General features: G+C 36.2%; 3 protein-coding genes across 3 annotated transcripts in view; 1 reads left to right on the top strand and 2 right to left on the bottom strand.

Annotated features, from left to right (window-relative positions):
- Smp_048310 (putative sulfite reductase) overlaps positions 1–5,062 on the bottom strand; it is a 22,989-nt gene extending 17,927 nt beyond the window's left edge. The window contains exons 1-5 of the mRNA XM_018794615.1: positions 4,825–5,062; positions 3,224–3,365; positions 3,124–3,190; positions 2,782–3,086; positions 402–592 (exon numbers count right to left, since the gene is read on the bottom strand). Of these exons, the coding sequence (XP_018649009.1) occupies positions 402–592; positions 2,782–3,086; positions 3,124–3,190; positions 3,224–3,280 (620 nt within the window). The 5' untranslated portion in view covers positions 3,281–3,365; positions 4,825–5,062. The remainder of the gene's footprint in view (positions 1–401; positions 593–2,781; positions 3,087–3,123; positions 3,191–3,223; positions 3,366–4,824) is intronic.
- Positions 5,063–16,477: 11,415 nt separating this feature from the next.
- Positions 16,478–39,187, top strand: Smp_148010 (putative snf2 histone linker phd ring helicase). The gene is made up of 17 exons (XM_018794614.1): positions 16,478–17,271; positions 19,670–20,039; positions 20,975–21,082; positions 21,794–22,141; positions 22,853–22,976; positions 25,071–25,347; positions 25,959–26,369; positions 27,482–27,608; positions 29,297–29,620; positions 30,639–30,901; positions 31,640–31,775; positions 33,472–33,996; positions 34,861–34,983; positions 35,071–35,535; positions 36,769–36,861; positions 37,672–37,946; positions 38,648–39,187. The coding sequence occupies exons 1-17, from the start codon at positions 16,805–16,807 to the stop codon at positions 38,934–38,936; spliced, it is 4,725 nt and encodes a 1,574-aa protein (XP_018649008.1). The 5' UTR covers positions 16,478–16,804; the 3' UTR covers positions 38,937–39,187.
- A 6,117-nt stretch (positions 39,188–45,304) lies between these two features.
- Positions 45,305–51,742, bottom strand: Smp_207010 (putative signal recognition particle 72 kDa subunit; the record flags this gene model as incomplete). Its single annotated transcript, XM_018794613.1, has 5 exons — positions 45,305–45,891; positions 47,460–47,681; positions 48,937–49,322; positions 49,957–50,280; positions 51,617–51,742. 5 exons carry the CDS (start codon positions 51,740–51,742, stop codon positions 45,768–45,770), a joined length of 1,182 nt encoding a protein of 393 aa, XP_018649007.1. The 3' UTR covers positions 45,305–45,767.
- Positions 51,743–72,089: the final 20,347 nt, after the last annotated feature.

Below are 72,089 nucleotides of genomic sequence, written 5' to 3'. Positions count from 1 at the left end.
TGTGATATAAATAAAGTTTCCACCAATATGATACTACCTACATTTTGTAAATCAATATTTAACCTACAAATTCAAAGTACTTATTGTTATATCCTAGCGAAGACATAATAACAGCATTAATTATTGATGGGCCATTTCTGCTTTTGTAATTTCTTACAAATGCTAGATTGAACGTGTTATTGTTAACGAAAAGCTTATTTTACAAATTTTAAGAACCGGCATTAAGCTTGAGAAAACAGTAAAAATAGTACTAGGTCAATCTAAAACGATTTTGTCGCTCCTGATTAATTGATTAGTCATATAGGCGTAGAAAGTACTAGTTTAATTTTAATGGCTTTCAGGTACGAACCTAATTAATTCATAGGTCTGGTAGTTGTAACAAGTTTAGTTAGATAACTTACTCGGGATCAACATCAGGAACAGGAAGGTGGTTTCTTACAAAAAATAAATCAGTAGGAGTAATTGGGTTGCTACCTATTGATGGAAGAGGAGTTTCCGCATTAAAAGGACGTTGCGAAACTACTTTCAAATCGGGATTTCTCTGAGGATCAGAACCATATATATCTTCATTATTTTCTTCTTCGATAAAGTCCTAATAAGAAGGAATCAGGAAGATAATTACAAAACTCACAAACTAATATCTCGTGATCAGTTAAAAATACCAAAGCACTGGTCTTTAACATGTATGCAAAGTTGAAATGTTTCACATTTGTAGGCTTTGAATAAAATTCTCATATATAAGGTAATGAAATATTTAACGCTATGAACTAGTAGGTAGTAATAGAATGTATCCTTATTTTAGCCATTTAAACCACTCAAACGAAAATTAACATCATCGAACGTTAGGATTTTCCAAAAACTCTATGAACTAAATATCCTACTAAGCGTGAATACCTAATAGTTGTTCTTATATGTAAATGAAAAACTGCCTAATCATAACTGATAGATACTAGAAGAGACAGAAAATAAAACTTTACGCTCAATTAAAAATAAAACAAAAAAGTATTTATGAATAAACAAATGGATTAACACTCATTTTAAAGAACATTCAAAACGTTATATCTTGTACGTTCATGAGAAAATTAGCGATCCATTATACAAAAATCAGTGTTGAAGACGAAATAGAAAACATCAGTTAGAATAATTGAATAAATATGTCTAGTTACTTTCCCAGTCGATGAAGAAAAACAGGCTACGAAAGAAAAGTAGTCACCACTTCATTATGAGTATCCGGGAATTTTTTTTCAGCCCTGTATATCGTGTTATACAATAAATCTTTAGAACAGTATGACTCATCAAGCAACAACCACTGCCTGAAAAATGCCAACCAGCCTACAATAGGTTTTCCAACAGGTTTTCCATGGTGGTCTAGCTTCAATTGACTCATGATTTCAACTAAGAACATATTTAGCAAAGAGTCAACCAAGATAGCCAGCGAATTACTGAAAAATAGATTCTGACTGTCAAAAACATACTAACAGACGTTTCAACATATAAACCAGTACTAAGGAAATCGTCCAAACAAACTGGTTCTGGTCATGATAAAGAATAAAACTAGATCAAACATTTTAGATCTACGATGGCCAAGAAATAAATCAGACAGTCAGGTATTAATTCGTTACAGAGCTAAAAACCTGCAAACGTGGTTTCTTCCAATCGTCCACGATATATATAATTATCTTTCTCCCGACATCTCATTTGAAAGATTAATTTAATATTCGGGTCACGTGAGCAGTTATTACTTGACCCCATCATACTCCAGCGTTTACTTACCGATTGACATTCTGACTTTTCATTTTGTAATCTTTTATGAAGTCTGTATAGAATACTTCGACTGGTTGCGTGAATATTTCAAGGCTTTATAGATCGATAAATGAAAAAAAAATGACATGCAACTGAAACTATGATGTTAACATAAATTCAATTACATAAACTCTCGAAAGTGGATACACCGCCTAACCATTAGATCCATTTCTTCAAGTGCTCTCTAAAATTCATTAGAATGGTTTACAGCTACTTAAGGGGGTTACAGCCTATGTTAATGTTTACTTTGTTATTGGTCTAGCCAAAATTTTCTTAGTCATCCAATTTTTAAATCAATATATAAAATTAAGGAAACTACGATGATGAGCTAGTTACCGCTGAAAATTCAATTTTGACTACGAACTCAGTGAACCATATTACCAGTTTATCAAATCTGGTGATGGTTTCGGTGAAGTATACAGTATAGGTTCCCGGATTGGTATAAGGTGGTTGAAACTAGTTTGTGACAGGTAGTAAATATCAATTAAATATGAATTACTGGGATTCGAGAATGTTGGTTTTGTCGCGTAAATAAATTTGTAATTGCATAACTATCAAGAGCATAAACTTAGTAACCTTAACAAAAACAAGAGTCATGCCCCAATGGTTTAAGATCTTGAATTCTAACATGGAATATTGTTTTGAATTTCAGCTTACTGACCATCTGAAAACTAAGTTGTACTGCCTGATTGCCTTAAACAGTTGTCACTAAAAGATGGTGGAAAGAACTTTAAGTGATCGAAACGCTGACGTATAAAAAAGTTGCAAGCTTAATAGTCAAACTTTGGCGAGTAATTTACTCACACTAAAGGTAAACCAGCCTATGAGTTTCCATTTTTATTAAGTTATTTGACCTTAAAACCACTAGCTGTGAGCTTTGACAACTGTGTAATTCCCAGAAATTATGTCTGTTTTACGTCTAATAATCACGCAAGCCAAGAAAACTCAAAATGTAAACGTTAAGTAGTAAGTTCTTACCGACTTATCAAGTTCTCCGATATAGTACTTCTCTAGTATTTTTAAAACATGACTCTGGTAATGAAATGCATAAACGGACCAGAATGAAGAGACGTCAGACCCAGCGGCCAAAAGAATTTTGTCACCCCCAGGATGGTCGTCAACAAAATTTGTAACATCGTACACTTTACCCTTAAAAGAGACCCAAACTCCATGTTCCTTACAGTTATGCTGAGCAAGTTCCTCTAGTGTAATGATACGCGGCTTCTTAGACCTTGAAATCCAAGCAAATGTTAAAATTCCACAAGAAAGGCCACCTAAAAAAACTACAAATCAGTCAGAACTCTATCACATAACCATTACCTTGATATGTTACTGGACTAGCCGGAATTTTCGCTAAGCTTCTCACTTTATTGGATATAGTATGGAGCTGTACAATCTGTCATCCATAATGAAAACAAACCTGATTGGGGAGTTTACGAAACGAGATAAAAATGAAGTTGACACGTGATTTAAACATAGATTACTCATCAATATCGTATAAACAGTGAGTGATCGAAAAATGAGCCAATTTTTTTATAATCCTTATAGGATTGTTTCTTCGCCTAAAAAATAAAAGACATGAACTAATCTGCACAATTCCTATGAAATGATGTCACTGAAATAAAAACGCTTTCTTATAACGTGTTGACTCATATAAAAGAAGAACCACGATAGATCTTCCCGAGCACTCAAAGATGTCAATTTACGAGAGCGGTACTCCGAACATGTTCGTACATCTTATTTTTCGTGTGCTATGTTGTGGAAATGAAGACGAACACAGATGTTTGAGGTAACGACAAATGTGTTTTATGAGTGGATGCAAAACTACATCGGTGTGTGTATAGGCAAAAAGTAGACAATTCTGTGGATATTTCAGCGAGAAATGGACGATTTGGAGAACATTTAGGCAGAAAGCAGACGATTCGGTGGATATTTAGGCTAAAAATAGACAATTCGGGCGGATATTCAGGCGAAAAGTGGAAGGGAAGCGCGGTCGAGTTAAAACGTAAATTCCTTTCTTCCATATCAAAAATATTCACCAACTGACTAATGGCGCAAAAACGAACGAAGTGGGAACTAGTTCACCAATTTGTTCATGAAGTTGTTGACTTCAGCTCTCAGTATGGATCGGAAAGTGAGACTGGATTTACAGCGGCAAATATTGTTGGTCCGTGTCACGTTTATCCAAACTATTGTGATTCCAACGCAACAGGCGCCTTTAATATCTCAGAGGACATAGCAGGCGAGTAGAAAAGCCAAGAACGAACAAAATACCCGTGGCATACAGGTTTTCACACCGAGTTATCAATACTTGGAACCTGCTGCCCGAAGCAGTGGTGTCCGCACCTTCAATTGACTAATTCAAGAGGAGACTGGACACTCCCAGAAGCATATTAGAAAACGAATAACATAGGCTGTAGGCCTTCTGTCCTTACTACACAAATCTAAATCTAAAATCATTCGGCGTACATTCAAGCGAAAAAGACAATTCGATGAATATTTAGGCGAAAAATAGACGATTAGGCGTATGTTTAGGCGAAAAGTAGACAATTTAGCGGCATTTGAAATGCAGAGCGACGTAAAGGGAAAATTCAGCATTATTTCCCCCGTACAGGCGAAAAAGTAGACATTTTGGCGCACTTCCGCATTACTTCCCCCTTATTATCCAATGCATTTTCCCCATTATTGGTTATTTAAACAACCAATTGCTGCACCTATAAGTACAAATCCGTACGTACTTTAAACTCTATGTTTTATTTAAGGTAAACCCAGTAGATTTTTGGCATGACATCAGTTAGCACTACTTCACTTTATCCATGAACTTGCACAGTACTAAATCAGCGGAAATAATACTCCATGAACTGTCTAAAAGAGAGACCAAGGTGACCTCATCCAACAACTTGATTTCAAAAGGGGTTATTGATTACTGTAAGGAGTCAAAAGTGAGGGTTAATAGTGATAGTAAGGGCTTTCATCATGAACTGACATTAGCTATAATATCAAAATGCTATTTGGACATACGGATGAATGAAATCCAAGTCGAGATCCAAATCCACTTATCTTAAACCTGATTGGTTGGTACGGTAAATAAGTCTTCAGTCTTCAGTAATAAGGATAGAAGGTCTAGTGACCTATTTTAATCCTTGCAGTTTGTTACACTGTGGAGGTCCAATCTCGTCTTGAATATATCAACAGAAGGTGCTGATATTACGTGTTCTGGTAGAGAATTCCAGTAATTCACTACTCGGTGCGAGAAACGAAACTCCAGACGTAGACGATTTGATCTCGGTTTTTGGACTTTCTTTGAATGTCCTCTCAAATGCTCAGCCCTAGACGGGAGGAAAAGATAGGACATGTTAGTACCAAGGTCATCGTTCGGGATTCGATATGCCAATATTAGATCACCCCGTATTCGCCGGTAAGATAACGGAAATAAGTTGAGGTGTCTCAGTCTGTCTTCATAAGATAGGCTAGATAAGCCTTTTACCATTTTTGTCCCGCGGCGTTGGACTCGTTCCAACATATCCGCCTCATATTTGAAACAAGGACTCGCTGCTTGAATCCCATATTCCAAATGTGGCCGTACGAAAGTTGGGTATAATAATCTAAACATTTCCCCATCCAGATACCGGAAAGATCTACGAATAGACCATAATGCCCTATAGCCTTTTGCAGCAGCAGCCTTACAGTGACTGGTTGTTTTGAGATCATTACTTAGTATGACTCCTAAATCTTTATAGTTTCTTACTTTGGGCAACACTAGTCCACATAATGTGTAGTGATACGAATCATCATAGTTATTTAATTGCATCACAACACTTTTATTAGGGTTTACTTCTAGTGACCACCCATTCATCCATGCAACTAGTGAGTTAAGATCTTCCTGTAAAACTATTCTGTCTGACATACTATATATGGGTCTCCAAATCTTAATGTCATCGGCGAATAGTAGGACGGATGACTTAGCTATAGCTGGTAATTCATTTATATAAAGTAAAAAGAGAAGAGGACCTAAAATCGTGCCTTGGGGGACGCCACTTTTTACTGGTTCCCACGATGAGAGAGCCCCATTTACTCTTACCCTTTGTCTTCTTTCATGAAGAAAGTCACTTATCCAGTCTATGACTGCATAATGGATTCCAAAACTTTCTAGTTTCAATTTAAGACCAGAATGGGAAACCTTATCAAAGGCTTTACTTAGATCTATGAAAATGACATCTACAGGAATATTGCGATCTTTTGCCTCAGCCCAATCTTCTCTTGCAATGAGAAGATTTGTCAAACATGATAGACCTTTTCGAAAACCATGTTGTTCCTTTGACAAAAGATCATGTCTTTCCACGTAGTTTATAACAGCCATCCGAATAATTTTTTCCATTAGTTTTACAACTGCACTAGTTAAGCTGACGGGTCGATAGTTACTAACTAAATCCCTACCCCCAGTCTTATACACCGGACTGATTATTGCGTCCTTCCAGTCTCTGGGCAATCTGGACTGCCGTAGGGACATATCGAACAGCATCGCTAAGGGTTCAGCAATAACATCTGAGAGGGCTTTCATAATCCGAGGATGAATATCATCAGGACCACTAGACTTATCAGGTTTGAGATGCTGGAGTAGGCTTAAAACAGTTTCTTTCTTAATAACTACAGGGTCCATCAACAAGTCGCCACAATCACAATGAATAGGTGATCGTTCCTCATTATTGGAAGAAAAAACTTTACTGAAATATTCCGAAAAAGCTTCCGCTTTTTCGGTATCATTTCTTGCCAAACTTAACGGATTTTCTTGTATCAAAAGTGGTGGTATTCCATCACTTCTCTGAGTTCGCCTCTTTATATACGAGAATAACCGTTTTGGACTATGTTTGCAATCCCTAACCAATTGTTTTTCGTATGACCGTCTAGTTCTACTAATTAACGCTTTACAATTATTTCTAATCTTACGATAACTAGATCTGTACTGTTCTAAGCCAGTAGAGATGAACATGTTCCAGTGTTTTTTTCTACACCTAAGGAGTTTCTTAACTTCTTTATTTATCCACGGTGGACTATTGTTCGGTCTACGTGGCACCAAGTATCGTATGAACGGGGACGTGACTGCACTAAACTTGCCTTTAAATACAGACCACGCCTCATCAACTGATGAGCTAGTATCTACTGACCAATCTATCTTAGTAGCACAATCCTGAATTTCTGGTATGTTAGCTCTCCATATGTTTGGGCGAGGCTTAATCTGATCGTATATCATATCGCTAGCTCTAAACGTGAATGATAAAACAGCGTGATCGCTATTTACTAACGGGGGAAGAATATTTAGGTTGGCAATATCCTCAGTCTCATGAGTAATTACCAAGTCCAACAGAGAAGAACCTTGGTTTACACCAAAACGTGTAGGTTTGGATACATGTTGTACTAGTGCATGTTCCATTACTGTTTCCAAGAGCCTGCTATCAAATGAGTTTATAGAGCATTTCGTGGTCATCTCAGTCCAACTAATGTCAGGTGCATTAAAGTCTCCTAATATCAAGCATCTGTTATTTGCACTCCATAGCCGAATGTGCTCTAAAATAAAGTCATCAGCTAAGCAGATTGGGCTGCGATAGATGACACCGAGTGCAAATGTACAACATCCGACAGTGAGTTCACAGCTAATGGCTTCACTAGTTCCACTATCATGGGATTCGCAAACGGAGGAGTGGATATTTATACTATTGGCTATGTATAGAAGGACGCCACCTCCTTTCCTGCATCTATGTCTATCACTTCTTAAACAATGATATCCGGATAATTCTGGGGTGATATCGAAGTCATGGACTAACCAAGTTTCCGTCACAGCTACAATGAGTGGCCTTAATTTGTCCACCAGTGTCCCTAGCTCGTAGAATTTATGTTTTGGACTACGGGCATTGGCATATAAAACTCCTAGGGGGAACGACCTATCCACACAGGCCTTGGTAGCATTCGCTTCCAAGACCTGACTATTCGAAAATCCACCAATCGGAGATTTTCTTCACCGTTTTGTCGACGGGTTTCTAGTTCAGCTAGTGCCGTCTTCCTTTTTATTCTATCTTCAAGAGATACATCCGGTCGCATTCGAATGTCAGAGTTGTCGTGACTTCGAGCGTTACTTAACAGAAGATTACGTTGTTTCTCCGACCCTAAGATTACCTTAAGGAGTCTACACGGTCGGGGTAGAACACTGTCATCGGCTCTTTTACCTATTCTAACTAATTTTTTGACCTGAACACCTTTAGTGTTATCTGGTAATATGCTACGGATATATTCTCCGAGCCTCTCTAAGTCATGGGTGTGTCTAACCTTAGGATCTGGATCGTTAGACTCTGGCAATTTACTCACAATAATATTCGATGATATTAAATTCCTCTCAGTCGCACTAGGATGATGATCTGCCGTTCTATCAGAGTGCGATAATGCATTGAGTGACTCAGACTATGAGTTCCTCAATGGCTTGTCAACCAAGTGTGCTTTATCATTAGCTTTTTTTCCTTTCCTTTTCCTCTTTACTGCGGTCCATTTTTGGTCATTCAGGACAGCTGCATTGGGACTATTGGGGACGGTGACGGTTTTATCCGGGTCCTCAATTTCTACTAAAGATACATGATTACTCATGTCAATACCATGTGGTGATTTACTCCTCGTTGGTTGTAATGGAAGTTTCACTTCGTCATTAATTAGAGTAGGTTGTTCAGCGCGTTTTGTAACAGCACTTACAACACTGACACAGTCTTCACTGTCAGTGCTTGCGTTACTAGCGCACCCATTATCTTTCTTTTTACAGGCTAGAGCCAATAGGCTCATAGCCTCTTGAATTAATGTCGTCTTGTTAGTACAGCAGAACATACAAAGCCAGTGCGAGTTAGGCTTAGAACATCTTTTGTATGCAGCTGGACTGAGACGGGTACACATCTTGTGGTACCATTTTTTGCATTCATCGCACTGCATCCCTTCATCTACGGGGAATAAACAGTTCGGCTGTCCACATTTGAATGAACTATCAACCATTGTAATCAGATTAGGTTTAAAAACAATATGATCACAATAATAGCACAAGCGTCAGAGTATATGCAAAGGAAGGAACCAAGAGACAAAGTTTTCAATAAAATTTCAAACCTTAACTAGATTGATTTAAGTTAAAGTAGACCAAGAATGCTTTTGATACAGCAAATACACAAAAGCAACGATAATCACAACAAGTATGAAAGTCACTGCCCTTTTTGAAAACCAAGTCAGAGCATTTCCAAAAGCCGCCCGCCGTTTCGTTTTGACGACCTTGAACGGCCAGACAAGAGGCGGTCATTCCGTATTTAAGTTGTTAGGGGTCTGTTGGTTGTCTTTTGGGTTGCACGACTATCAGGTTTTCTCGTATTTGCGTCGTATTTTTCTGTAATAAATTCGCGAAATCAATGGTTCATTCACTAGTTTTAACCTCCGCGCTTCAACAGTTAATATTAACGATTAATGTTACAGAGGATCCTAAAATTTGTGAGTTGACGATTTCAGCTACAGATCCCTATATCAACCCAAAACACACTACTCAGAAGCAAGGACCGAAATTTGTGAAAGATTTGATTACGAATCAAAATAAAGTCAGTGACTAGCTTACAGAAGAATTTTGAGAATCAAGGAAAAAAGTGACACCTGCATATTTGATGGCAAATCGGACTGTGAGGATGAAAAGAGCTTAAGAAGCAACACCTCCAAGTAAGATTATACTTCAAAACAATCACGTTGTTTAACTTGGATGATATTAATCAAAGATAATAATTCCCAGATAATCAGTATTCATTATCGATTAATTGTAGCTGTAAATAATTCCCCAAAATCAATAGCTTTGTAAGTGCTGACCACATTGGTTTTAGTAAACTCGTTTAGCTGAAGGCGCTCGGTCATGCATCCGTAACAGATCACGTTACAGAACGGCGTGGAAAGCATCTCCTACGATCATTAGCCAGATTAGACCAGTCACTTCTCGATATATTGATAACCCATCAAATATATCTTCCAACCTCCTCGCTTCTGACTTCTGATTTTGACTGTGTGGGCGCGATTCAATTATAGGTGTTACTGGTAACGAGTTGTCAGACTACAATACCTTTGGTATCTTCACTACACATATCCTACAACCACAAGTCAGCTTTGATTGATCACATCCCAATATGTTGACGTACTATAAAATATATTTTCGAACTCCCCCATTCCTGACTTCTGGTTTGACTGGGTCAGCACACTTCGATTGTAGAAGCGTTACTGATTAAAGCACTGTCAAACTTCAAATACCTGTGATATCTTTAGTGGTGAACCCAACGTGATCGGGCACATTGATTTGGAATCTGCGACTGCTTTCCTTGTTGGAACATCACATCGGTTTTTAACTTTTAATTCTACATTTTGTGATACTTTTTCACATTATTATTTATATTTGTATGGCGTAACATACTCTTAAATTATCGGCAAAGGTGTAGACAAATGAACGCCACCGAAACTGTGAAATTCTTATACTTGGGGATTATCACAGTGTAAAAGTGCAGAGCAAAATGATCCTCTATCCAGTCTGAATGGTTCGAGAAAGTCTGACAAAAATAATAGGTATGCTATAGAAATGCTCGCCGCCTACTAAAGAACATGGTGAAACTCAAAGACGTTGCGGATGCAGAAAACTTTGGTGTCGATACCATCTCGAAAACATGGCTAGCGTCAGAAGTGTATGATCGGGAATTTCAATTGCTTTGTTTCCAGTTTTGGGCCGACAGACTAAACTATAGTAGTGTTATATTTATCCTCTATATGAAAAGCAATCTAACCAAACGAGCCGCCAAGATAGATGAACACGACCCTGAACATGTGAACTAGCCTGCTGACTACCAAAACGCAAAGTACAGAACATTGAATCTGATCGTAGTGTACCACAGTCCTGGAAAGTGTAATGGATGAATCCCTACAAACTAAACTTTAATCGTGGTCAAAAAGATGCGAAAACATTATAGTAGATGATTTTAATGAGTTCTTTATAAAGTGAGAAAACCAAGAAGTAGGGTTGTAGTAGTAAAGGTCAATAGCCCCACGATTCTCGAAATTGAACATAAAATCATTGAAAAGATTGACATTAAACATGTAACTCTTGAAGGAGGTCGGTAAACGTGAACGCGGTAAGATTCATTCAAGATGGTATGACTAGACCATGCAGAAGTGGTCACTCTGTGTAAAACCTCTTGAATCCAATATTAAATATGTAAATTCCTACCCGGCCCGAATGTGATTTTTAAAATGTTATACGTTACACGTTACAATGAGTCATAACAGACAATGATGTGACTTCCACGTGAGATCTTATAGCTTAGGTTTTTACATCATGGCAAATCTACAATGTCGAGGCTAGGTTTATTATTATGGTCGTACTAATATCCGAAATAGTCTATAACTTCACAGGGTCACCCGAAACATCTTGGGATTACAAATCCTCAAAAACCGAAATCACCCTAGCTTTATTCGAGCATATCAGATATACCACTGGATAAGATCTTCAAAAATTCTCGTCCTCTTTGACGTAGTCTTCACCCTCGATGATAATGTCAGTCAAAAAACTCTCTGCGCGCTTATGGGAAAATGTGCTCATGCGGTCATCTTACTCTCGTCCACGGCTGGTATGGTATGTCAAGCTTCGGCCTGCCCTTACACATAGAAGTTGGAACTGATGGAAGCCAACTCTGAAATCTCGATTAGAAGCTGGAGAAGTGATTCCAGTGCATGAGTATGAGGGGCATGGACTCGCTTCCGGCAGTTAAAAGACCAAACAACTCAACCATTTCTACCTGGTCAGTTCAAAAGAGAAAAAGCACAGCCTTCCCTGAACAAAACGGTAGATTCAACGCTCACTAAGAAAAAAGAAAGATGTTGAGACGTTGCCATTACACTTGTCACAGCGAAACTATGGAACACTACAGGTTAGTATGAAATAAGTGTGTTATTACAATCCGGGAAACACAGCGAAAAAACGAAGAACAATTTGCCCGATCTGCAATCAAGCAGCCGAAGACACTGTTGTCACACATAAATTCTACAGCGAAGGCACATCATTGGATTCCCAACCTAATTATAGAGTGGACTGCATCTTAAATGGTAGTGGAAGATTACTACAAGGTAGAGGCCGTGTAGGAAATTTTGGGACAGTCTTCACCCAGACTCCTCTTCTTAAAGAATAACTAAACCAAAATATAAGTCACAAGATAGTTTCCTCACAAAGAACTATGATCGGTACAACGTAATAATGGCTCTTAGGAACTAAAGCAATAAAAAACCAGCCGGAACAGATGAACTATACACTAGAATAATGGCATGAATTGAACAATAAAGTGCCTCCCCACTGACTACGAATTCAGCATGTCACTAAACCGAGATGAACTAATTTGGAACTATTCAGATGCACTGGTTACTCCATTTCACAAAACAAGATCAAGACAAATTCCATAAAACTACAGACACATAAGTGTCGTAATTAAAATACTGTACAGAATGACTAATAAGGCCATACTGACATTCACAGAAAGTAACAACAAGTGCCGACCATCCCAAAAAGTGGATCAAAGATTGTCTTGGTAGGTCCTAGACATATTTAGATACTTACATCCTTACCTCACCTGTTACTCTATGGGGAAGAGCGATGTTCAGCCACCAGTATTCTCCATCGAACTCTGTCCTGGTCAATCCCTTCCAGTTGTTTCCAGTCGCTATTCATCCCTTTCATGTCTGCTTCCAATCCCAAGCAGAGTGTGTTTTTGGCCTTCCTGTTTTCCGTCCCCCTTCAGGATTCCAAGTTAACGCTCACCTCGTGATGCAGTTTTATGATTTCCTCAATGTATGTCATACCCACTTCCAGAGTCGTTTCCTAATCTCCACTTCATCTGGAAGCTGATTTCTTCTCTCCCACAGTAGGTCGTTGCTGATGGTATACGACCAACGAACGTTGAGTATCTTACGTAGACGATTGTTTACATATACCTGTACCGTTTTGATGATGGTTGTAGTTGTTATATCGTGGCGAAGACATAAGTACGGGTAACTCCCAGGACCTATTAATGGACGATTATTCTACATATATTCCTATTGTATAACTATTCAGTAACTAGATTATGTATATCTTTATCCATCTTATTATAAGGTTCATTTTGACCTATGAATTATTATTATACGATTTACTGTTCGTAAATTATATTTAGTTTATTGATTACTATCTTCCACGCTCACAGCCATATTTGACTTGGTGTTGTACAAATATTATTTTCTATTTTATGGTGTGATGCGGTCAGTCTGTCTGTCTGGTATATCAACCGAGTATGCTTGAAATAAATGATTCGCATAGTAGAAGCTGCAATTGGTGTTCTGGACTCAATTGGAAGGGTTAGGCGGATAAAGGACCAATAAGGACGCTAGACTACTCATACTGGTCGAACGTCATTGATTGTCACAGTGTTAAGATTGGAAAAGTCGTATTTCCATTGGTGGATAATTCACGTGATAGAAGCCGGACATAAAATCGATAACGACTTGTCATACGTTCATTGTTTATTTAGCATAGTCACAAAAGTAGTAGTTCTCGAAGTTTCAACTCTGTACAGTAGAAATGACCGACTTGACCGTCGTATTGAAGATGTGACTTTGATGTTGTCTGACAATCGTTTTGAGTTCCTTCTGTTGTTCAATTGTAGAAATGCTGCCCTTACTTCGCCAATCCTCTCATGTATGTTTGCATCAGATCCTCCTTTTTCATCGATGATGTTTTCCAGATAGATACTTGAAAGTGTCCACCTGTTCCAGAGTTTCTCCACCAAGTGTGATTGAATTGATGTTCTACATGTTGTGTTTGAGGATCTTGCCTTTTTCATTGTGTATGTTGAGGCCTACTGCTGCAGAGATTGCTGCTACACTGTTGGTCTTGACCTGTATATGTTGGTGTGAATGAGATAGAAGAGCTAGGTCACCTGCGAAGTCCAAATCGTCTAATTGATTCCGAGTTGTCCATTGTATCCCGTGTTTCTCCTTGGGATATGGAGGCCTTCATAATCTAGTCAACCATCAGAGAAAAGGAGAAAGTGTAAGTAGCGTTGTTTAACTCCGGTCCTCACTTAGCATGCATATGTCGTAGACATGGAGTGAGAATAAATGCTGAATGCTGCTCTTGAGAACCACTAGTTATTGGAGTATCACAAAATTCTGTACAAGGTCCTTTACTTTTTATACTTTGTACAGACGATCTCACGCATGTGTGAGCAGATCCTTGATCCCACTTCAGGCTGATGATGTAAAAATTCTTCTTCGTGACGCCAATGCGATAGTATTTTTCCATGGTGATGTTCTTAACACGCTTTCATTTAAGGATCTGACCAGCAATTCAATCAGAGGTCAGGAATGAAGTTTTAGTTTGGATAGGACAGGAGGCTTGATGGCCTGTGTTAGTTTTGGCGATGATGGTCTCTCAGTTGATCCAACTTTCTTTTGAAGGAGTCGACGGATGGAGCCTCAACCACGTGCTGAGGTAATGAATTCCACTCGTTGATGATTCGATGGGAAAGTCGATAGTCAGCTGACAAGTAATTCGTGCTGGGCTTGTGAACGTTTTTGGAGTGTCCTCGTAGATTTTCTGTTTTGGAAGACAAGAAAAATGAGGGCATATCAGGTGCAAATTTATCACTAAGCAATTTGAAAACTGTAATCAAGTCGCCTCTGATTCTTCGATATGACAGCGGGAATATGTTTAGCTTGGTCAGTCTAGTATTATACAGGAGCTTGGCTATACCGGAAATCAACTTAGTTGCTGTTCTCTGAACCCTTTCCAAGATCTCACTGTCTTTTTTAGGCAGGGGCTAGCTGCTTGTATGTAGTAATCAAGCTTAGGACGCACGAACACTGTATACAAAGTCAGAAACGTTTTAGCGTCGAGATGACTAGAAGCCCTAGGTATGGACCATAAAGTTGTAAAACCTTTGGCGGCTATTACACGGCAGTGTGCAGTAGTCTTCAAGTCTTGACTAACGATGACTCCTAAGTCATTATGTGTCTGGACAATAGGTAGCTCAGTGTTATTCATCGCGTATTTATCTGTACCTTGATGGCCAATATGCATCACAATACACTTGGAAGTATTTATCGGCAACTTCCAAATTTGGGACCATCCAGATAATTTCTCCAGGTCGTTTTGGATTTCTAAGGTATCACCCTTACTTTGTATCGTTCTCCATATCTTGACATCGTTAGCATAGAGTAAGACCGATGACGATAGTAGACGAGGAAGATCATTTACATACAAGAGGAATAACACTGGCTCCAAAACTGTACCCTGGGGGACTGCACTAAGCATAGTTTCCCAGCTAGACAACTTGGAGTTCACCCATACTCTATGTTGGCGCCCAACTAGGAAGTCTTTCATCCACATCAATAGATTGTCTCCAACGCCGACATTTCTTAGTTTATATAACAGCCGGTTGTGCGGAACTTTGTCAAGAGCTTTGCTGAAATCGATGTAGGCTACGTCAACAGGTAACTTTTAGCCCTTAAGAGTGCACCAGATTTCACGAGTGACTGATAAGTTAGTGAGACAAGAGTAACCTATCCTAAAACCATGCCGCTTCTCCGAAAGGATCCGGTTTTCATCGAGGTACTCAAACAGCTCCTTCAGAATAATTTTTTTAAGATTTTAACAACCACACTAGTTGGGCTAATGGGTCGGTAATTCTCAGGTTTATGTTTCATACCCGTTTTGAAGACAGGACTTACTATGGCGTTCTCCCAGTCTTTCGGTAAACGACTTTGGGTTACGGATAGATTAAAAACACATACTTAGGGAGTTGAAGACGATCGACGCGTTGAGAAACATATATTCCAGGCTGATTAGTTGTTTTCAGAGATATAGAGTATGGCATACACAATGCTGATCCGATAATGATACTTTTCCGAGTGCCTACAGCTTCAAAGTCGAAGAACACTTTATTTTGAGGGTCTGCTTGTCGCTTCAAAATAATCTCAAAACTTATTTTCCATTCCTATTTTATCGATGTCACAACAAAGGATTTCCGTAAACAGTTACTAAATACTCAAATAGTGTGCCTTTTCTGTCCACTAAAATTTAAAAGTTTATCAATTTCAATAGTAATAGCTATATTTCAGTGAATAAATTTGCAAAAAAATGAAAGAGACCAGGAATCCTGAAATCTCTGATTATTAGAAGGAGAGTTTTCTGTTTCAATCTTTCAGCCAGTAATAACCTTCAGACATCTAATTTGAGTATTTTCAAGTTCGTGTTGTCCCGTTTGGGGTTCGATTGCATTTACTTACTATTGCGAAGACAGCTTCTTATATATCCTGGCTTGTTAAGCACACCATAAATCTGAATATTTTATTCTCAAACTGTCAGTACAACAGATCTGTTCATTTTCAAACTAAAACCCTACGTTTCGCGGAGCTTTATTTCACTCATGCTATCCACCAGTTGCATATTATAGAGCAACAACTTTCATTTCCACTTTTATCTCCTATTTTATGTTAAGTCTTCTGGTTAGTACCAGTGATGCGAGTAAAGAACCTTCCTGTTTACTTATCGTCTAATAACAGACACTCGAGAAGCTTCTTTTATCATCCAAACTTAGACATAAAAGTTGTCAGAAAAAAGAGTAAGTTGGCCAAAAGGAGAACATTGTCCGATGAACAAAGGGAAATACTTCAGTTTTACCCGAACTTCATATCTCTTCTTCCCAACACCAATGTCTCAGATTACCTTGTCCAGACGATAAACTTGCCAACAATAGGTCTGTTATCAGCTGTTGTTGACCAATGTCAAAAGATAACTGTATTTTTTAACAACGACTCTCTTCTCTTTCTTATACACGAAGCTGATGTGAAGGAATACATAATTCCGGATGCAAGTTCAGTTGTTCCTCTACTTTATGCTGCATCTTCCTACTTTCTTCAATGTCTTTATCGTGTAGAAATGAACTCAATAACTCTGGATGTTTATTTGAAAGATCATTTCATCTCTGAAAGTTTCGAATTTTCATCTAAACCCATTCCAGTACAGCAGTATGAAAAGCTTTATGACTTCCTAACATTGTTACAAATGGAAGATTTTCATTTGCCCCTATCTTGCAAATCATTTGTTTACGAACGTCACTGTGAAACTCAATTTGAGTTTGTGACAATGCTTAAGAAGCTCTTTAAGATCGCCCAAGATTATCATATTGAAGCAAGGATTACTTGGGATTCTTCCGCATTTTCCCCACAACACAAAAACTTGCTCACACTCTTGCGCCCTTATCAATGTGATGCTGTTAAGTGGATGGTTTATCAGGAGTGTAATGGAATATCACTGGGAGATCGTGAATTGTTGGAGAAAATGTTTCTGCCTATCAAATTACCAAATAACAACGAAATGCTTTATTTCTCCGTATACTCCGGATCGTAAGTCTCATTTTCTCGACTTTTGCCCGTTACCAAATGTTCTTGAACTGAACTGACATAACCAAGCGTAAATAAAGACACCGGCTGCTAAATAATGTTTCGTAAGTTTGGGTCGTATCAGATTCCCGAATCCAGAGACTATAAGAACTTATCATATATGGTTAATTCGAAACTTCTTGCTTTGTAAATAACCTATCCGTTTTAGGTTGTGTCAAACTAGTCCTCAACCTAAAACATTACTTCTTTGAAATCAGTCCTTAACCCATTAGACGTTGCACTATTACCCTGATTATCTTAATGAATGCCTGCAAGATATAGTAAATTGTTTTGTTCTTTTCGTCCACAAATAGACCAAACAACTAATTTTTGAAACCTGAAGTATCCAAATAATGTAACATGCGAAAAGAATTCCACTGCTTTATAACTATTATAAATACAAAGCTTGCCAAAAATGATTTAATTAAAACAACTGGTGAGCTTTTCTAACTGTCTTCTGAGTTCAGTCAGTCAGTCAGTCAGCTACAACGTAGGACCAGGCACATATATGCATCGGTCCAAGTTGCCATACCTCGTTAGCACAACAAGATCAACACCGGATTCATAGTAGTTAATTTAGTGTTGGTAGTAGTATATAAATTATAGGTTGTATATAAGGATATAGTATAGGAAGGAAGAGAGATATGAAGCAATTTTAGTCTCAAGGTTTAAGGGAAGATAAAGAGTGTATACACCTACGCCATTGTGATCGATTCTGAGCCATGTCACCTAGAGTCTCCAACCATTGGTTACGATAGTCACGCGGACCCCAACCAGGTAGTCTGCATCTACCAACATGGCTCAGACTAGAAGTTAGTGACTTCAAACACTGATGCCATGTTTTGGTTTGGCCGCCCCTAACTCTCTTCCAACCATCCCCTACACTAGTCAGCATAGTGCGTCGTGGTAATCAGTGTTCAGGCATACGTAACACATGGCCCAACCATCTCAGTCGATGAAGATTCATCACCTCATCAACTGATTTACTATCGTTCCCTAATACCCTGCGTCTAACCTCACTATTACTTACCCGGTGATCCCAGCAGATGCGAGCAATATTTCTAAGGCATCTGTGGTCAAATACTAGTAACCTACGAGTATCTTCTACTCTTAATGGCCATGTTTCACAGCCGTAAAGTAGAACAGAACGAACTGCTGCGCAGTATACTCGTCCCTTAATTGATAGACGGATATCTCGTCTACGCCATAGGTGACGTAAGTTGGCAAAAGCCAAACGAGCTTTTTGAATCCGTGCAGAGATTTCGTCAGACACCAACCCATTAGGGCTGATCAGACTTCCAAGATAAGTGAAGTTGTCGGCGCGTTCGACTACTTCACTCCCTATCCTTAGTTCGGGTGTTGACGCAGGCCAGTCCTGGAGTAACAATTTACATTTGGATGGGGAGAAACGCATCCCAAACATCCTGGCATTATTACTCAGTTCCAACAGAAGACTCTGCATTTTGCCAGCGTCTTCACCAAACAGGACTATGTCATCTGCGTATTCTAAGTCGCTTAGTGGACCCCCTGGTAGGAGATCAATTCCTGTAAATTCAGTCGAAGAGTATTATTTGCAGCAACAGGTCTATAATGAAGTTAAACAAAAACGGGGATAGTGGACAGCCTTGACGGACACCACTTGAGGTTGTAAAATCATATGACAGTTCGCCATAAGCTCTCACTCGACTGATAGTGTTCGAGGTCTTCTGAGTTAACTAAATACAGGTAACTTTCTGATCTCCCGTTGTTTTTCTTAGAGTTTTGTTTTGTGTAGTGGTAATGTTAACGGATACCCACACTCAGCTCAAGGAGTTTCTTACCAATCCATCCGCTCTAAAATAATTAGGCAAAAAATATTTTTCTATTTACCACCAGCTTCTTCAGTTATTTAAATATTAAAACTTATCTTTGATCTATTCATTTCTGAAAATGTGCGATACAATAATGTACCGAGAAATTCAATACACCATAATATATCCAGGGTCCTTTATACTATCTGAAAGATTAAGGCAAAGCAGGTCGTTTTTCAAAGTGTGGTGTTTAGTTCTAATGCACAAAATAATAAAAAAACATGAAATGTATCCTCGCAGTAGTTGGTTAGTGAAGTAAAAATGTGAGTTCAATTTTAATGTTCATTTACTATCTTTACGAATGCTTATCGCAGTTAACATGCCAGTGTTTTGACACCTAACCACTTATAATCTAAGGCTTAAAAAGAATTTCAATTCGTTTTCCTACATTGAAATTACTGAGTTTATTCATTGACTTTTGTATATTCATGCAAAAATTGGTCTGTTATATTTTTAAAACTTTATTGTGGTGCACAACTGTCTTATTACTGATAAGGCTTATTTCCTACTAGGTTCACTAAATACTTGCCAGTAATTGAATACCCGCGTACTGGGGGAATTTTGGCGGACGAAATGGGCCTTGGCAAGACATTGGAAGTCATTTCTCTAGTTCTCACTCACCCGTTAAGTGATTGGAAGGAAATAGGTGGTCAACTACGAACTATGGAGGACAAACCACTTAGAACGAAATGCTTACCTTCTTCAAAAAACGATTCTGACATCATTTTTAAGAAACATTGTGACAGTTACATCCTTTGCACTTGCGGCGGTGTCGAGGAGACTGAGAAATTTGACGTAGTTCACTGTTCTCTCTGTGACGGTCCAGGTCAACATGCATCATGCGTTCAATATAACCCCTCAATATACACCAGCCGTCTTCCAGTCAAAGAAGGATATATATGTCCACAGTGCTGGACTAAGGCAAGTTTTCTGTGACTGTTTATTAGTTAACTTGAAAGAATTAGTAATCACACATCATTTCGTGTTGGCCTGATCTTACACTTTCGAAAATAACGGAAACCCTATCTTCGTAGGTATCAACTGTATCTTGTTTTAGTCATTTTTCCCATCAGTTAACACATTAGACACCTGTCTAATGATTTGGTTTGTAATGAGATGTATGTAAGAATATCTTGGAGACAAATTATAAAATTGCAATATACTAATGGTCTAAGTTTTATTTCATTTGTCAGAGATGCTACGGTGGTTATAAAATAGTTTGAAGACCTATGTATATACCATATATTTCTAAGATCCTTTATGAATGATTATTTAGGGTGTTTGAAAATTGCTAATTCCCTGTCTTACTGAGTGTCTAATTTTTTTAATCAGATTGGCGTGTTTTAAGACAGATTAGGGTTATCATAACCACTGTTTTTGCGCTAAACAACTCGAATTTTATATTAGAGTATTTAAGGATACGTTTAGATTTCAACCATAGCTTTAACGACTAAAGATTAACAAGTTCTAAGTTCAGTTTGTGTTTGTGCAAACGATCGGCTTGTTATTTGAGTTTAGTTCTCTTCACAGTCATAATTAACTCTTATTACAAATAATTTCCCACCAAATCCATGTATTGTGATCATGATCAGTCAGCATTTAAATTAGGGGTTATAACAGGTTGGAATAAGCAAATGCTCGAAATGGAATTTAGACGAGCTCTTTTTATTTTTCTTAAAAAGCCTAAGAAAATACAGTTTATTCTCCATCTAAGTTATTTAGTTGGTTGTTTTAAATATTGTTTTTCATGGGCTTTATTATTATTATTGTTATTAGTACGTCGTGTTTAAATAATCTTCATCTTGTTGATTATTTAGACGCGTATCTATTCAAAAGCTACGCTAATTATTTCACCTGACCACATTTGGCAACAATGGAAAGAAGAATTGCAAAATCATGTTATGCCTGATGTATTACAGGTTTTGGTACGTTTATAAATCTTCACATCTTGGGTAAAATTCCCTTTTCTTGTTCATCTTAAAGTTGTTTAATGTATCGTAATAATAATATTTTGATTACCGTCTATTGTAGTGTTTGTTACTAAGTATTTCTATTAAGTATAGTGTATTGGCTTGATGACTAGTGGACTATATTGTGTTAAGGAGGCTCTAGCTAACTTATTCCAAAAATAGCTATTTGACCTGTTCAAGTTCACTCCCATATTTTTCCAAATTACATATATATATATATATATATATATATATATATATTAAAATGTCCACTGCTGAATGGCGAACTGTAAAACGTCATTTCACTTTAGTGTGCCATTTGTACGTCATTTTACGACGTTTAGCCACTCCTACAAAACGGTCCACTTCTGACAGATTCGTAAACATAATCCTTTTCAAAAAAAATATTTTTAAGTACCGAATGAATACAACATCATCTGAATGCGCGTGTTTGACTACAGTAATGTGAATGGCAGTATTAAAATGAGATAATTAACCATTCATATCTTTTGTAAAGTTACTCTCGTCTCTCATGGTTTCGCAACAATTATTATTTATCAACCCTCAACTGATATTAGTTAACAGTAATTAGCCCATCGGATTGTTGTCAATTATTTAAAAAATATGTTACATTATATTTGGCATGTTTAGAAATTTTTATTAGCATCCTAATTATCTGGCTTTTAGATTTATGCTGGTATGGAGGCCCCTGTAACATCCGTCGAGTTTGGCACTCGTGCCTCTGTCAAAGAACAAGGAAATAACAATCCTTTTGCTCCTCGTACTCATGTTCCTACAAAAGTTGTTTCAGAAAACAAAGTTAGTGAAGACACAATCCTTCCTGGTTTCGTTCAGCCTCCTCAATTAGCTTGTGCTGATATCGTGCTTACTTCTTATTCTGTAGTACAACGTGAACTTGATTGGGCTGAGGTTGTTGCGGATCGTCAAGCTGGCCTTGCAAACAGACCAAAGTTACGATTGGCTCAGCGATATATATGTCGTCCTAGCCCACTTACTTGTGTCAGATGGTGGCGGGTATTGATTTTTATAAATTTGTATGTTATTATGAGTAATAATCTCAACTCCTTTCTTTATCTATGCTTATTTTCTTTAAACTTTTGAGATTTTCATTTCCAACAAAATTAGTGCTTTTCGTATTCTTTCTAAACTAAAAAGCAGTGCCTTTTAGTTTAGTAGATATACTACGAGTGCCTTTCGACCTTGAACTCAGTTTGTAGGATGGGTACATATTAAGCGAACACATCTGATCTCACGCTTCATGAACCGAGGTATTCTACTATTCGAAAGTAGTTTCTACGTTTTAAGTTGGATATACAAACACAAAGTGTTAACTAATTTTTTAATCTTATCTGCTTCGGTTTGGTCGCCCGGGTAGTATCCCAGCTCTCACACAAATTATTTGATTTGTGTGGCGCTTATATATTTGGTGCCTTCTTGTACCAATGTGTCTAAATAAGTAAATAGCCTCCGTTTGAGAAATTGTTTCCCAGAATTCCGACAACACTGTCAGCATCCAGCTGCTTCGGCTGACAATATCATAAACAGTTGTCCAACTTACATATGTTATAGATGCAGTTGTCAATAGTTTTTTCTATCACTATAAAGACCTACCAAACAAAAATCTCAATATCATAGTGTACAAAATTGGGTAAATTATGTAGATTTTGATACGACTTTCGCTAATCGTAACCTCATCTTGTATTTCTAACCCACTTCACACTGTAGATTTGTTTAGATGAAGCACAGATGGTGGAGCGTGTCACATCTAGAACTGCTCGTATGTTATCACAAGTCACTGCTGTTAACAGATGGTGTGTTACTGGTACACCAGCTGAGAAAAGTATTGATGGTACGTTTTAATCAGTTTGGTGATGAACGTTTTGGAGTGTTTTTTTATATGATTAGTTCATCTAGACATTATTGTGTTAGTTTACTTCTCCCTGTTGTGAGGTGAGTTTAGATCAGGAGAGGACATTTTGGTTTAAGTCATGTGAAAAACATCAACATTGAACTCCTTGACCGAAACATTCAAAGAATATGTTTGAAACTAAATTCCATTAGTATAGTTGAATCTTTTTCTTTGTTCGAACGAAATTTTAGTTGTGCGCAATTTCTTTCTTATTCGGAATGATGTTTACGGAAATACGTTGAATTTACGGATAATTTTCCTCATGAGATGAGATTGACAGGCGATTTACTAATAAGGAAAGAAGACTGGATAGCTGTTTCGCCTCTGCACGCGCATGAGTGTTACGCACCAGTGACTTCGTGTATGATTGAACCTTTAAGACTTGTTGAGAATTTGATATCCTTCAAGTAATAAGTTCTAACTCGACAATTAATTTCTTATTATCTGAATATTTTTTGGATTTGACTTATTCTCTGTCACTGTCAATAATTAAGATGCTTCCCATCATTTCGGTTTTTGTATTGTGTTGTTTATAACCAGAGATAAGTTGATTAGATTTGTGAAATCCACATTCTTTTATAAAATGTTTTCATAAAAATACGAGATTTATTCAGAAAAAATTTAGTCTAAAAAAATATTGTGCCATGTATTTGGAAACACTGAGTCGTCATGTTTATTGCTGACCAAATGAACTACCGAATTTGGATGATTAGCAGTTTGTCGTGGTTGTAACGGTGTATTATTAGAACTGAAATTAATGAAATCCCTCAGACTACACAATTAAGATACCGATGAGAGTTAACTGTTTCTATGATTTCATCTTCAAGTTTCCTGCAGTTATTGTCTACCAGTTTTTCAGCACTCAATTCCAATTGGTTATCTTAAACAAACACCCACTACTTTTTACTATCTACTTCTGACCACTGTTAGTATTTTTAAATGATTTATTCAGAAGACATCATGTTAAGTTGTAGGGTAATTGAAAGTACATTCATATCAAATTAAAGCTTTTCACTTATTCAACTGTCATTTCATTGGCAGATGCGTTTAGGGACATGGATTGCTCATGTTCAGCTACCACCTATCTTGAAAAATATTGGATGGTATAAAAGTATGCTAGGAGAGCAGTAGAGGAAAGCAAACCAAATGTTATATCAACCCAATAAGTCGTTAATAGTTGGAATGATCCATGTTGGTAAGTTCAGACTACCTAGTTAGGGTCCGTATGATTCTCATGACCAATGGTTAAAGACACTGGATGACGAGGTTCAGGATCGGTTGAAATTGCAGAGATTCACTCACTATTCTTGTTATAAACAATAGGATACTGCTTATAACACTAGGGTTTCTTGTTATAACAGTTTTTTCACTTTTTACACGTATGTGGGACGTTAATTTACCTTAGACGAATATCTACACTAGATTCCCACCCAGTGTCTATTCTACAGGACTTCAACACAACTCAGATCAAGAACACGAGATTAGCCTGACTATAACGTCAATATATTTCCACACCAAAATCCGACACAATCCAACAACAAGGAACAGTCAATCAATAACAGTCCATCAACAAGGAACAGTCAATACATAATAAGGATAGGGGAATATATATAACACATATAACACCTGTCATCCTATCTAATGCCTGACTCATCAAGACAACCAATCATTGTCACTCTCGCCCACACATCACTTCTCTTAGATCCTGAGTTTTAGAATTATCTTATACTTTATATTCCACGAATTAATTCCTTCTTGAGTCATATTCTATGACTAGTCTTTTCTACTACCACTAATACTGTTACGCATTCGCTTTGATAATCTCAGCTCCCTGTGCTACTATGGTGTGACAACTTGAACCGATGCAGATATGTCCCAGTCCTGCATTACATATGACTGTCTAACATTTTTCCTTCTGTTTTCATTATTCGTTTCTTGAAGTTAGCACTACTTACATCATGCCATAAACGTCCACTGTTGACATATCAGTTTTCAACTGAAGGTATCAGTGTTCATCGTTATTTCCTTTTTCAGACTTATTCGGGCTGTTCGCTTATCTTCGGCTCACACCGTATTCTTTTTCACATTACTGGAATAGTTTGTTGTATCAGCCGTTCCTTGCGACATGCTCTACATCCTCAGGTAAAAACCATTGTGATTCGGAAGAAGATTTAAAACCTGTTGCGTTTGATGAATCACTTATTGCTAGTACGGACCTGAGCAAAATTTTGACTAAACTGTTATGGAGAAATACTAAAGCTCTTGTAGGTGATCAGCTTGCTATACCCCCATTCACTGAGGAAATTCATTGGTAAGTTGAGTTTTATGCAGTTTATGCATATTCATCTGAATATGACTTCATTTTTTGTGATTAGTCCTTTAGAGATTCTTGTATACATTAATTATTAGTGCCCCTGATTTTTTAGTTGTGTAAATACATAAATAAGTAATACAACTCACTGATCAACTATGATTTTATGTAATTGACTTTGAGCTTCATCGACCTTTTATAAGGGCCAGTGATACTAACAAGATACTTAATCTCAAAGTAGGTGAAATAAGGTTCAAATGTATGAAATGTTGATTAAAATTTAAGTGTATTAACCACTAAACTATTGTTACACACAAACCACTTTATCGAAAGTGTCGTAGATATATTGACAGTTTTTTGCTTGGCTTTTGAATATTTAGCCTAATCTTTCTCTTCTGTTTGTGTGTCAGTTTTCCTCATCCCTATGTTATCAGCTTATCGCATACTTGTTCCCATAACTCCCTTAATAGTCATACGGTTCCTTTAAAAGTTGACTAATAAACTCTCCACCACAATTCTCGGCTGGTTTTTTGTTTTTTTTAATTATGTGGATATTAACTTAACATATAACTTATGTCCTGAATACGAATTATAAATATTTTCTTATGTAGGATTACATTTACTCCTGTTGAACGATATATACATGATCGTGTCCTCGCTCAATCAGCTGGTGCTCTTGAGCGTTTAGTTCAAAACATGTCCATTTCACCTGATCAGTCACTTTGTAGTTTACCTACGGCTGCACACTGGCGCTTGGTTTATTTAATTACTCGACTTCGTCAGGCTTGCACACATCCAAGTCTTGTTGTGGCTACTTGTGGATCGCATAAAGGTAATCGTAGTGACAGGAGCCAAACAGGACGTGTAAATGGACTAACGACCTCTGAAATTATCCCAAATATGGTACGTGTAGGCCTCAACGATGATGAACAATACAGTGATAATGGTGAAGACTATTCAAGGAAGGTGAATAATGCTCCCACTTTAGCCGATGCTCGAGCCCATCGTAATTTAGGAACGGGGTAAGTAATAAGATACTTAGCTCTCAGAAATGATTGCATCTCCCTTTATATAACCACAATTTCCAGAATCTGATACTAATTTACGAATTTATTTATAACGTTAATGTCTTCGATTTCCTTAAGAAACTATTACGGTGCGAATGTAGGCCTTCTGATGGAGTTTTGTTCTCTGAGCTGGATGGTTTGGTCATGGAGCTTTCGAATGTATAACTATATATACGAATGTACAGCTTAAGTAAATGACTTCGTCGAAAAGAAAATTTTCTTCGCTGAATTCTCTTTTTCTTATTCATAGAGCTTTCATCGTCCTTCTGAACGACATCATGAGCACAAACTTCGGGTAGAAATGAAGTGTTTGAATTTCTCATAGAAATTAGGTACCAGTGTTGATACTGACCATAAGCAATTATTATAGGTAATACTATTTCACTGTTTACAACGGCTGTTGATCAAACTAACATAGAATTACGTTTTATCTAAAATTAATTAATAACGAGATTTAACTTCCGTTTTTAATTTCGGGCAGTTTTCCAAATTTATTGATTTAGCCTGATAACATTACCAATAAGATTTATTTTAAAGGGGTGGGATTTTTGTTTCCCGTTTAGATCTTGATTATTGAGATAATGTCATTATGCACCTATCTGATTTATGTGGTAAAACTCTAGTGTTTGCTTGATAATGAAACATATTTACGTTCGTCTAATTAATAAAAAGATGAAATTCATACCATCCTAAAGTAGAGCCGGTACCATCCTAAACTTACAATAATCTGTTAGCTCTCCTTCCACTTTATATATTTCACTCACTACTGTTTATTCTAAATTAAGATCACTTCTGCAGTTATTTTATCAAATTTTATGTTAATTTATCATATATATATATATATATATATATATATATATATATATATATATATATATATATATATATATATATATATATATATATATAGTGTTTTACGTACAAGTGTTTTCCTCTACCGACTACTACTTTCCACCATGTATTGATCGTGGATAATACCTAATGATAATGATAATAATAATAATAAATACTCGGATAGATTATTTCCTTATCTATTATCTTATTTTTTTCGTACCTAATTAACAAAGATGTTTCACAATGACCGAAGTGATCAGACGTGTTGTGGATGAGACTCGTAGAGAATGTGAAGGCCTCCTACGTACTTGGGTTTTCAATAAAAATGGTGCCGCTGGTTGTTTTATTATCAAAAATCAGGTAAGTATAACTGCACAGTCCAAATGTAGCATATTATAATCCGCATCTGAGATATAAGGTGACTGGAGGTGCTCATCAGGAAATCTTGAACCTATATTTCGTGTTATTTGGCGCTCGTCAATTAGGTGTATCTGTGATCTGGAGAAAACAGAGTTCGACCGATGAAATTCTATCAACACTAAGAAGGGCGTGACAAACATGATACTGGTTGTTATTCAGTGGTCAATCAATTGTAGATACACCTCAGTCTTACAAGAGGCCAGTCGTGGCCCGAATAGTTCTGTGGCAAAGTCTCTAATTATGAAGCTGGATGACATGCGACGGAATCTTCCTGGAAGCATCAATTTTCTCAAGATTAAAGGCACACCTTGTTGATGAGTGTCAAATAGCACAAAACCCAAGTCCAAGGTTTCCCACTGACTACCTGTTGTGTCCCAATAACAATAGTGAATGGTATTTTTGACATCCATTTATGGACCAGTATTATGCATATATTTATTATCGTATATTTGCTAAATAACTGAACTATTCATACTCATGTTCCCCTTATTATAAGCTTTATTTTGACCTATAGACTATTATTGTACGATTTACCATTCTTGAGTTATCCCTGGTCTATTAATTACTGCCTCCCACATTCACAGCCACATTTGGCTGAATCTTGCACAAATGTTATTTTCTATTTTATGGTACGATGTGGTCCGTTTGACTGGTATATAAACTCAGTATGTTTGAAATATAATGATTCATACCGCAGAGGCTGTTATTGGTGTTTTGGACTTAACTGTCTGGGCTAGGCAGAAGGCAGGACCGATACGTACTCTAGACTGCTCGTACGGTTTTCGCGTGTCACTGTTCCCATTGATACTTCGCTGCTCTCTGATTGGCGGTCTTATCACGTCATACGTTAGCAAGGCATCCACTCGGCCACAAGATATAACACTACCCCTAACCACCTTACATTCCAGCGTAATACACTCGATGTCGAGTCGGTTAGACTAGTTAACACATCTCGACCTGATTGATAGAATTCGGTTAACATTAAGGACTTGAAAAACATGGGACCGCTCCAATCAATTGTAAATAATCCTTATTTATATAGATATTGTAATGTATATGAGTCACCCGACCATTGAACCTAAGAAGTCAGTTTGTGTTTGAATATATATATATATATATATATATATATATATATATATTTCTTTATTACTCCCTTTCTGTATCATTTATGACCAAGTGATGTACATATTATAGTCCCGTAATTGTGTTACCATATGGTCAGAGATTTCAAATATATCATTCTATTAGTTTTAAGTCATGATTGAATAGAATACGATAGAGAGCTGATCAGTTTTCTACGTCTCGTGATTAGACACTAGGTTAGCATCTCGAAAACCAATAAGCGTTAACGTCTTAGTTGTTGCTCATTAGTCAGTACATCAATTGGTAAATAAAAGATCACCAATCATCCTGGCAATATATTTGAACCAATGGACAATCAGACTAAAACGAGGAAGAGAAAGACCATACAGCTACTCTTCTGCTATTACGACCTGATCATACAAGCCCCAATATATTAACCCAGTCTAACACAAGCATCCATTTGTTTTTCTCATTATATCAATATTTATTAACTTAACTAATCTGTATGAACTGATTCTTTTCTCCTTTTCTATTGTTATTTCCAGTTAGTTCAGGCTGCAGACTGCTACAGAGATGTTTTGCGTTCAGCTGACAGTTTTGAAAGACATCATGGTATTCTTGCAGATTGGAGTCAAAGGCTTCATGCAATTACCAACTTACATTGGTTGATTCAAACTCAAAAAGTTCCGATGCTGGATGAACCTCTTCCCATAATTCCACAAAGTCCACCGTTGCTGAAAAATACTTCATACTCTGTTGTTTCAGTACAGACTAAGAAGAGTGGAGATTTTAGTTTAGAGGGACTAGATCCTCGTGTTGACAGAGATTTATGCTCCAAGGCAGAACGCCTACGAACTACATACATTCAGGTGTACTGTCAATTGCATTATGATCATTATTATTTCTTTTTATAACAGGACTAAGATGTGATTTTGAAGTGTGCATCATTGGAATACCTACCATTAGTTGAATAAGTTTGTGTTCAGCACACCACGGAAACTTCCATGGAGAAAATTTACATTTTTTCATGAAGTATTTTTTAAAATTAGTAAGCCTTATATGGAAAATTGAATAGAATTTATGCTTGATGATCTTCTCAGAAAACAACTATAATCGTATGCTGTATTGGTTATAACTAAAAGATATATTTGTTATGTACATAATTAAAACACGATTATCTTCATCTACGTGATTTATTTAATGAGTGCTAAATGCATAGTTTTCACAAAATTTACATACATTTATTAAATAATAGTCGATTAGTAAAGAATATCCCAGAGTGAACATCATCTCTGAAATACGGGTACATCCAGCTGACGAGTCCCAAATAGGACGAAACGCGCGTCCTAGATTCCACTGCTAGCCACTATCCATCTTTGCCTATAGAATATCTCATTAGACTTAAATGAGTCCAGACATCATTTATGAACATTTTGGTGAAATATATTGTCTTGAAACTTTTCTACTTACTAGTGACATGGTTATTGAAAAAATACGTACTTTCAAAGTCAATCAGACGTTTACGAGAGGTATACAGATCATGCTCCTGTCATGTTTCATACATCGCAAACACATTTGTATTTACTTCAGACAGACATTTCGTTATCATTATTTCTTCAATAATAGTAGTATTTTAAATATATGTAAGGTATCACCGCTCATCAATAGTTTTCATAAAATAATCTGTAGTTTGGATTAAATCAGATCAAATTCTCTGTTTTGTATTCTAAGGTGATCTTGTTCATGTTTTAGATATTAGAAATATTTTAATAATAACTTTATCATGCTTTCCTACAATATTTTCAGAAACATGTTTTGATAAATAATTCTCTACGTTTTTTAAACATATTCAGTGGCTAATTACTTCTTTTAAAAATATAATTTCAGATGCACTCTCAACTGTTAGCAAAGGTGAGAGAAAATTTAGATCCAATTGTAGAAGAATTAGATAATGAACTACGTGATCCAACAAAGCAAGGTTCTAATGAAAATCTTACTGATAAAATGGCTACTATCGATGCTGGTGGATGGCTTGGTTGGCTTGCAGAAGCAATTGATTTTCTTATTGTTTCTGGTCTAGGTCATAGTTTAATTGATATGCTTGTTGCAAGTTTTCAAAGCAGGCCAAATATGAATCGAAGTGGATTCAGGTACATAAAATGGCATTGTATGTATTGTATGTTGTTATATTAACTTTATTGTCACCTGAAATAAAATTTATACGATAACGCTGATGAATTGAGTTGTAAATATAAGTTATTATCAAAACTAATAAACAAAAACATGATATTTTATTAAATGTTGTTCTTTAGGGTATGACTTTGAAGGAAGGAAAATAAAATTTTGCTTTCAGGAGCAGTGTATCAAAGTTTCGTGTTCTGTGATAATTAAGGTATCTAAAAGATTGAAGGTAAAAGTTTGATAAATTCCGGTAACATGTTACTAAGTCCTCAGTTGAGTTTTAACATTTACCTATATTGAAGCTTAACAGGTAGATTTGTTTATTTATTTAAACACATAAATATTGGTACAAGGAAGCACCAGATACATATGCGCCGCACAAATCTCATTTGATTTGTGTGAGGGCTGAGATACTGCCCAGGTGCCCAAACTGAAGCGGGTAGATTTGTTTAATCTGATGAGTAGTAAAATGATGTAAAACTATTTAATTAACCGACCAACTCCATGTTTAAAAATACTTGAATCATCTTGTAATATGTATAAAACTGTTATTTTCTTACTCTAAATTAACGGTACACTACCAGAAATAAAAAATTATTTATTGTTGAATTTTATATATAGCTGACTTTTAGAAGTGGACAGTTTAAAAATATCAAAGACATTGTTGGTTAAATTTAGAATTTCATTATTTGGTGACTTGTTTTTAGAACATCTTTACTTTATGCTGGTTCAGCTATCACATTCAAAGCGATGTTACTAACTGAGTTGGGAGAAGTCTTTACGACACGTGAAGAAATGAGAATAGCTATGCAACCTATGGATGATACCTGGAATTCCTTTATGGTAGGTTGTATTCATTTGTTGTACTGTTATAAAAACTTTTTAGTCAAATGTTGAGAAAAATACTAAAGTTTTGAATTCTACTTAAATTTACTTATTATGTCGATGCTGCACAGCAGTTGCATGTACAATTTTAATATCTTAACTGTCGGAATTTACCATTAACAGATTAAAACATGAAATTCCAGGCTTTTTGCCGCTGTTAACTTCTAAATCTAGCTTTTATTTGTTGACATTATTATATGATCCTTGGCAAGTTAAGATTTGGTGCTTCAAACATTGCAAGTTTGGTTGATATACATAATCAAGAAAATGAGTAGGTAACTTTTTTCATATTTTCGACAGCCGACTATTTCAATGATAAATGGTTACTGGAGAAGTAGGCTCGTAAAATGTCCCAGATAGATAGTCAAAACAAATATGTTAGTAGATCATGGGATCCCTGATTGTCTACTTTTGCCATATGACTATCATATGATTCCGAAATTAATAATCATTGTTAACTAGAAACAGTCAACTACTTATTTACGCGGATTATCCCTCGTAGAGGAGCATAGGCCGCCCACGAGTATTTTCCATCCAGCTCTGTCCCTTCCAGTTGTTTCCAGTCGCTATTCATCCCTTTCATGTCTGCTTCCAATCCCAAGCAGAGTGTGTTTTTGGCCTTCCTGTTTTCCGTCCCCCTTCAGGATTCCAAGTTAACGCTCACCTCGTGATGCAGTTTTATGATTTCCTCAATGTATGTCATACCCACTTCCAGAGTCGTTTCCTAATCTCCACTTCATCTGGAAGCTGATTTCTTCTCTCCCACAGTAGGTCGTTGCTGATGGCACACGACCAACGAACGTTGAGTATCTTACGTAGACGATTGTTTACATATACCTGTACCGTTTTGATGACGGTTGTAGTAGTTCTCGAAGTTTCAACTCTGTACAGTAGAAATGACCGACTTGACCGTCGTATTGAAGATTGTGACTTTGATGTTGTCTGACAATCGTTTTGAGTTCCTTCTGTTGTTCAATTGTAGAAATGCTGCCCTTACTTCGCCAATCCTCTCATGTATGTTTGCATCAGATCCTCCTTTTTCATCGATGATGTTTTCCAGATAGATACTTGAAAGTGTCCACCTGTTCCAGAGTTTCTCCACCAAGTGTGATTGAATTGATGTTCTACATGTTGTGTTTGAGGATCTTGCCTTTTTCATTGTGTATGTTGAGGCCTACTGCTGCAGAGATTGCTGCTACACTGTTGGTCTTGACCTGTATATGTTGGTGTGAATGAGATAGAAGAGCTAGGTCACCTGCGAAGTCCAAATCGTCTAATTGATTCCGAGTTGTCCATTGTATCCCGTGTTTCTCCTTGGGATATGGAGGCCTTCATAATCTAGTTAATCATCATAAGAGAAAAGACGAGAGTAAGCATCCTTGCCTGACATTTACACTCAAGGTTTTATTCCCAACTAATCTAAACTAAAATTACCTAGTTTGTTTCTTTTTCAAATAAATCAAAGTCTTGAATGTAATGTAATTACTAAACTAAGCATTTTAATCACAAATTCCTGGTAGCTCGTTTAGTTTTACCTTTTCATCGATTCTGTCTTGACTGAAGCATGTTCTGACTTCACGTGTGCATCCAGTATTTCTCTGTGTTTAAAATTTTCACACATTTATTTTTATATATCTTTTTAAAAAATTTTCAGAATGGTCGTGAAGTTGATCGACGGATTCTACAGCCTTTTTATGCATGCTGTGCAAGAGCTTTTGATACGGATGAAGAAAATAAACGAAAAGGAGAGAAACGTAAAACCAAATCGAAAATAGATGATAAAACAAAAAAGTCGAATACTGATAATACACCTAATCGTCGTGCAACAAAGAAAACACGTTGTGCCTATTGCATTGCTTTAAGAGCTTTGTGCAATTATCAACGTGCATTGAACCATGAACGTGCCAAAACTATACCAAATCGTCCTTCGATATTTGAATTTGATGTAGACAATGATTCAGAAACATTAGAAAAGTCATCTATCGCTTCTGTTGAAGAATCTGGAACTGGTTTAATTTTAAATAATCCTTTAGTTATGTCATTATCCATAGTATGTCAACAAATATCTAGAATTTTATCATCTACACCTGCCAACGAACTTCCATTTTCAAAAATACTCTATCAAACAAAAGCTAAACGTTTGGAACAACTAATTCGTTTAATGGGAAAGGAAATATTGGTAAACTAATGAATTTATGTTGGTGAATAAATAATTATATATTCAGTGATATTTGCTAACAGAACTTATCGATGTTTGTCATAAGCTTCGAGTTTCATGTAATGTATAGGTAATAGTGATGCCTCCTAGCTGTATCGCCCGAAGATTGATAGTACTTTGAACCTGTGAATTCAGTGTCGGGAATCAGCAGGAGTGAGCAAAGCAGGTTAAAGAACTATCACCGAGAGAGTGATACACACGCAACTTAGCATTCTTCATATTTGTTTTGTTTTATATTACATGTTTTTAAGGATGTGGAGCTGTTTGAGCCAAGTCATCATTGATAAAAACTGTTTTTTGTAAAGTCATATTAGTCGGTCAGAGTAGAATGTTTCTGATTTACACTACTTTCAATACAGTTCACAAGGCAAAATCATCTTATTAAGTTTAGTAGATTCCCTTATTTTAGTTATGTACACAAGCGACTGATGTAAGTGTACAGATCAATATTAGATTCCATATATATATATATATATATATATATATATATATATATATGGAAATATATTAACAACGAGAACAATTGTTGCACCAGGAGGAAATTAATTTCATTTTCAGCTACCTGCTTAGAACTGTTCATCGCTAAGTAAAACTTGAAATGAAAGAATAATATAAAGATCATGTTTTATGGAACAATTGAGTGCATTTTTGTCTTCAGGAGTAACTTGTTTAAAATGGTTATCAAGTGTAAGATTTATTGTTTCATCATCATGTGTATATACTTGGTCCATATCTGGTGGATGACTATTAAAGTATATTCTGTTAAGAATCTATGATTTGCGTAAATTAGTCCGTTTTTTTATTTTACCTTGTAATTTTCTGTAGCTAACCAGCCGTACACAGTCACTAACCATGGAATGGTGGAATATACACGATGATACCGAACAGTTTGTTGTTCGTCTTCAAGCCACTTGTCCAACAGATTTAGCTTTTATTCATGAGGATGAGGTAATTAACTTGTTGTTATGTTAATATTAAATAAATACTTATCTGTTTACAACTTTGACACATCATCTCTATATTTTATCTATATAGGTTGATGCCCAATTACATTCCTACATAGTTGAAGCTGACGTAATTTGGCCTAGACTTCAATCTCGTCTTGGACATTTTAACTTCTTGCGTAACGCTCATTTAACAGCAGTAACTGGCTTTTCTACTTCAACTGAAGATGATAATGCTAATGGTGAACAATCTAAAAGTCGACCACTTGAATGTCCAACTTGCTTACAGTTACATTCACCATGTAATCCAACTTTTGTTTTGCTTCCTGGTTGTTGGCATACTCTTTGTGTCACTTGTCATGATCGTATTGCATCACTAAATCAATTTTCCCAACGAAGATGTCCAATCTGTCGAACACCATTTCAAGCAATGGAAACTGCGGGTTTAAATGCTCGACGTAGACGACCTTTAACACTTATTCATTATGCTGGAAGTAAGGTGCATCAAGAAAACTCAGTGAAATCCGAAGAAATAGAAGGAGATTTAAATATAGTGGTACGCCAGTCATTTTTACATCCTAGTCAGGGTTTTACATGCCTAAAAATCGGTACGAGAATATTGCTTCATTTTTCTACTGAAAATTTTTAAGACGAAACTTCGAAGCTCCTGAAAACTTTATAGAAAATATAGGATTCTTAGAATACGTTAGCCCTACCTGTATGCTTCACCGGTTTCTAAACATAACTTAAAGGTAGCATTCGTCAGCATCGACTCAAACCTTTTGTAATATGTTCATTTTTGCCTCTGGCAAATGCAAAATCCTGAGAGAATATCGAAAAAAATACACCATGAGGTTATTGAATTCGGTCCAAAATCCTAATGCCACGGCTAAAATAGTGATCTAGGCATACTCTAACCAACAACTTGACAAAGAGAAAAATGACGAGTTTCTCACTGGAGAGTTCGTACCCCTTCAAGAAAGAAACGGAACTTTTTTACATGAACAGTTTTGCAAATAGTCTCTTACTATGAAAAACAAAAACAATTTACGTACTAAAATCATAATGGACCGATAATAATGTTATAGTGGCCACCCAATAATCGCGTATTTATCTTTTAATTAATTGTTCACATGTTCGAACCCTGCCGTATCTACTTTTGGTTTGAGAAACTGCGTTGTTTCTTCAGTCATTATACAAACAGTTTGGCCCAAATTTATATCAGTGAAACACATTATGTACCTAACGACTATTCAGTGTGTACTGCTAACCGACGCAGGATTCGATTTTGTGAGAACATAATTCGAAATTTACAAAGAAGAGTAATAAGAAATAATTAAAGTATACTTTTGAAATACTGTACAACATCAGGTGTATCATTATTCTCTCACGAAAGCAAACAAAGTTATGCAACAGTTTCAAGGCCTTTTTGTATACGTGAATTAAGTTTCAGGTAATTTCTAATATTTTGCTTCGAATTAAATTGATCATCTGAAGTGTGTAAAATTTATCGGTTTATAAGAAATTTGGTGAGCGAATTCTAAATTCAGACAGCCGTGAATTGATTTAAAATAAGTCAATCACAGATGATCTCATTATTAGAAATTTCTATTCTATTCTGCCTAGTAGGAAAATGATGACTTCATCAGTAAGTTGTCCAATAATACTAAGTCATCAAAATTCTTTTCTGATCTATAAGTAACTGATGAAATGTCTAGTTTATTAAAACTGGGTTCTTTTATCTATCTTCTTGTCTATTAAAAAACTTCATATTCTCATTTACTCATAGGGTGATCATAGTACAAAAGTGAGAGCTGTTATTCAACGTTTAAAAGTGATTAAACGGGAAGATCCTGATGCTAAAGCCATTGTTTTCAGTTCTGTGAGTTCCTTTGAAAGTTTGTTCTCATCCTTATGGCTTACTTTTTTCCATTATATTGATTTGTTTAACTAGTAGCTTGACATTTAATCTCTTTGAATTTCTATTGGATTATCTCATTACATATATATTAGGTATCTTAGTATGGTTTTGTGTAAATATTAGAAGTTTCATGAACTGAAATCATTATTTGGTCACCGGATACTAACCGAAACTAATTCCCTCAATTTGTCTTTATTATTAGGATCTCACAACGATAAGTATCCTCAAGTTAGCAGATACATTTCTGAAATATGTCATTCAGTACAGTTAATGGTGTTTCTTATTGACGTTTATAGACGTTTAATAACTTACACCTAATATTTAACCGTGTGCGCCAACTTCCCATTATGTAGTTCGTAATTCACTTCATCCTCAATCAGTTCAATTCCACAATGACCAAGGACTTTGGAATTACATTGATTACTGTCATATTTCTGCCCTAAATTTATGATTTGGTCTAACATAGAATCAGCAACAGTCCGATAACCTCATCAGTACTCATTATATATACGCTTTGAGCAACCAGGCTGTGTCACTAGTCCTCATGCTTAGAGTATGGCTCGAACCTAGTGCATACATTTGTATCTGATAAATGATTACTGTAATGAAGATGGTTGTCTAAACTATACAGTACACAGTTTACTGCTGTTATTTCCAATATCGAGTTCCATTCTGTGTGTGTCATGCATCCCTTTTTTAGTACAAGGCGACTTATGCCGTTAACAGCACGGGTTTATTTACTTCAAGTATTACTTTTCTTTTTCATTTTAGTGGTTGTCTGTTCTAGTAACACTAGCTGGAGCGTTAGATCAGAATGGATTGGCCTACACAACATTATTTCACGCTCGTGACGCTTGTTGTCCAGGCAGATTGGCTGGTTTTCAGTGTTTCGGTTCTACAACATGGATTCTTTTGATGCCAGTCCAACTTGGCGCTAATGGTCTAAATTTGACTTCAGCAAATCATGTACTTTTCGTTGATCCTGTGTTATCACATGCAAGAGAAGCTCAGGCAGTAGCGCGAATTCACAGAATCGGACAAACAAGGTTTGTAAATGATTGTGAGGCATTTCAAGTTAGCTCCGAAAATACATGATTTATGTGAAGAATCCGATGTTCAGCTCGCTATTTTGTTTGCTAGGGATTCATATATTAACTTTGTCAGAATTTCGACATGTTCAAAGATATTGTTTGTATTAAAAAGTAATTTTCATAAAGTACAAAAGAATTTAAGTGTGCTTCGTGATTCATCGATGTATCTGCCAAATATCTCGTCTATGATATAAATTATTAGGTTTAGAGCTATCCATCAGATCATATAATTTAAGAATTCATAGTTTTTCTGATAAGTAGTAGACCAAAAAACAATAATCCGTTGGGAACTTAGGTTAGTATATCTTGTGTATCCTGTTTGGGGATTTAAACACAGATGTTTTCTTATAACTGAATCAAAAGAGAAAGTTCACCTACCAACAAATAAAGTAAGATAACACATCTTTATGGAGTATAGAAAAGTGAAGATTTAGTGAAATTCATGATAAAATCACTGTAGAAATAACCGCGGATTTAAAGTTTATTTTATGAATACTTCTATACAAGCATTTTTATTGGCATCTAAACATATTTTGTTTTTTCAATTATATTACTAGTCATTCGCGGTTAGTGACAACATACAAGTCGAATGCGTTTTACATAAGTGAATAATAATTGTTTAATGATTTTGATTACGTATTTTACTTTATATTTAGACCCGGAGTTGTACATCGGTTCTTAGTAAAAGATAGCATTGAAGCCGCATTACATGCATCACATTCTCGAAACACAGAAGTTGGTCCTTATAATATTGATACAGAATGTATGATTGGCGCTGGTATACGACGAACAAGCTCCACTAGTTTAGGAGTAGCTGGACCCAGTGAAGATAGAGCTCAATTAATGAGTATGACAATTAAACAGCTTACAGAACTGTTACACTTTGAGTGCAATACTGGTATGCTCACCGATGAGATGAAACTACCGTCGTTTTCTTTACTTTAATATTCCTATCTAAACATTTGTTTTATTGTCATAGTGTTGAAATAAATATGCTTATTTCGAATTCTTAATCATCTCTGAGACATTTGCTCATTCTCTCGTTTTATTTAATTTCAAATCATCATTTATTTTCCTAGTTATGTATGACTTGTATTGTAATACTTTGCATTTGAATCTATTCACTAGGTATTTATTTATCATGTTTTATATTTTTATATTAAGAATTATATTCATGTAATATAACCGATAACTTCAATGATTCTTCTAATATTTTAATATTCATGCCAGTTTACAGGCATGATCAGCTTAAATAATAACATTCAATGTAGAGAACAAACATGTGATATAAGATTGTTTTAAGTTTACTAGTTCAGAAATTGTTAACGTAGTACATTCGTGACATGTATCACAGCAATGAAATGCACCAGCCAGGAACTTTTAATTCTTAAGTGGACATCCTGTTGACGTATGAACGGTGCATTTAAGGTCATTTCCTGTGTCATAACGAATTAATTATAGTCATTTACAACTAAAGAAAGCAAAATGGAAACAGAGAGCAAGGAACAACAAAGCAGAGACAACCAGACTATTTCGTCTGGTTTATATGAAATGATTAAACCAGTTGGAACCTATCTGCCAAGACTGTATGGATTACCAAAGGTACACAAACAGGGGATCCCATTAAGACCTATTTTAGATATGTATAACTCTCCTTATCATACTATAGCTAAATGGTTGGTAACTTTATTGAAACCTCTCCACGAAAAGCTGGTAAAACATAGTGTTAAGGATGTATTTCAATTTGTTGATAAAGTAAAAAATGTCCATACTTTGGGACTAAAGGTGATGTCTTTGGATGTAACATCACTATTCACGAATGTCCCACTTCTAGAGACCGTAGAATATGTAGGGGAACAACTGATTGAAAATAAAATTGAAACTACAGTTCCGATTAATGTCTTAAAAGAGTTATTACTGAAATGCACCATGAATGTAAATTTCAAATTCAACGGTGAAATATTTAGACAAACAGATGGTGTGGCAATGGGTTCACCTCTGGGTCCTATACTAGCTGATATATTTCTAGCTAAACTAGAGAACGGTCATCTGAAAAAGATTATTCAAGAATTCAAATTTTACTGCAGATATATGGATGACACATTCATCCTGTGTAAAGATAATATTTCACAACAAGATGTGCTTAGGCGGTTTAACGAAGTGCATCCAGCCATCCAGTTTACATCGGAGGAAGAGAGTGATGGCCGATTAGCCTTTTTGGACGTCCTCTTAACTAAGAGATCAGATGGATCGTTAAGAAGAAACATGAACAGAAAAAGTACTTGGACTGGACAGTATACACACTTCCTTAGCTTTGTACCTCTACAGTACAAACGAAACCTAATCAAAACCCTTAGCTATCGAATACGCACTATGTGTTCGGCGGATGTAGTTGACAATGAGCTAAACACATTGCATAATGCTCTAAGGGATAACGGGTATCCCAGAAAATTTATAATTAAATATATGATCTTTAAAGTGAAAATAGGCGAATTCCAAACGGTCAAGAAAAAGTCCTTGTTCATGCGCCTACAATTCAAGGGGGATGCCGCTAGCGAAATACTTGCTCAGAGATTACGCAGATCTATCCAAAAATCTTTCAACGCAGGTGAACTACGTTTGGTGTTTTCTACGCGTCCAATGGTGACACCGAGGCTTAAAGATGAAGTTCCTAGAATGACCACTTCATTTTGTATTTATCAGTACGACTGCTCCTGTGGAGCAAGTTATATTGGTCGAAGTTCTAGGAATTTACATTTTCGTGCTCGTGAACACCTCCCAGCGTGGCTAAGCAAAGGTCTGATGAGGGAAGTAAACAGCTTGATTTTGGCCCATTTAGTACAAACTGGTCATAGTGCCAGTATAAACCAATCTTTTTCAATTATTTATAGGGTCAGTAACTTTTTGCCTAAGCTTGTCAGGCTTAAAGTCCTTCAAACGGCGGAGGCAGTAGCCATCAGAATGAAGAAACCTGAGCTATGTGTACAGAAGAAATATCTCCAACCCCTACTTCTCCCTTGGCCAACCACAAGGCCAATTAATGAACAATCATCTTAGCTATTGTATGACCTGATTTGACTATGTACTTACGACCTTTCGTAGTCAAATGTAATTGTCTCTCTTATCTTTATTCACAAATCTTTTATTATTATTATTATTATTATTACTATTATTATTATTATTGGTTAAATATCATTATTAATCCCCCCTATACATGATTCATTCACATCGCATTGATCCCTCCTTATTACGTCTCACTAATTTTTCACACATTTAGTCTTCCACTTGATCGAATTGTAATTGCACTATCATATCTCTCTTACCCTATCTGACCCATATTTATATTCTGATCACAGATCTTAAATTTTCACTTAACATATATACATATTCAAGTTAACATTCTATATGAGTCATATCAACATTAACAATTTTATTCTATTTGATTTGACATTCTTAAATTTACATGCATTAAACGATGTACTTTGCCTTTAACCTGGCCAATTTTTCGGATTATTAATTTGGATATATAATTGTAGAACCTGAAGAGAATTTATCGAAAAGAATATTCTTCGTCCAAATATTAGTCTTTTAAAGCAATAATTACTAAAATATGTCAATCAGGTCTACCATAATGCATCTGTCATGTTACTCAGTGATATATTGTTCATATTAGATATTATTCAAATTAGTTAGGGTTGCTAGGGACGGTGTTAATGTAAAGTAACATCAGGTAGGTGGTTTGCTTAGTGAATTCAGTAACAAGAATGGCTAAACATTTAAAGTTCCTAGTATCTCACTTGTGGAACAAGATATGTTTACAGATGTTACAACATTTAATCCATTTTCAGAGAAGCATTATTCAGCGAACAAAGGATGGGAGTGATTTTATCTGACGGATAGATTACAGTAGATCATTCCACATTCTGGAGAATTCACTGGTAAAGTATTTCATATAGAGAGACGACTTAGAATCGGTTTGTTTCACTATTGACAAGGAGTTATGGATATTGTAATCAAAAGTTTCTGCATATTCAATAACTTGACTGGACGTAAATGATAGTTTATTAGGTATTTTGAAGAAAAAGATTAGATTTAGTTTAAGTCTCCTCTTCCATAAATGGTCGAGTCCGAGTTAATTACATCTGGAATTATGATTAAAGGTACAATCAGTTCCAAGAATCCGAAAAGTAGGTCGTCTCTGTACGGGTTCCAACCTTAATTTATCCTTTATGTGCACACTACTAAGAGTAAACGTGCAGTGCTCTAATTCGCAATATTTATCCCAGCAATCAACCGATCGCGAAGTTAGTTTACAACTGGTCTTTAGAATTGCACCTCGCGACCTGTCTCTGTAGTTCAAGTATAAAGTCCCTAACTTTCTGATCATCGTCATTTAATGAAACTTAGATCTTTCTACATTCAAAGCTAGCACACCCCAACTTGCGTCACTTGTTGCGTATGCGAATATTCATCTGCCAGCCAAGGGATGAATTTACTGCACAGCAGTTCGATCTGTTCTACTTTATAAGTGTGAAACATGGCCATTAACCATAGAGGATACTCAAAGGTCACCAATATTTGATCGCCGGTCTCTTAAAAAAACTGTTTGTGTATTTTGAGATCACGGAGTAAGTAATGCGTGGGTCAGGAATAAAGTACGAGTTAAGGGTGGAAAATCGAATGGTGAGGTAATAAATCTTCACCAACTGAGGTCGTTTGGACAGGTGTTATGCATGCCCAACCACCACCTACCTAAACGAGTGTTATCTAGTGTGGAAGGCTGTAAGAAAGCTAAGGGCAGCCTAACCAAAACATAGCATCGGTTCAATAAGTCACTGACAATTGAACTGAGTCATGTTATTAAATGTAGACCATCTGCCTGGAGTTCACGTGATTATCATAACCAATGATTAGAGACTTGAAACCACTTGCAAGGGCGCCCATTATTGCCTCTCCCAAATTCTGAATTCCCCACAACGTATTTTCGTTTTTATTTTACTCATTTATATTTTCTTGAATTATCTTTCATGCCTAATCTTGACTATTACCACTGATACTGTTACTACCTCTAGAACACTGGGGTTTGCCCTGACAATTTCATTTTTCTGTTAATGGGCCGTGATAACTTGAACCAATGTACATAAGTACCGGGTTCCACGCTGTGACTGACTTAAGGGATATTATTATATACATCTTAGACATATATTTCTCCACTTACACAAGCTTAGACAACATACACACAAATGCAACTAATTAATTTATGCAATATACACCAAGTGAAGCGCGAAGATTAAGGATATAAGAAGTGAACATTTATTTTGCATCATTTTACTACTACAACAGTGGCCAACCAAAAGACCATTTAATATTATCAACTACAAGAAATTCAACTTTGAAACTACCCAGTGATTAGGATGTTAGAAACAATAAACTTCGTCTTTACACCTATCTGCACTCATTAGCAAAAACACGTTTCAGGACATAATGGTAGCGATTCCACTGCAGAAACCTGGACAGGTATCTTTCTATTACAACAATTAAAATCCGTGGATGCGCACTGCTGAGGAGTCCCATAATAGGACGAAGCGGCCGTCCAGTGTTTCCAGGTTTTCCATGGTGGTCTAGCTTCAATTGACTCATGCTTTCTACTATGAAAAATGCTAAATCTCCACAAAACCCCTGCTGATAAATAATTGTTGCTCAATTTCTTACTACGGATAGTTAACTAATGAATTGATTACTCAGCTTTAAAAATGCCCTAGCTACTTACGTAATATAATTCTGTTTTTATTGTTTGGCCCCCAAATGCCCTGGTACGGCCGAGAGTGGGGAGAGTCCGCTATCCCTCTCAAAATGCTCTCACATGACCACGCGAATAAATAGCCTCTGCCAGGGAAGTCCTACTCACTGCCTTCTCGTGGCGGGGGTGTTGTTTACGAAATTGAGAGGACGAAAAGCGAATGTCTGGCGCTGTAACCGGGTTAATGGACACGTAGGGTCCACCTAGGGGGAGTTGGAAAACCCTGATTCCAAACCAATGGTGCACATGGGCTCTAGTATTCTGAGTGAACAAATAGTGTATGAACCAATCGTTGGTCACTGACTACCATGAGACTGCATCTCCTCACGATGCTTTGCTGCCTTATGGATCAGATTTTTAGGTCCAAGGCTCCGGGTGTGTTCCCCTAAGAAAAGCACCTGCTCCAGTTTGGACACCTGGGCAGTATCACAGCCCTCACACAAATCAAATGAGATTTGTGCGGCGCATATAAATATCTGGTGCTTTTTTGTACCAATATTTATGTGTTTAAATAAATAAACTTTATTGTTTTGCAATCTGGTATTTTAAATATACAGTCATCAAACCTTTGTGGGTTGATCACTTTTTGTCATTTGGAACTAACCAAGAAAGTGAATACGTCAAAGTTATCAACTTCTGAACAAGTTGATGTATACTTGGTACGATTTATTCCCAAAACAGGACCCAAAGCTTCTTTTTGTATATACAAAGAAATCTGCACTTTCGACTAGTTTTGTAGTCTAGAAATATACAAATAATTGTCATATATTCTTAGTAATTGAATTATGAGTTCTTGGATATAATTATTATAGATTTAATAACGATGTTAAGAAGCTGATGTGAGCCGCGAAACAGGAAGCCTTAACCCATTGTCAATAGATCAGATTTTTTGGCCTTAGTTTATTTTGCATTATCGCCATTCGAATTATCAGTCATACTTCTCTAATTAAAAAAATATTTACTCCAAGAGTATACTTTAGAACAATTACGTTGTTTAACTTGGATAATATTAATCAAAGATAATAATTCCCAGATAATCAGTATTTATTATTGATTAATTAAAATATAGTCACATTTCTCGTATACCATTATTCTAATAAGATTGTAGCGGTAAATAAATCCCCAAAATCAATAGCTCTGTAAGTTTTCTACAGTGGATGCTGACTACATTAGTTTTAATGGACTCATTTATCTGAAGGCGTTCGGTCATGCATCCGCACCGGATCACGAGTTGGAACGTCGTGCTCAACGTCTCCTGAGATCACTAACCAGTTTAGATCAGTCACTCCTCGATATATTGATAATCTATCACATATATATCTTCCAACCTCCTCGCTTCTGACTTTTAATTTCACTGGGTGGGCGCGATTCAATTATAGGTGTTACTGGTAAAGTGTTCTCAAACTACAATACCTGTGGTATCTTCAAGATAATATCACTATGCTTACACTCTAAGGTAGATGTACATAGTAATACTTTTTCCCTACATTATTTTAGAGGTAAACTATGATTTAAAATAAAAGAAATATATATTTAACTTGTTAGAAAATGTTAACACCGTTAATTCTTATTTATGATTACCAAACGAAAATATAATCCATAAAGACTAAATAAATATGTAGTGATATAATGAAAAAAAAAAGAAATAACCTTTCAAGAATAAAAGTATAATGTAAAAGACTAACAATCACTACACTTATAATGAATATTAAATAAACAATAAGAAATTAAACATTGTAACCCGTGAAAATGATGCTTTAAGTATTAAGAATATACTGTCATACAGAATTATCTAATAAAAACAAATATATTTCAATAGGGGTATACATACAGATGTTTTCGGGATTTGAAAAGGAAAAAATTTTTAGAGTACAAATAACATGTACATAGATGCACAGATACAGTGCATAAATTACACGATCAAACAATTACAGATTAATTGGACTTATGTTTTGTTTTGTTTATTTTTGATGATATTATCGGCCTTTCTTACGACCTTTCTTTTGTTGCTGTTTAGCTGTATTAGACATTTGTTTAGGAGTAGATCCTGCTGAACCGTCTTCAGGAATTTTGACTTTAGGACTACGTATAGCAGCATCCCTAAAATGAAATTTTTTTTAAATTTACAAAATTTATGTATAGATGAATCTACAATTGAATAGTTTATGATAAAATCATTATGTATCTGGTTATTCTATGTGCATTTATAAATAATTCAAATCTCAAAACTCTTAAAATGAATAAAAAACAATACACATAATTTGATGTGAAGCATTGTTTAAGTACGTGAATTCTAGCACAGTGGGGTCCCGAAAAATGTAAAACACCAATGAAGCGATAAAAATGAAGACTAAGGGAGGAAAGAGTACTAAAATCAATCAATAAACAAAAATGAGTCGCATTTAATGAGAAATATAATTTACTTAGCAGCATAACCGAGTAAGACTTCTCCTAGCCCAATAAGTAGATTTCACTTTTGTGAAGTGTGAAAGAAAATCAGGATTGAATTACCACCGGCTTTTATTCTGAACCATATCTAATAACATCTTAATCTACTGAGTTTCACATTTTCTAAAGACTGACAGATCACAATCCTATCTCCTTGTCACGGTGCCATAACATAAATTGACCATCACATTGCTTTTTCCACTCACTATCAGAGTAAACAAATGATCTTCGATGTAGAAGTCAGTGGGATGGAACTCGTAAAACACGACTCAGTTACTGAAGTTGATATTCCACGACGATGACACTATTCCAATTATCGCCTATGTCCAAAATGCACATTGTCAGGTATTGGAGTGACTAAGGCGGTGTTGCCACCGGATATCATTAATCATGCAACATAGTTACTGCACTTCTTCAGCTTTGAGAGGTCAGGTCTCACGAACAAAGAGCAGAAATACTCTGACACGTTGTAAACCGAACCCTTTACGGTTAATATAACATAAAGATGTCTCCAAAGCTGATCCAGATGGGGATAAGCCACTTTGGCTTCTACTATACGTGGATTGACATTTTGTGTTAAACAAACAACAGCGATTCACCCCAGGGTTAAGGGACAGGTTTCTCCTAGTCTAGTAGTAGTATTCAATGTTTCGAAGGAACATCACTGTTTAAAATCTTGGTAAATAACTTGTGGAACGTTTTCACCAACAAAAATAACTGTTGTCGTCACCATAATACTCAAAATAGTAGCTAGATAACGCACAAATAAAAGTTCCGCAATCTGACTTTATTGTCAGTATAGGATTGCAGAGATTCAGTTTCACTGAAATCATGGACAAATGAATGTTAGACCATCATTAAAAACTTGGAATCACTGGACGGCCGTTTAGTCCTATATGAAACCCAGCAATGCGCACTCACGGCCCCTCGCATGCAGAAACCAGAATCAGGACCTTTGGTCTCGAGCGCCAATGCTTAACCTCTAAACCTCTGAGCCGGCATGTAATGATTATTGTGTTCATAAGTGTAAACATTAGAACGGTCCATTCCAAAATATCAGAAGATTTGACTGTTCTGGTAGAATTCATTACCAACATGGTTATGTACACACATAAATTAGTACTAACATTTTAATAGTTGAAAATAGCACGTTCATAAGTAATAAGTAACGTGCGCGGAAACTAAATAAACAGACTAAATATGACAGAAACAGTACTTACCATTCACTTTCTCCAGTTATTTGACCCTGAGGACCACGTGTAGGAGCAAATCGCTTGTCACGACGTTTGCCACGATAGTGAGTACGTTCTCGTCGAGGTAACCAACGATTAGGATCAGGCATAACTCCTGGTTGATAATTCTTTGGCAGGCGAACCTTCCTCTTTTTACGCTTAGGACGTGAAATAACCGGTTGCGCACCAGGATCTTCTGAGGAAGGAATGCTGATAAACAAAATAAAAATTTAGAATTACGGTAGTACACAATTAGTATTCATAAGAGCAAGGAATCCAATGTTTGGTAGCTTTAAAAATTTCTGATCATCCAATCGAAACTTCATGAACTTAATCTTTAGTATATCGAAGTTATTCAGCACATTCAACCGCAGTTTACTGTAAAACAATGTTGAACAATAAATTAATTACTAGGTCAATAAAGAACGCTTACTCAGCTTTTCTACTGACAAGTTATATATTTCTAGTATCACTCACTTTTGAAGTAACTAGTAGAGCATTGACTTGCTTAATTATTCAACAGATTTGGCTCACCTTAGTCATCCACGAAAGACTTATCTATATAAAATATAACTCAAGGATTTCTATAACAGCTCTTGAGTACCACACTGTATACTTTGGAGCTTATTTTTAATATTAATATTTGATGTAAATTTCCGGGGCGATTCGATTTTTTTCCACACATAATTATGCTTTATTTCTGAATGTAATCCGTATTTTAGCGAGTTAATAATGCTAATAGACAGTAATATAGATGAAAATATTTCAAACGTGACCGTCCTAAATATTGAGTTCAATAATAAACAACTGATCCTGAAACTGAAATGAGGATTTTAATTAGGAAACAAACTTTACATTAAAGTTCTGTTGCTGAAGAAATAAGAAACAATTAGCAGAGTTGCAAAGTAGTAGATAAGTTTGAAACTTCACAGCAACTCATTCTTCCATTGGATTAGGCATTGATATATATTCACTGGTGAAATACAAAAAATTTCCTACATTTTTTCAACTTGGTAATTAGATAGGTTTTCACATCGTATTTTCCCTTCAATGATCACAGACAGTTTCAAAAATTCGTAAAATTAATCTCTAGGTTCTAAACGACTTTTTTATCAGCTCAAGAAAAGATTTGATAAAATAAATTGAAACAGTTGTTTTTTGTCAATTTACTTGTTAGCTCCATAAAGTATAAATGACCAATTCTCACGAGCTGACAGTTTGTTCATTGATTGAATTTATTGTTCAAAAGAAATTTTAAGGTAACCAAACCAAGAATATTTTATGAAGACTGTCTAAAATTCACAATTACTCACAAGTAAAGATTCTCAAGAATAACTCTGGAACACTACACTACCCAATATTGGTCATGCAATTAGCACTAACTGGTCATAAAGTAATTAACTGCCTTGAGTATGCCAAGATTTTAGATAAGTTTTTAAATGAATACATAAGTTTAAACACTTACTCAGAAATGCTTTTTTTAATTTGGCTTCTTTTTGATTTGCCTTTGTCTGAAGTATCTGTAGGTTCACTAGGTTTGCCAAGCCGTTTTAAAGACTTTGCTCCGTATAAAAAGGTAGTTTCCAACGTATCTACATCAGCCTCTGAGAGGGATTCTTTAGCCTGTAATGATTTACAGGTTTGTTCAGCCTTAGGACGATCAAACTGTGCATAGGCACGCACCAACCGAGCTACCAGTACTTGTTTAATCAAACTGTTTTGTTTTTCTTGACAAATGTTTGATTCAAGTCGGGCTAATTGTTTTTCAAGAAGTTCAGCCGCAAGTTTTGCCTCACCTTGTTGCAGAAGAAACGCAGCACAATTATCCAACAAATGGGAATAGATTTCATTCTGGAGACATCCATCCAGAATTTCATAGTTTGAGTCGTATGAAAGTATCCACCAAAGAAGTCCAACAAATGGAAAAATTAATACAAGTTAAAATTAAATTGAAATGTAAGTCTTACTATTGATAACAAAAATAAATAGTTCAGTTGAAATGATGTTTTCCGATATTTGACAGAGTACTCAGATGGGTGCGAATGATGGGTTTAAAAGCCAGTAAAACAATAATTAGGGATTCTACGTTACACAAGTAGATGCGACCACATTCATTCAGAGTTGTAAGGATAGTTAAATGAAGTTTAAGTCCTGAGAATAGAAACCAATAGTTCAAATAATATCACTCTAATCCACTTTGTTTTCACCCACAATAATAAAACTTTTCGAGTTGCATTTAGACTGTCGTGAACTCAATAACTAACGTATAAAATAATATGAAGTACAACAATCAAATCATAAAAGACGAAGAATGACGAACCATGAATACACTTAGTACTAAACTTTCTAATATTCAAGTTTTACCCATTTTTGTTTTTTACAAGAATACCAGAAGTAGAAGACAAAGTATTAAAGGTCAGACTGGAAAATATCAATAAGTTGATTCAGAAATTATCTATTCACTATACATAGGAAAGAGAATTACCTGTTCTCCTAACTCTTCATAATAATGAAGGGTTGATTCAATACAATTGACTATTTGTTTCATGCTATCAGGACGCGTCTGTACAGCATTTTCACCAGAGCTCGCTAAAAGATATAAAGCGATGCGTGTTGACAAAACACCGGGAGAATGGATTAAGTGCTGAGGAAGAATGTTTTCAAGCATTTGAGCTACATTTAATGCATTTTTAGGTTGAGGACTACCAGTCCCCAAATTATTTGCAGATGTTCGGCGAAGATTTAATTGGGCCAAAGCTAAAGGGATTTCGGCATCTATCTGACTACCAGCGAAATTGGACAAATAACTCTAAAGGTAAAACAACAAGAATTCAGTGAAAATATGTGTAGAAATCAGTATTAGCACTTATGATGTCTAGTTTGACATTAATTTTAAATTGAAGAACTTATTGTGTCTAAGTTACTAAGAATAGATGTTACATAATTTTATTGCCCAGAAATCTTTCTTTACCCTAAAATTTGACCAGAAGTCGACGAAAATATTTTTTGAAACAGCTAATTCGAAATCTTAAAACACGTACAAAAACCCATAGAGATTTGTAAAATAGCACTCTTATTGACTGATAACCACAGCAACACCAAATAACTCGGCAAATATACTTCCGATCGTACCATTATTAGTAGTAGCATCCAATACACATATTCAGTAGACCCGTCAGAAGTGATAGTCCTCACTCTTCACTTAGTAATTTGACCCCTAGACTTAGACAAATAATAAAATGGCATTATTCGTAGTAGGCCTCAGGCAGTTAATTTTTAAGCTGTCGTTTACTTATTGACATTGTACGCCTTTCCTTTTCCCAATATCTCAATATCACTTTCTTCTTTGAGCGGAGTATTTATTTTTAATGCCCATTTGTACCAGTATTCATGTATTTTTTTAATAAGTGTACCTTGGAATATGTTCCTAATAGATACTTAAGTGAGAGCTAATCTTTGTGTTTGTCACTGCACTTTAACTAAGTAGTAATAATTCACCGTAAAAACCACCAGAAGTACCTCTTTTATGTGCTAATTTCCACACTACTTCAATAATATGTGAGGCTGAAAAAATACATGTAATAATAAAACTTGAAATGGGGATCTTCATATTAAATATTTTTCACTTTATCTGTTTGATTAGAATTCAGTAGTCAACCGAAATCTGTTCCATCATTTGCTTTTATAACACAAATGTAGTTTATCCTTATTGAATCTAGACCTGAAAGTACTGATGACAGTGTAAATAAAAGTATCATGTGATTGAGGGAAAACTAGGATATGCCAAGTAATGGAATGTTTCAGGATCATTTAGTTATCCGACTAACTAGAAACCAAAAATGTCAATGCAATAGACTTAAGTTCGATTTTTATTCAAGCCGTTACATACAAAAAAAACTATTTCGTATAGATAGTCAGTATAAATCCACTTTAGTTACGATTTTCACTACACTATACATGAAGTAAGTATTTGGCACGTTTGTAGTTAAATCCTTTATTTTCAAAGCATTTTGTGAAAAAAAAGTCCGCCAAAAATAGATGAAAGGCTAAAGGATATGAATGAAATGCTACGTGCAACTTTAGATTTATGGAACAAAACAGTCTATCTTAACAACTGATTTAAGAAGAGTAACATGACGACTTACTTCCAGGAGTAAAACTGCTTTATCAACATTCTTCTCTTTAATTAACTGAGTAGCCGATAAAAGCAAAGCCCGCGGACTTAACTCCTCTTGTGAAACTGTACGCAGTTTTGCGGTACAAGCTTCCATCTGTATAAAAATTCAACAAATTATTTTGGAATTTTGCTTTATGAAACTAAAATAAAAAATTACGTTTCTAAAATACGTTAACATTGAAAGAATAACTGCTGAATGCGTAATGTGTGTAAATTAATACACCCAAAATAGTGCGATCTCCAGTGAGTATTGTGAGACGAAACACAATTCTTGTACAGAATTAAGAGCTAATATTGTTCGAAGATAACAAGTTAAAGAAAAATAACCCTTAAGCTAGTGAAATGAATAAGCCCCACAGTTCACACCAATCTTAAAAATGAAGATATCTGTAAGTCATAAGTATACAGAACCTTGTGTATGATAGAACTGTAGTCTTTATACCCTGGGTTTTCAAACATGTAGCTTTATAATTTGGTCTTCAAGTCATAGTTATGAATGGTTCCATTAATTATCTCACAATGGACGTGCTGCGTTTGACTGTGATTCATTAACTATTCGCAACATTGTCCTGTGGTTCATCCAGAGTTGCTTTGGAACCGAAAAGTTTTAAAATAGCAATATAAAGTCTCAGACAGATTACTTTGATTTTAAAACTGTTAAACAGTACCACGAGTAGTAGTTAAATGGTTAAACATTCAACAATGAAACGACGGGGTTTCTGTTCGAAACTTACTGCAAATACTTCAGTTTAGGTTCCCACTAGCCTTAATATGAAGTGTTGCTTAAACTCCAGTATATGTTCATGTATCTGGTATCTGAGTTCTAGAATTCAAATTAACCCAAATAACTTATTATTTATTCATTTGAATAAATATTAGTAGAAACGGGTACCGAATAACTCCGCCTGTAGCTCCTCTGGGGGTTGCTGCCGGTCCCAAGCCCGGGTAAAGGAGGAGGGTTGGGCATGGGGTTAGCGACCCCATCCCGTAGAAAATCAACTCGCTAAAAAACGCTAACCAGAAAAAATCATTCAAACCATTTAAACTCTGCCCTGGGAGTAGAAGGAATAATTATGACGTCTCATGATGAAAGCCGAGTTCCTTCGGAAGTCATGAGGCCGATGCACCTTCTTACAACCAGAGCAACAATTCTTATAGGTACATGGAATGTCCGGACAATGTGGGAGACCGGAAGAGTCTTCCAAATTGCTGCAGAAATGAGAAAATACAACCTGGAGGTGCTTGGAATCAGTGAAACGCATTGGACGCAGGTTGGACAACAACGACTGTCTTCAGGAGAACTTCTGTTATACTCCGGTCATGAAGAAGAAAATGCCCCACATACACAAGGAGTTGCATTGATGCTGTCCAGAAAAGCACAAAATGCACTTATAGGATGGGAATCTCATGGACCAAGGATCATCAAAGCCTCCTTCAAAACAAAGAGAGAGGGCATTACAATGAACGTCATCCAATGCTATGCGCCGACCAACGACTACGATGAAGACGCTAAAGACCAATTCTACGATAGGCTGCAGTCGATCTTCGAGAAGTGCCCAACCAAAGACCTGACCATTCTGATGGGAGATCTCAATGCCAAGGTTGGAAAGGATAACACTGGATACGAAGACGTCATGGGACAACATGGACTGGGAGAAAGGAACGAAAATGGTGAGAGATTTGCAAACCTATGTGCCTTCAATAAACTGGTCATAGGTGGCACCACATTTCCACACAAAAACATACACAAAGCCACTTGGATTTCACCGGATCACACTACACAGAATCAAATCGACCATATCTGCATCAACAAAAAGTTCAGGAGGACGATGGAGGATGTGAGAACCAGAAGAGGAGCTGATATAGCATCCGATCATCATCTGCTGGTTGCCAAGATGAAACTAAAACTCAAGAAGCACTGGACAACGGTGAGGACAACATCACAAAAGTTTAATACGGCCTATCTCCGAGATGCTGACAAACTCAACAAATTCAACATAGCCCTCAGCAACAGGTTCCAGGTCTTTCATGATCTACTCAATGGAGAGGGAACTACCATGGAGAGCAACTGGAAAGGTATCAAAGAGGCAATCATTTCAACATGTCAGGAGGTTCTGGGCCAAAAGAAGCACTATCACAGGGAATGGATCACTGTTGGTACACTGGATAAAATTGAAGAAAGAAGGAACAAGAAGGCAGCAATCAATATCAGCCGAACAAGAGCGGAAAAAGCCAAGGCACAAGCCGAATACACAGAGGCAAACAAGCAAGTGAAGAGGAGCATCAGAACCGACAAACGTAAATATGTGGAAGATTTAGCGATGACAGCGGAAAAGGCTGCAAGAGAGGGAAACATGAGACAACTGTATGATACAACCAAGAAACTTGCTGGAGATTACCGTAAACCAGAAAGACCAGTGAAAAGCAAGGAAGGCAAAGTAATCACCGACATTGAAGAACAACGAAACAGGTGGGTAGAACACTTCAAAGAACTCTTAAATCGACCAGCTCCACTGAACCCACCCAACATCGAAGCAGCACCCACAGACCTCCCAATCGATGTTGGCCCACCAACAATTGAAGAGATCAGCATGGCCATTAGACAAATCAAGATCGGCAAAGCAGCGGGACCAGACAACATCCCGGCAGAGGCACTGAAAGCAAATGTAGCAGCAACTGCCAAGATACTACACATCCTCTTCAGTAAGATTTGGGACGAAGAACATGTACCAACAGACTGGAAAAAAGGACTTCTGATCAAAGTACCAAAGAAAGGCGATCTGAGCAAGTGCGACAACTACAGGGGCATCACTCTCCTCTCAATACCAGGGAAAGTCTTCAACAGAGTATTGTTAAACAGGATGAAGGATTCCGTAGACGCCCAACTTCGAGATCAACAAGCTGGATTTCGTAAGGATAGATCGTGCACAGATCAAATCGCAACTCTACGTATCATTGTGGAACAATCAATCGAATGGAATTCATCACTCTATATCAACTTCATCGACTACGAGAAGGCATTTGATAGCGTGGACAGGACGACACTATGGAGGCTTCTTCGACACTACGGCGTGCCTGAGAAAATAGTCAATATCATACGGAACTCCTATGATGGACTAAACTGCCAAATCGTCCACGGAGGATAACTCACAGACTCGTTTGAAGTAAAGACTGGTGTAAGGCAAGGTTGCCTACTCTCACCGTTTCTCTTTCTCCTGGTAATAGACTGGATCATGAAGACGTCAACGACTGGAGGAAAGCACGGGATACAGTGGACAGGCAGGATGCAACTTGACGATCTAGACTTCGCGGATGATCTGGCTCTTCTATCACAAACGCAACAACAAATGCAGGAGAAAACGACCAGTGTAGCAGCAGCCTCAGCAGCAGTAGGTCTCAATATAAACAAAGGGAAAAGCAAGACTCTCCGATGCAACACAATATGCACCAATCAAATTACACTTGACGGACAAGCTTTGGAAGATGTGGAAACCTTTACATATCTGGGCAGCATCATTGATGAACACGGTGGATCAGATGCAGATGTGAGGGCGAGGATCGGCAAAGCAAGAGCAACATACTTACAACTGAAAAACATCTGGAGCTCAAAACAATTGTCAACCAACACCAAGGTTAGAATTTTCAATACAAATGTCAAGACAGTTCTATTGTATGGGGCGGAGACGTGGAGAACTACGAAAGCCATTATCCAGAAGATACAAGTGTTTATTAACAGTTGTCTACGCAAGATACTTCGGATCCGATGGCCAGACACTATCAGCAACAAGTTACTGTGGGAGACAACAAACCAGATTCCGGCGGAGGAAGAAATCAGGAGGAGGCGCTGGAAGTGGATAGGGCACACTTTGAGGAAATCTCCCGATTGCGTCACAAGACAAGCCTCACATGGAATCCTGAAGGTCAAAGGAGAAGAGGAAGACCATAGAACACATTACGCCGAGAAATAGAGACAGACATGAGAAGAATGAACAAGAACTGGATAGAACTAGAAAAGAAGGCCCAGGACAGAGTGGGTTGGAGAATGCTGGTCGGTGGCCTATGCTCCATTGGGAGTAACAGGCGAAAGTAAGTAAGTAAGTAAATGTCGGTTCAGTGGTCTAGTGGTTAAGTGCTCGCGTACGAGACCGATAGGTCCTGTGTTTGAATCATACCAGGCGGGCTGAATAGTCTAATACTAGGACGAGATAGTCGTCCAGTGTATCGAGATTTTCCATGGTGGTCTAGGTTTAATTGACTTATAAATTTAGGTATAAAATTACTAAAATCTCTATAATACCTTCTTTTGCTATGAAGTGTGTTGTTGTTGCTGTTAAGGGAATAATTTTATTGATAATTGTGTTTTTTTGTTATTAGCACTTCAAATAATTGACTGATTGAACTTTGTAGAGATTGACACGAATGTAGTTCCTCATTTTTGAGTATTTTTACGCTAAGATAAAACAGACGTTCAATGTTTCCTAACTGTCAATGGTATACCAGCTGAGATCAATCTGTAATGAATGCAATAAAGAAATGATTGAAAAACAAAAGAAAAGCAAATATCTTCATTTCAACCAATTTTTTAGTTGTACTCTTCCCTTAATGATAACTATATGAATTTGATTTGAAATGGATTTTTAGAAATTATTTTTGACAAGCTCTCACATGGAATCCTGAAGGCCAAAGAACACATTACGTCGAGAAATAGAGACAGACATGAGAAGAATGAACAGGAACTGGATAGAACTAGAAAGGAAGGCTCAGGACAGAGTAGGTTGGAGAATGCTGGTCGGCGGCCTATGCTCCATTGGGAGTAACAAGCGTAGGTAAGTAAGTACGTATGAAGTTATAAGGACCATCTCATTATATTCTCCCTTAAAAATAGGAGCGGGTTAGGGAAATATTGATCAACTAGCTTGTAGGAAATATGTATTATATGTAGATGTACATGGTAAGTCAGAATGATGGTGTTAACTCATGGTTTCATATATTTAGGTAATTAAACAAATCATAACTAACGAAACTAGAATATATTAATAAGCGCGTATTAAGCTATTAGTTTCAAGATACTTTATAAAACTCCCACAGATATAACTGAAATCATGAACCAAACACCAGTGACAACCTGAAATCACTGAGTGGCCGTTTCTTTCATCTATAAGACTCAGCAAAGACAATGAAAAATAGTTACATAGTTTTGTGGATTGATTGAGATTAACCTTATACATAATTGGATCGCGACTCAGTGATCTAGAGGTTTTTTATATAGTTCAGATCATGAGTCAGTTGAAGCTAGACCACCAGGGAAAACCTGGAAGCACTGGAAGGTCGTTTCGTCCTATTGTGGGACTCCTCACCAGTGCGCATCACGATCTCGCCTCGCGGAATTCGGACCCAGAACCTACCAGTCCCGCGCCAGAGCACTTAACCTCTAGACCACTGAGCTGGCCGATATCCAACGGTGTTAATGTCTAACTTCAACCAATCCATGAAATTGCGCGACCAACTTCCATTGTACTGAGGTAGATACCTGTCTCTACCTGACATGGATTAGCTCCACTGGCCACGACTTCTCACTAGAACTCCAGGAATTACCTCATGGATTCAGTCACTAGAGAGCATATGATCATTATCACAAGGGGGGTGATCGCTTACACACAAGACCGAAGATCCCACGTTAGAACTCTGATGGAATGGTCTTGAACATGCACTTTTGAAGAGCGCCATACTCGAACAAAACAGTTATCTAATGCCTCAAGATTTCAGTGGTTTTCTAGCCAAGATTCGTTTGTGGTTTCAATGAAATTCCATAATGACCATAATCACATAGTTACTATTAACAAATATATTCCAATCAAACAAGTAAACTTTACTGGGAAAACAAAGTTGTCTAATTTACTTTTGATATTCATTTCTCATTATCACAACCAATTATATTAATTGAATAATTATAAAATAAATTAAATTATTATTTCCAATTAATTAAATATTGATTTTGTTCGATTCATTGGGTTAGTTTTAGTACTTGTGTACTTGTGTAAGTATGTGTATACCATTGGAACTGTGTCATTAACTAGTGTTACCATATTTCTAATTTTTATGTCTATTTTGATTTTAGTCATGTTTTCTCATGCATACTTCAAAAGTTTCTTTATTAATAAATAAATTATTTAGCTAAGTTCTTTGGTAATTTGATTGATATACACTATGGAAAAGGTCTATTCTGATATTTGAAGTAGTTAAATAATTAACTATGACTATATAGAAGTCTGAATATGATGTGAGAGGAGAGAGAAGAGTTTGATTCGCTAATTATCATACTTTGATTATTGTATAGTAATAATATGGATATCTGCGAAGCATAATCGATGAACAAGGAGGATTTGATGCAGACGTAGAGGGAGGATTGACAAATCAAGGACATCATTCCTACAGTTGAAGGATGTCTACAACTCAAAACAACTGTCTGTCAACCGATATCAAAGTAATAATCTTCAATACAAACGTCAGTACCTTTCTACGGCATGGTACTGAAACTTCGAAGATCACCACATCCATCATGAAAACAATACAAGTATTTATAAACAGTTGTCTACGTAAGATACTGAATGTCTGTTGACTGGATACCATCAACGACAACTTACTGTGGACGAGGACAAATCAAATTCCATCTGTATTACGAATTAGAGGAAGAGGTTAGAGGTGGATATGACATACACTCAGTGAATTAAATCACCGAACTGCATCATGAGATGAGCGCTAACTTTGCATGATGAATGGGAAAGGCGAAGAGGTAGTCTGTGGAACACATTATGTCAGGAATCAGAATCAGACATGAGAATGAAGAATAGGAATTTTAAATAACTGGAAAGGGTGGTTGAGGACATAGTTTGATGGAGAGTGTTGTTGAGTGGCGTAAGCTTATCCATGAGGGGTTACAGACGTAAGTATGTATGTATGTATGTATGTATGTATGTATGTATGTATGTAATATGGTTTGTGGACAAAACTCGTTAGGTAGGTCGGATTTTAGTGATGGTCAAATACGCTCTTACTTTAAAAACAATCCCTAATTGAATTGTGCGGCGTAATCCTCTCCATGAGGGTTAACAGGCGTATGTAAATAAGTAATTAATAGTATGAATGCTATCAAAATCAACTCATTAGCAATTTACTTGTCTATGTACTCGAATAATAGAGTTTTTATAGGAGGACTGGCAATAATAAGAGTTTAAAATCCAAAAATTGACGACTGAGAACAAAATTCCACTAAGCTGTGTTTACTACTACTACTACTACTACTACTACTACTACTACTACTACTACTACTACTACTACTACTACTACTACTACTACTACTACTACTACTACTACTACGACTACTACTACTACTACTACTACTACTACTACTAGTAATGGTGATTATAATAACGATAATAATAATAATGATAATAATAATTTTGATTATGTTGTAGCTTCCTGTGTTGTTTGTTCACTTTCTTTCGTAAACTTAATTTCCTGTGATGATGTAAAGAAGAGGGGAAAAAATGTTATTGAAATTAATTATCACCATTGGAGTGTACTAGAAAAGAATTTACATTCATTTAAGAATTGTTCATATCAACTTCCTGACTAACGATTTGAAAACATCAAATTTTGTTTATCTAAAAATGAACAAAGTAGCTAACAAACAAAACATAATGTTTTTGTTGAAGTGAAGAGTCCTACCCCCCTTGTCTTCTTCCAATGATTGAATGTTTTTTTCCCTTACTGGAAGAAAATATTCATAATATGTTTAGTTATTATTAGAACGGAATACTTTGAATCTGTAAAGGTTTATATTTCCACGTTATTTATGTTGCTAATAGACTCCAGTATCCTGAGGGAACAAATGGTGTATGAATCAACTGTTGGTCACTGGTTACCATGGGACTGCATCTCCTCACGATGTTCCACTGTTTTATGGATCAGATCTTTAGGTCAAAGGTTCCGAGTGTGGCCTCCTAAGAAAACCCTCTGCTTCAGTTTGGGCATTCGAGCAGTATCATAACCTTCACACAAACCAAATGAGATTTGTGCGCGCAGATATTTTTGGTGCCTCTTTGTACCAATATTTATGGGTTTAAATAAATAAATAGTTATTTATGTTAATGTCTGCAAATGATCAGTCGCATTTAGAATCTATTCATTAAGAACCTGAAAATATAAGCCCTTACATATCACTCTATGTCACTTGCATTAGCTGTTGTCTAAATGCATTCAGTAGCTTAGTGGATAATTCATTGTTTTTTTAAAAAGGGAAGTACTAAATCTGAGTCTCAATCTGAACATCAATGCTGTAATGTCGCAGGTACGTACAGCTGATGACTCTGAAATAGGATGAAACGAGTATCTCAGATTTCACTGTTAATCGGGTATTCTAGACAAGTATTATATCGTTCAAATTCTTTGAATTCTATAATGCTCAGTATAGTAGACTATATAAGTAATCGGAAAATTCTAAGGTATTTTTATTGTCATAGAGACATAGACTGAAAGACAGGATAATGAGCATTGAAAGACCTTTTTTTATTATTTTCATTAATATCACGGCATTACTTCATCATTTATCATCACAAAGCTATGATAACGTTTTAATTATCATAGTACTACTGTGGTATGGGTTACTTATATCCACATGAGTAGTATATGATGATAATCAGGCATAGAATGTATTTCAGTAAAAGATCAATAACGAAAGAATTGGAACGGAACACAATTGGTATGAAAATGCATGATTTTAATGAACCAATCAAGGCAGCTTTTGAGTCATTGATAAAAGTGGAACTAGATTGCAAATTGATAGTGTAATGACAGGTGAACTAGTTGTAATAAGAATAACCAAAGCTTGAAATGAAGTTAAACACGTTTACTTTGAGATTAACAGTACTTTTATTATGTATTTGCAATTATATCAAACATATTATTTAGCTAAACTGTCTTACCAATGAACATTATTACTCAAGTTACCCTTTATCATGGAATTATTTGATAAATATGGATTACTGTATAGTTACTATTGCGGAAATCTTATCATTAATCAAACTATTCTGATTAAGTTGCAATGTAATCATATATCTGAATGGACAGACAATGTGATGAAACTTATATAATATAAGTTAATAGAAAGTTAATAATGTCATAATCAGAGAAGTGCCCCCAAATGCCCTGGTACGGCTGAGAGTTGGGACAGTTTGCTCTCCCTCTGGAAATGCTCTCACATAGCCTCTACCAGGGAAGTCCTACTCACTGCCTTCTCGTGGCATTACTGTTGTTTACGAAATTGAGAGGAAGAAAAGCGAATGTCCAATGCTTTAAACGGGTTGGTGGACACGGCGAGTTCATCTAGGGGAGTTGGAAAACCCCGATTCCAAACCAATGGTGCACATGGGCTCTAGTATCCTCAGGGTAAAAATGATGTATGAACCAATTGTTGGCCACCAGCTACCATGGACTGCACCGCGTAACGTTGCTCCACTGCCTTGTGGATAAGACATCTAGGTCGAAGGCTCCGGGTATGGCCCCCTAAGAAAACCACCTCCTTTGGTCTGGGCGTCCGGGCAGTATCACAGCCTTCACACAAATCAAATGAGATTTGTGCGGCGCATATATATCTGGTGTTTCCTTTGTACCAATATTTATGTGTTTAAATAAATAAATAAAATAAATAATCAGAGAAGTTATCACTGACTTATTGAGTTTACCAATGACTTCCTGTATAAATAAGACATAGATACTACTAATTTAACACTTTTCATTATCACATCATACCTTTCGTAGTAACATATTCATGTTTACATTAAGATAGTCATGCATAAATGAATTTGAAATCATTCATTCTACTATACTGAATCTATATTTACAACAAAAACCAAACAAACAAACAAACATTGACAGTACGGACTTAGTAATTATGATATACCTGTAAATGAAACACCTTACTATTTGTATATAACAGTTATAGTCAATAGTAGGCAAGGCGGTAATCTATCGGTATTCATTCACAATGTCAATTATTTCTTTTAACATGTCCAAAATTATAGTTTCTTTGTATTATCTAATACCGAATACCATATGAGCTTTATTATAGAAAACCATATTTATAGATTAACTCAGATGTTGTTTTTTTCTTTTTCCAATCTTTCTACCATGACATGTTTTTGTTTTTCTTTTTGAGTATACTATTGTGGTGTGATCTACTTATATCCTTATAAGTAGTATAAAGTGATGGTCCGACAGAATGTATTTTGGCAGAAGATCGATAAGGTAAGAACTGAAATAAGGCGCAATTGTTAGGAAAATACATAAACAATGAAATTAGACAAGATGGATTGATATTTACAGAAGGAATAGTGAAGATTGAGACAACTGATTGTTATTTTGCAAATTAACAGTTTACTGTATGATTATCACATCTTAGTAAGACAGTTTATAATTTTTAATCAAACACATTCGATTGCCTCCACCCGTGTTTTGTTCACTACACTATTACCTTGGTTTTAAAGTAAAAAAAAGGAAAGAATAGATTGTTGATTGGTGAACTAAAAAAGTTGATGACATTTTGTATTGATTTATAGGATTGAGAGAATTTCGCGAGGCGGAGTCGTGGATTCACACTGCTGAGGAGTCCCATAATAGGATGAAACGGCCGTCCAATATGTGATTCTTCACCAGTATGCACTCACGACTCTATTAGGGAAGCAGGTTTATTGGCTTTAAATGTTATACATTTATCGATAGACTTTAAAATCCTGGATCTAATCCCTACTTAAGTCTTGGGCGCCAACTACCTAGGAGCTCTGTACTAAAATAAAACAGCTTCTCAATACCCTCTGGTTTTCATTGATTACCAGTATGAGATCAATCCCTAGAAGAATATTACCAACAAACCTAACTGATTCCCACAAAACCTTTTCCAATTGAACAAACATGATCACATAATTTTAACTGTTTCGAACTTATTCACAAGCAAAATACCACATAGGTGCATAGACAAATGACTGTCTAAATCAAAAGAAATCTTCTTAAATAACCATTCTAGAGTTAAAATATGTTAGATTAATCACACATTTATAGATTGGAATGATTGTTTAAGCAAACCTGTATCAAAACAAGCCTAGTTTTCATATGCATAAGAACAGATTAAGCTGACTAATATCTTCTTTTGTTGAATATATATATCATACATTTTAACCTTGAATAGCGCCTATGTGACAAAACAAACTTGTTCAATTATCAATCTCATCTGTCATTTTGTTTAGTGATAATATAATGACAAAAATTTTGGGTCAATCAAATTGTCCGTCAATCTTTTCTATTTCAATCTATCATGATCTCATTCTAGAATGATTATCATATTGTATGGTAATTTATTTAAATATATCCGCCATTTATTTGTTTATTCAGGTTGTTTAATTTTATTTAAAATAAACAAAAAAGAAATAAAGTTAAACAATAGTTAAGTATTATCCGAATAAGGGTTTGTGGATATTGTAGTAATGTTTAATAGTTGAATTCATGAATCGATTAAAGCTTAGATCATCATAGAAAACCTGAAAGTATTGGATGACTATTTCGTTCTACTATAGGACTCCTCAACAGTGCACATCCACGATCTAGTACGTGTGGCGTTCAACTGTGTCTGCTGTAGAGGCAGTTACTCACTGAAAACAATGATGGAGGGCCGCTCAATATCATGAATTGGTTGAAGCTAGACATTAAAACCGTTGGATTGCTGGGTATGTCAAATCCCCAGAACTTACTTGGTAAATGGCTTAATTTTGTAATTTTATTTTGAAAATTTGAATTTCCTTGTTTTCGCACCAAAGGCGCTCTTTACACCTTCAAGTCGTATTTCCCACTTGTACTTACTTACTTACTTACTTACTTACGCCTATTACTCCCAAACGAGCATAGTCCGCCGACCAGCATTCTTCAACCTACTCTGTCCTGGGCCTTCTTTTCTAGTTCTATTCAGTTCCTGTTCATTCTTCTCATGTCTGTCTCCATTTCTCGGCGTAATGTGTTCTATGGTCTCCCTCTTCTCCTTTGACCATCAGGATTCCATGTGAGGGCTTGTCTTGTGACGCAATTGGGAGATTTCCTCAAAGTGTGCCCAATCCACTTCCAGCACTTCTTCCTGATTTCTTCCTCCGCTGGATGGAATCTGGTTTGTTGTCTCCCACAGTAACTTGTTGTTTATAGTGTCTGGCCAACGGATCCGAAGTATTTTGCGTAGACAACTGTTAATAAACACTTGTTTTGAGCTCCAGATGTTTTTCAGTTGTAGGTATGCTGCTCTTGCTTTGCTGATCCTCGCCCTCACATCTGCATCTGATCCACCGTGTTCATCAATGATGCTGCCCAGATATGTAAAGGTTTCCACATCTTCCAAAGCTTCTCCGTCAAGTGTAATTTGATTGGTGCATATTGTATTGTATTTCCCACTTGTAAAATATCTTAAATGCTATTGGTCCGTTGTATCTTTGAGTGTGATATTTTGGAATGCTTCCCAAGGACAAATTATCGCTGTATAAATACGTTTGAGTTTTTTCCCCTTATGACTTGCTTGTACTCGGCTGCTAACGGAATATATATTCCCCTACTTCGCCTTGGACTTCTTCCTATAGTTAGCGGGGCCTGGGACAACGGATTAGATTAGCCTATCGTGTCTTTGTGTCATTGGCCTTCGTTCGTTACCGAGAAAATCGACTTAGCTCAAGCATATCATGGATGACGGTCGGCTCAGTGGTCTAGAGCTTAAGCGTTCGTGCGCGAGACCGAATATCCTGGGTTCGAGTTCCACGTACGGGATCATGGATGCACACTTCTGAAGAATCTTGTACCCGGGCGAAACGACCATCCAATGCTTCCAAGTTTTCTATGGTGGTTTAGTTTTAAATGACTTATGAATTCAACTAGTTAATCAATTGATTCATTGAATATATATATGTATTAATCATTGGAATTGACAGTTTTGTTTTAATTTTAAACAGTTTGAGTAAACAGAATAAATAAATGAAGGGATATAGATAAACTTATGGAACAATGATATTCGAAATAGAATCATTTAAACTATCCATCATTCTCTTTTTACTTAATCGTTATCGATATAATAAAAAGTCAGTTGGAGAATGTAAAACAAGAAGACGATAGAAACAAAAGAAGAAGAAGAAGGAGAGCGAGCGAGCGAGCGAGAGAGGGAGTATGGAACAAATAAATATCACTTACATTGATCTTTATTGCAGTTGTACAGATATACAACAACAATTTCAGAAACACCAATGCCAATAACAACAGTAGATTGTTTACGTACAACGTATGAACAATAGAAAATTAATTGGGTTAAATTTATTTGAAATTGCTAAGGAACAAATTGGATTGATGAAATAGCTGAATTCTGATGATTTCTTTGCTAATGTATATAGGGAAGGGTATAGATTAAGGAGAATGTTGAATTTTGGTTGAAGCTAGCAAATAAGAATCATTGAATACTAATTCAGTGGTCTGAAGATTAATTATATTCTATGACACCTGAAGGCTCTGTATTTGATCGTTGATGGGATCGTAGCTGTATGCAGATGATGAGTACGATTACTAGAGCAAAACAGCTACTCAGAGTTTTTTGTTTTCGATGTTCTTCTAACCAAAGTCAGTCCTTGATGCTATAGGAGCAGTAAAATGTCACTGAGCCCTAGCCAAATCATTCGGCAGTTGGGTCACTAAATATCGAACAGATCATCGTTCCCCGTCAAGGTCAAGGACAATCAACGCGCATCAGGTAATCATACGCCATGGACTGGCCCATGCGGCAATGGTTCTACTTTCGCTTGTATCTACTTTAACTAATATATTCCTGTAATAACGTCCCCTGTGTTATACAGTCTTCAGAGCATCCATGATCCCTTGATACGTCGATGGGGCAATCCACGTCAGGTGCTGATCACGAGGTGTGACTTCGAAGTTAGCTTGTTCGTTACACTGTTCCCGTCTTACTCGAGTAGGCCTCCAATCATTCGACATAGATAATCAACGTTGATGGTCTACAATGCAAAACTACAAAATTATTTGTTTATATTTTAATAGGCGGTTTAAAGAGTTTTATTTTTGTCATGAATAGGATTCAATTAGAGAATCCTTGATAAAATGATCGTTGAAACAATCAGATGAGAAATTCATCGTTCTCAGTCAAGGAGTTTAAATGAAATGGTTTAGATTGTTGACTTTATTCAATTTTCCGAGCCATTTTATGTGATATCAACAAAGTAGAAAGTATAACAGTTATTATATAAATAAGGGTTGACCAAAGATTGTACTGTACTGTGAATCGGTTGAAGTTGTTAATTCAATCTATGGAGTCTTAATTTGATGGTTTAATTTTCTTGAGGAAATTTAATTCTATTGCGTCCAACCTCCTGTGGAGTTCAGTTTCCCAGAATAATAATCACCTTATTACCTGATCAGTGGAATTCAATCTTCACCAAGGACTCGATGAACATGATATTGATTGCTACTAACTGGTCAGTCTGTGTAAATATCTTAGCAATATAGGAGGTCAGTCGTCAAGGGAACAGCTAAATGCTAAAGTCTCAGATTGTGAAGTTGAGTGATATTGATTCGAATCTACCAGGGAGATTCTGCCCTGAAACTTGCAGCTACTCCTTGCTGACGAAGGATAGCTAGGACGAAACGTAGAACTACGGTTACCTACTAACTATTTCCAATCATATAGTATCAAAGGGTTAACTATTTTGTTAATAATACATCAGGTTGTTATATATTTCACCTCATAACTGGCAGTGTTCCTGGATACCCTAAGACAAGGAGTATAACAGAGATGAAAATTCGTTGGGATGGGGAAACGAAGAGCTAGTACTTTAGATAATGTAAATTAAAAAAAAACTCACCATTACCACTGATTTCATTAATTGTCATGCTTAATGAAAACGGTGGATCAGATGCAGATGTGAGGGCGAGGATCAGCAAAGCAAGAGCAGCATACCTACAACTGAAAAACATCTGGAGCTCAAAACAATTGTCAACCAACACCAAGGTTAGAATTTTCAATACCAATGTCAAGACAGTTCTACTGTATGATGCGGAGACGTGGAGAACTACGAAAGCCATTATCCAGAAGATACAAGTGTTTATTAACAGTTGTCTACGCAAAATACTTCGGATCCGTTGGCCAGACACTATCAACAACAAGTTACTGTGGGAGACAACAAACCAGATTCCATCCAGCGGAGGAAGAAATCAGGAAGAAGTGCTGGAAGTGGATTGGGCACACTTTGAGGAAATCTCCCAATTGCGTCACAAGACAAGCCCTCACATGGAATCCTGAAGGTCAAAGGAGAAGAGGGAGACCATAGAACACATTACGCCGAGAAATGGAGACAGACATGAGAAGAATGAACAGGAACTGGATAGAACTAGAAAAGAAGGCCCAGGACAGAGTAGGTTGAAGAATGCTGGTCGGCGGCCTATGCTCGTTTGGGAGTAATAGGCGTAAGTAAGTAAGTAAAGTAAGTAAGTTGTATGCTATATCATGATAAGTGTTTTACTTCGAATATGGTTGAGATTCAACGTTAATGACTTCTTACTAAGTCTTCGAGAATTTTTTTCCAAGTCAGTCATTAATCTAGTAACTAACGAAGTATTATTATTATTATTACTGATGGGCGTAATTTCTTGTAAATGTGTCATTGTTAAACTCTAACTTATAAACGAATAAACAACGGTATTCAATGTTTAAGGGTGTAACTACTAATTCACTTTGGTTTTATACATTGCAAATCAATTGAATGCTAAAACTAAATTACATATAGTTACTACAATCTACTAGAATAGTGTAATTGTTCAATTTGACAGTAATGTTATTATGAATTCGTTGGTAACGAATAATTGTACATAGTAATGGATTCATTTAGAATAATATCAATATTAATTGTGGTTAGGGTTAATTAGAATAGTAGATACACAGTTAGTGACATATCATAAGTAACCGAAAACATAATTGGAATATATACATTTTTGAAAAAAGAATAAGGCCTAGATTGGTCTAGATATGTTATTGTCTAATCTTGACAGGTAATCTGTTCCATAACCGGCGATTATATAAGGCTAATTCTGAATAATTAAACTACTATATATATAAGCGAAGATGGATAGTGGCTAGCAGTGGAATCCAGTTTGACGCGCGTTTCGTTGTCCTATTTGGGACTATTCAGTTGGATGTACCTGCATCTCAGAGTTAATGTTCACTCTTTCTTTGCTTACAATGCTTGTGAATTAAGTCTATATCGAGGCAATACGTACAGTATGCACATATGGCCAATTAGAGACTGACCAGTTGCAGCCCTAAACATCAACGGGAAGATTCAACCAAACAATACTAAGTGAATTACTATACATATATGTATAGTTTTACTAATAGAGTATTTGACAGTAATATTAAAAGAATGCATGTAATTTAACCTGATCATTCTTTATCATTATTTGTGTCTGAATGGAACATCAGTAGGACTGGACAAATTAAAATGTTCACTGTTCACTTCGTACAGGATGAAGTTTGGGATTTTTAGGTATTAAGGTGAGAACATTAGTATTTGAAAATTTGGTATAAGTTTAGCTATTTCTCAAATATAGTATCAATCATTATACAGTCCAATTGGTAGGCGATTTATTCATTCCGACAGATTAAGTAACCTGAACTGGTTATATTTTTCTGTTTAAACATATAGCTACTTATCTGGTTTAAGTTGTTCATAAAAAAAGTAAGTACGACAGTATTAGGCAGGAATTAATGCTTGACTTTTGGTTTATATCATGAATTGATTTTAGTTAGACAACCATTGGAAACCCGGAAACACTGTGAAACTGTTTAGTCTTAGTATGGGACTGCTCCTCTTTGTCCTTCCACAATCGTCTCAGGTATTGAATGCAGGAACCTCAGAGCTCATTGGTCCAATGTAAAGTTGATGAAGTCTGTGAAAGATATTTTGTTTAATCAAACTGATGGGTGACAACTTGTAACTGTTACTTCCTTTGTACGAACTTATTGGATTTAAGCCATAGAACTGAAGGTATCCGAATACGACACAATCGGACAACACTGGTTTTTGAATATCTTACACAAGATACTACGGAAATAAACGGAGAAGAAGGTGATTTTATGTTATAACTTGTGGCCGAGTGGATGCCTTGTTAATGTACGACCGTGATAAGACCGCCAATCAGAGATCGACGAATTATCGATTGGAACAGTGATACACGAAACCGTAAGAGCAGTCTAGAGTACTATCGGTCTTGCTTCTGCCTAACCAAGTCAGTTAAGTCCAGAACAACCTCCGCGATATGAATCATTATATTTCAAACATACTGAGTTTATATACCAATCAAACTGACCATATCGTATCATAAAATAGAAAATAACATTTGTACAAGATTCAGCCAAATGTGGCTGTGAATATGGGAAACGGTAATTGATAGACTGGGTATAACTCAAGAATGGTAAATCGTACAGTACTAGTCTATAGGTCAAAATAAAGCCTACAATAAAGGGGACATGAATATGAAAAGTATAGTTATTTAACGATTAAACGATAAAAAATATATGCATAATATTGGTTCATAAATAGATCCCAAAGTTACCATTCATTGTCCTTATCAGAGCATTACATGTTAGTTTAGAGGAGCTGTATATTTCAACGTAAGACAAGATAGATAAACACAAGTTCTATATGCTAATCATCTTGAAAAGGAGAACGATCTCACACAATCCAAGCATGGATAATCATTATGTTACTTGAATAAGAGTTTTCAGTCAATAGTATTCGTTAAAAGGAACAAAGTCAGTATGAATGCCAAATTTAAATAAACAAGAGAAAAAGATTATAATAGAATTGTACGAATTTATTTCATGGATTGTTTTTTTTTCAGACTCTTATAACTTGAAAATAATAAAATGAAGAAAAGGGGGTTTTTTGTGGACTGGCTCCATGAGGTATTTCCTGGAGTTCTGGTGAGAAGCGGTAACCAGTGGAGTACAACCAAGTTTGTTGGGAGATATCAACTCACTGAAGACATTGGTGAAATGGTTGCTCAAAATCGTGGATTGGTTGAAGTTAGACATTAACACCGTTGGATGCCAGCCGACTCAGTGGTCTAGAGGTTAAGTGCTCGCGCTCGAGACTGATAGGTCCTGGGTTCGAATCTCGCGGGTGCGGAATCTTGGATGCGTACTGCTGAGGAGTCCCACAATAGGACGAAACGGCCATCTAGTGCTTCCAGGTTTTCGATGGTGGTCTAGCTTCAATTGACTCATGATTTCAACTATATATAAAATGAAGAGAAATAAACAAATTTTGATTATTTAAGCACACGAAAACACATTATATAAAGAAAGGATGAAGATAATGAACATTTAACTAACAAATTCAAAACGGAAATTGTTATACTACTCACTGAGTTCTTCTTTTTTAAAACATACACACACACACACAAACACAATTACATACTTATCATCCATTACCATGAATAGAAGGTGATAGTTATGAGAATCATTATTCGACATGAGCATATGCTTATAGCCATAAAATAAACATGGAATATTGATGAGTGTGTTCCATAGAAGAAAAGGATGTTTTTATGTTCTCATAAGTGTGCCAGGCAAATTATTTAACTAATTAATTACATTTAGATACTATGAGATTTACCATTGTTTATTTGCTCTCTCTATGTATATGGTTTGAAGGAACATCTTCTTTCTATAAGTTTATTATTGCCACTGAAAGTGGACAGTGTTAATTGGTAAAAATGAGTTTTTGTTCTATCAACAATCTTAAGTCTTTATAATGTTTAAGTCATTAAGGCTAATGATAATTAAATGAAGTAATATGTATTCATCAGTAAGGTGTACCTATAAACTTGGAGGAATCGATTCTTACTCAAAGAATTGATCCGATATCAATTAGCTTCACAAACAGATAGGTTATTATGGAGTTGTTGGAGTCATAAATGACCTCTAGTAGAATGACGTTTACGTCCAGAGTTTTGCGTAGACTACTTCGAAGCATCTTACATCTGGATATAGTGCATACAATGTCAAATCACTTAGACTAATACCTGCTTACTTACTTATGCCTGTTACTCCCAATGGAGCATAGTCCGTCCACCAATGTTCTCCATTGAACCCTGTCCTGAGTAATCCTTTCCAGTTCTTTTCAGTTAACATTCATCCTTTTCATATCTGCTTCTAATTTCCCAACGTAATGTGTTCTTTGGCCTTCCTCTTTCCTGCTTCCTTTCCGGATTCCAAGTTAGCGCTTGCCTCGTGATGCAGTTTGGTAATTTCCTTAATATATGTCCGATCCACTTCCAACGTTTTTTCCTAATTTCCTCTTCAACTGGGAGCTGGTTTATACTCGCCCATAAAACGCTGTTGCTGATGGTATCCGACCAGTGAATGTTAAGTATTTTGTGTAGACAACTGTTTGTAAATACTTGTACGTTCTTGACTATGGATGTAGTAGTTCTCTACGTCTCCGCCCCATACAGTAGAACTGTCTTTACATTTTATTGAAAATTCTGGTCTTGGTGTTGGTTGACACACAGTTGTTTTGAGTTCCAGATGTTTTTCAGTTGTAAATATGCTGCTCTTGCTTTACCGATCCGTATCTTCACGTCTGCATCAGATCTCTCTTGTTCATCAATGATGCTGCCCAGATATGTAAAGCTTTTCACATCTTCCAAAGCTTCTCGGTCAAGTGTAATTCGATTGGTGCATGCTGTATTGTATCGGAGAATCTTGTTTTTCTCTTTGTGTATTTTGAGACCTACTGCTGCCGAGGCTGCTACTACACTGGTCGTCTTCTCGTGCATTTGTTGTTGCGTGTGTGATCGAGGAGTCAGATCATCTGCAAAGTCTAAATCATCCAGCTGCATCCTAGCTGTCCAAAGTATCCCGCACTTCCCTCCAGATGTTGACGTCTTCATGATTCAGTCGATCACCGAGAGAAAGAGAAAGGGTGAAAGTAAACAACCTTGCCTAACACCGGTCTTTACCTCGAATGAGTCGATGATTTGTCTTCCATGAACGATTTGGCAGTTTAATCCCTCATAGGAATTCCGTATGATATTGACCATCTTCTTAGTTGAAGGGTTCGAAATAGGATAAAAATCACTTCATGAATTCCAGTGTTAGTTTTCATCCCAATTATAAATAATCTATTTAATTAAATGACATGAATTAAACTCCATATTGAAATTCTTCATTATGAAGTAGATTATACCCCTAGTTACATGTTTCTATTTATCTTCTGTTCTCTTAATAGAACTACATACATGTACAAGTTGGATAAAATAATGTACTTTTTGTTGTTGTTGAAGTATTTACTAGCATA

This window comes from Schistosoma mansoni, chromosome 1, assembly GCF_000237925.1.
Source record: "Schistosoma mansoni strain Puerto Rico chromosome 1, complete genome".
NCBI classification, from domain to species: domain Eukaryota; kingdom Metazoa; phylum Platyhelminthes; class Trematoda; order Strigeidida; family Schistosomatidae; genus Schistosoma; species Schistosoma mansoni.
Note: the sequence above shows the minus strand (reverse complement) of the source record. Positions and strands in the feature narration are given on the sequence as shown.

What these genes read in the sequence shown, in the direction of transcription:
- Smp_148010 (XM_018794614.1), top strand. Translation starts at nt 16,805, where the DNA reads ATGAACTCAATAACTCTGGATGTTTATTTGAAAGATCATTTCATCTCT. An exon ending in CATCGTAATTTAGGAACGGG is followed by an intron (nt 26,370 to 27,481) that starts GTAAGTAATAAG and finishes TAATTAACAAAG; the next exon opens with ATGTTTCACAATGACCGAAG. An exon ending in AAGCCATTGTTTTCAGTTCT is followed by an intron (nt 36,862 to 37,671) that starts GTGAGTTCCTTT and finishes TTTTCATTTTAG; the next exon opens with TGGTTGTCTGTTCTAGTAAC.